At 43.6% G+C, this 70,541-nt stretch overlaps 5 protein-coding genes across 18 annotated transcripts in view; 4 read left to right on the forward strand and 1 right to left on the reverse strand.

Annotated features, from left to right (window-relative positions):
* Positions 1-8,109, forward strand: part of LOC121184171 (GTPase IMAP family member 8-like) — an 8,309-nt gene extending 200 nt beyond the window's left edge. Inside the window, exons 1-5 of one of the 4 annotated variants that reach the window (XM_041041649.1) lie at positions 433-448; positions 593-650; positions 3,165-3,214; positions 4,231-5,505; positions 5,590-8,109. In XM_041041649.1, the coding sequence (XP_040897583.1) occupies positions 637-650; positions 3,165-3,214; positions 4,231-5,505; positions 5,590-7,220 (2,970 nt within the window). In that variant the 5' untranslated portion in view covers positions 433-448; positions 593-636 and the 3' untranslated portion in view covers positions 7,221-8,109. Of the gene's footprint in view, positions 1-432; positions 449-592; positions 656-2,952; positions 3,215-4,230; positions 5,506-5,589 lie in introns of those variants that run through there. The other 3 variants (XM_041041647.1, XM_041041648.1, XM_041041646.1) reach the window with 3 other exon arrangements.
* Positions 8,110-30,280: 22,171 nt separating this feature from the next.
* LOC121184172 (GTPase IMAP family member 8-like) lies at positions 30,281-34,792 on the forward strand. Its single transcript, XM_041041650.1, has 2 exons — positions 30,281-31,814; positions 31,927-34,792. Exons 1-2 carry the CDS (start codon positions 30,413-30,415, stop codon positions 33,489-33,491), a joined length of 2,967 nt encoding a protein of 988 aa, XP_040897584.1. The 5' UTR covers positions 30,281-30,412; the 3' UTR covers positions 33,492-34,792.
* Positions 34,793-38,353: 3,561 nt separating this feature from the next.
* LOC121184185 (actin, cytoplasmic) lies at positions 38,354-43,418 on the forward strand. Its single transcript, XM_041041682.1, has 9 exons — positions 38,354-38,504; positions 40,080-40,204; positions 40,305-40,433; positions 40,788-40,898; positions 41,064-41,148; positions 41,372-41,533; positions 42,038-42,229; positions 42,340-42,521; positions 42,894-43,418. The coding sequence occupies exons 2-9, from the start codon at positions 40,082-40,084 to the stop codon at positions 43,035-43,037; spliced, it is 1,128 nt and encodes a 375-aa protein (XP_040897616.1). The 5' UTR covers positions 38,354-38,504; positions 40,080-40,081; the 3' UTR covers positions 43,038-43,418.
* A 368-nt stretch (positions 43,419-43,786) lies between these two features.
* Positions 43,787-53,686, reverse strand: LOC121184174 (GTPase IMAP family member 8-like). Of its 10 annotated transcripts, none has more exons than XM_041041660.1 (5): positions 53,621-53,635; positions 52,861-52,923; positions 52,216-52,257; positions 52,018-52,081; positions 43,787-47,307 (listed from the first exon to the last, which is right to left on the reverse strand). In XM_041041660.1, the coding sequence occupies exons 4-5, from the start codon at positions 52,034-52,036 to the stop codon at positions 44,855-44,857; spliced, it is 2,472 nt and encodes an 823-aa protein (XP_040897594.1). In that variant the 5' UTR covers positions 52,037-52,081; positions 52,216-52,257; positions 52,861-52,923; positions 53,621-53,635; the 3' UTR covers positions 43,787-44,854. The 10 variants fall into 10 exon arrangements, 8 of the variants coding, with proteins under 8 accessions (XP_040897594.1, XP_040897587.1, XP_040897586.1 ...); XM_041041653.1 differs by lacking the exons at positions 52,018-52,081; positions 52,216-52,257; positions 52,861-52,923; positions 53,621-53,635 and adding exons at positions 47,763-47,822; positions 48,114-48,203; positions 48,294-48,410; positions 49,209-49,415; XM_041041652.1 differs by lacking the exons at positions 52,018-52,081; positions 52,216-52,257; positions 52,861-52,923; positions 53,621-53,635 and adding exons at positions 47,763-47,822; positions 48,114-48,203; positions 48,294-48,410; positions 48,554-49,415.
* A 1,506-nt stretch (positions 53,687-55,192) lies between these two features.
* On the forward strand, positions 55,193-60,329 carry LOC121184718 (RING finger protein 225). 2 transcript variants are annotated; one of them, XM_041042547.1, is made up of 4 exons: positions 55,193-55,288; positions 56,422-56,580; positions 57,607-58,550; positions 58,707-60,329. In XM_041042547.1, exons 3-4 carry the CDS (start codon positions 58,009-58,011, stop codon positions 58,948-58,950), a joined length of 786 nt encoding a protein of 261 aa, XP_040898481.1. In that variant the 5' UTR covers positions 55,193-55,288; positions 56,422-56,580; positions 57,607-58,008; the 3' UTR covers positions 58,951-60,329. The 2 variants fall into 2 exon arrangements, with proteins under 2 accessions (XP_040898481.1, XP_040898482.1); XM_041042548.1 differs by lacking the exon at positions 55,193-55,288 and adding an exon at positions 55,784-55,877.
* Positions 60,330-70,541: the final 10,212 nt, after the last annotated feature.

The following is a 70,541-nucleotide window of genomic DNA, read 5'->3' on the forward strand; positions in this document are numbered from 1 at the left end:
AGGACACAGGTTCAGGACATTAGATGAACCTGGATCGTCCTCGGTTGTGTGTCGTTCAGATGAGAAACGGACCGAGTCCCGGTTTGTCCCTCTAACGTAAACACTGGCTTTATAACAGAGAATTAACAGACAGTATTACTGTGGTATGTTTAAAGAATTATCAGAGATTATTCTGGATGAGTTTCTGTTTTTAAACCAGTTTGACATGTTTAACTTTACTATCAGGAAGTCAGCGCAGCCGCCATCTTTGGTTTTTACTTTCGTTTTCCTCCTGACATGTGACGCAGCAACAATTTCAGAGACTGAACTTTACAAACCGCAGATTAATAAAACTAAGTGAAAGTGCGTCTGTGTTTAAAGTGGATAATTGAAGTGCTCATTAAAGGACAAACCTCTGATCATCCTTCGATCTGCAGATCAGGGTCATAGGAGACAGTTTATTATCACAGTGAGTTTCTGAACTGATCCTGAAACAGTTTAACATGTTAGTGCTGGAACATGTAGTTTAATATGTTCTTGTTGTACATTGAAGACATTTGGGTTTGAGATCAAACTCACAACAACTGAACATTTGAAGTGTTTTTCTTTGCAGAGTCTTCAGCCCAGCAGTTTGTCTCCAGCTGGCAGAGACAAATCATGGCGTCCTCATCATCAGGTGAGTCCTGTCAGACTTTATCAGTCTGGATAACACACTGTCTTCACACTCTGTCCACATGTAACACTCATCATAAATGAACTGTGTCCTCTGTCCTGTTTGTGTGACGCATCACTTGGACAGTTTAAGCAGATTCAGCAGAAAAGCAGAGACACACAGGAAGTTCTTTAGATTGGATTAGAAAGGAGTCGAGCTGACGAGTGTGAAGCCTCCATGTCTGAGAGTTTGGAGCTTCTTTGCAGCAGCGTCCACATTTGAAGCTTTATTTACTGTCTTTAGAAGACAGAGAGGCGAGTGAGCGGGAGACAGGGAGAGACAATGGCTCTGACACCATTCCAGCCCAGATTTAAAGTCCTGGCAGGACAAGTTTTAGCTCAGTTCTCTCACTGAACAACAGAAAGTGGGGGTATAAGATATAAGAAGGGAAGAAAGAGAAACTGTAAAACTGGTCAGTTGTTAAGATATGTTATATTCATTTATTGTAAAAATTTGTTGAGACAGTTTACAAAGAAAAAAGGAAACTCAAGCTGCTGGTATTTTATTTTTCTAAATTTAATCACTTTATTATTTATTTTGCACAATTTTTCAAATGTTTTATTCATTTTTTCTATTTTATTTTCAAATGCAGCCTTAACCCAATGAGAGAAACTAATTAATTCATAATGTTTGACATTATGATGTTCCGGACCTTCACTTGAAAGATTTTTTTTTTACTGGACCTCTTAAAATTTTAGTTGAATACCCCTGGTTTAGGATGTTTAGGATGAACCAGTTAGATTAAAACAGCCTTGGACTCAGAACACATGACAAGTCCCACCTGGATTAGAACATCAGGCTCCTGTCATATCCACACCCTTCTAAGCTTACCCTATATTCCAGCCATAAAGGTTACAGGGAAAGCTAAGTAGTTGCTCTCTCAGTGTGGTTCCTCCACGCCTTTTAGGTTGGGGCAGCTTCTTCATCACATCCTTTATAGGAACATGTGCCACATCCTTTTCCTTGATGGCAAATGTGGGTCTTTCCCACTCTTTTGTGTTTCCTGGGATTCTTCTGAGAAATTGTGCAATTATTTCGTCATCCTCAACTTTCTCAATCATGCCAATGTAATGGACGCTCCTGGTTTCTGTTGCAAAGTTTACTATGACAAAGTCACCCACGGATAAATCTGTGTTTCCTGGATCACTTCTCTCATCCGCAGAGCTCTCTTTGTCAGGACCATCATCAAGTGGGACAGGGGCATCACTTTCCTCAGAGCTGCTAACTATGATCTTCTTTTTGGATGCTTTCTTTTTCGGCTTTCCATTTTCTTTGATAGTTTGCTGTTTACCTGCCAGTTTCTTTTGTCTTTCTTCATGGGCCTTTTCAATTGCCTGCTTCTCTGGAGTATCAGTCAGTACAACTGTCTTCACACGCTTTCGTTTGGTTTGTTTTCTGGGAGGGCATTTGGGAAGTGGTAAGATTACAGGAGGAGACACTTCCAGGTTGACTGGAATCACATGGCACATTGGAGTAAGCTGGGGAGGCACATCCACGTGTAGGAGATGAAAAAGATGGATTAGCATCAGTGAGTACAGTAGCTTTAGCGGGTGGGATATCCACAGGTAGATAATCAACAGAGTGTGGACCATCTGAAGTGGATGAACCATGTGGATCGTCTGCAGTGGCAGGCTCAGGGTTTGGCTGGTCTGACACCATGGATGGTGCAAATGCTTCATCAGGGAAAATATCTCGGTTATATGAGAAAATCCCAGTGGACCTAAATCCCGAAATGAGTGAGACATGTATCACTTTACCCCAGAGCATTTGTCTCACTTTACCCCTCAGCCACCTTTTTAGAAAAAAGCATTTCAGGCTAATCTTCAACTAGCATCAATCACAGAGTTTTATATGATGGTAGTTCATGAACATGGATGACATAAGTTGTTCTACCTGAATCAATTTGTTTTGACACAATTGGAAGAAATTTTACTTTTACATGCAAAAAACATATTTTTATCAAAAAAGCATGCTTACCAAATCACCATGAGGTTCTTTTCTTCATAGCCAGGGGAAAATTGGGAGGGGCTTGAAAACATCATGGTCACATGACCACAAATTTGTTCCATTGCCTAGATACAGGGGCTGTCTCACATTACCTGATTTCTCACAATACCTCACCTTTAACTGTGTTCAATCAGAATCAGCTTTATTGACCAAACATGTGAACACACACAAGGAGTTTGACTGTTTTTCATTTCTCTCAGTGAAGTCACACAGTAACACAACAGACACACAGCAGAACAAGAACAACTACTGAGTCCAACCCTCTGAGGTTCTGAGGTGTGTCCTCACACAGATGCAGGTATAATGGACTTGGTTCAGACAGAGCAGATAATACTTGTATCAGTGTGTGAAGGCTGTGAACATGTTAATGCAGGTTGTGGACACCAACAATCAGGGACAGCTGAAGTATGAAGTCATTACAGACAATATGTGAATGAATGAATGTCTACATTTTCTGTATCACTACAGGGCCACATCTGCAGCGTAGCAGCAGCTTTCAATGGCTTCCACCTACCTGTAAGTCAAAGTGACCTGAGTCATAAATGTTCTCATCTATATCAACATGTAGAATTGCAGTGTTTTGTAGGTGGTAGGTACAAACTCACATTTTATTTCAGTCAAATATTTCAGCTCACTGCTGAATTTACAAGTTTCAGCTTGATAATGGATCAAAGATTCTCTTCAGTCCACCTTAAATGGTGCATTTCATTACATGTAAACTCAATGTGATTTACACTGAAAACAGAAAGTTAACATACAGAAATAAACAAGAACATCAGTAACACTGGAAACAGAAATATAAAAATATAATCATGGGTCAAATGTAGAAACTGAATCATTGAAACATTCAGCCAACGAACATCAAACACAATCAAATAGAAATCCCTGTTACACAACTGCACATGGAACAAACTGCATAAGACACACACACACACACACACACACACACACACCCTCCCCAGACCTGGATCTGATTGTGGGTGCAGCTGGAGGACCTCCACCTGATGACCTGATGTACTGAGGAGACAAACCATGAAGTGCTTTGTGCTGCATGTTGAATGAGCTGCAGTCGTCCTGCTGAGTGTTTGGATGATCCTGTAAATGGAGCGTCACAGTATCTGACCTGCTGGAGATGAATGAATGAAGCAGTTTCTCAGAGTCACTTTGAGACATGAATACATGAAGTTTGGATCATTTTAAACTCTGGTGATTTTGGTGATGTGATTTTCACTCTGAGATCAGAATCCAAAATAATGCAGAGGTTTGTGATGGACACACTGAGTCTCAGACAGATCTGTCCTGTGTGAAGACATTTCCTGTCTCTGACCTTTAGGATCAACCATGAGTTTCTCAGTCTGGTCTCTGTTCAGCTGTAAAAGGTTTCCACACATTCATGTCATCAATACACTTTATTAGTTTGTTATCAGAGCTGAGATCATCAGAGGAAAGTCAAAGTTGTGTGTCATCAGCATATGAATATAGGTCCAGTCCAGTGTTGGTTCATCTTTGTGACTCTGTGTTTTTCTTTCCAGTGTCTGAGCTGAGGGTTGTTCTGCTGGGGAACAGCTGGTCTGAGAGGAGCTCAGTGGGGAACTTCATACTGGGAGAGACTGTGTTTGACACTGAGGGACAACCAGACCTTCAGACAGCCAGAGGACAGTGGAAGGACAAAGAAATAGTTCTCATCAACAGCCCAGATCTGCTGCTTCCTGACGTCTCTGAAGACAGACTGAGACAATATGTAGAGGACTGTGTGAGAGTCTCTGATCCTGGACCTCATGTGTTCCTGCTGGTTCTACAGCCTGAAGACTTCACTGAGGACCACAGACTGAGGCTCTGCAGAGTCCTTCAGCTCTTCAGTGATCGATCATTTGATCGTTCACTGGTTCTGATATCAGCACCCAGAGAGGAGAGTCCAGGCTCCATGGAACAGTTCAGGCAGCATCCACCCTTAAAACACATGATCAGATTATGTAGATACAGATGGTTGTGGCAGAAGCATCTGGAACATCCAGAGCTGTTAACACGGTTGGGTCAGATTGTGCAGGAGAACAACACAGAGCATCTGAGCTGTGACGTATTTGATGATGAGGATTCAGGTTTAACCATGAAACCAAAGTCTGGACACATCGAACCTCTGAACCTGGTTCTGTGTGGGAGGAGAGGAGCAGGGAAGACTTCAGCAGCCAAGGCCATTTTAGGTCAGACAGAGCTTCGTTCAGTCTCCAACTCATCAGAGTGTGTTAGACATCAGGGAGAGGTGAGTGGACGTCGGGTTTCCCTGGTGGAGCTTCCTGCCTTGTTTGGAAAACCTCCGGAGACAGTGATGGAGGAATCACTCAGGTGTGTCTCCCTCTGTGACCCTGAGGGCATCCATGCCTTCATCCTGGTCCTACCTGTGGATCCCCTCACTGATGAAGACAAGGGAGAGTTAGAGACCATCCAGACCACATTCAGCTCTCCAGTCTATGACTTCACCATCATTCTGTTCACTGTGGAGTCAGATCCTACTGATCCAGCTGTTGTTGACTTTCTGAATAAAACTCAGTCGATCCAGGAGCTCCGTCAGAGCTGTGGAGGAAGATCTGTTGTTCTCAACATCAGGGACAAGCAGCAGGTCCCTGAGCTGTTGGACGCTGTGGAACAGATGAGACACAATGAGGACAAACAGTGCTGCTACACAACTCAAACATTTGCTCGTGTCCAAATAGAAAAGACCAAAGAACAAGAGACAAAGATCAGACAACAAGAGACAAAGATCAGAATTCAACAGGCTGAGCTTAAAGAGCTGAAAAACAAGGGCAGCTGTAAGTACATGTTCAGTGGTCTTTATTCCTGTAATGTTGATTTCTGTAACAACTGTAGTAAATTTATTTCCATTGATGTTTCAGGTGATGAAGAGACACAGAGTCCAGAGTGTCTCAGGATTGTTCTGATAGGGAAGACTGGCTGTGGAAAGAGTTCTTCAGGAAACTCTATTCTGGGAAGAAAGGAGTTTAAAGCCAAATCAAGTCAAATATCAGTCACTAAGTTGTGTCAGAAAGCAGTGGGGGAGGTGGACGGTCGTCCTGTGGCTGTGGTCGACACTCCTGGTCTGTTTGACTCAACCTTGTCCAATGAAGAGGTTCAGGAGGAGCTGGTGAAATGCATCAGTCTTCTGGCTCCAGGACCACATGTCTTCCTGTTGGTGTTACAGATCGGCAGATTCACTCCAGAGGAGAAGGAGACGTTAAATTTAATCAAGAAAGGTTTTGGGAAGAATTCTGAGAAGTTCACCATCATTCTCTTAACTAGAGGAGACACACTGGAACGTGACGAACTGTCCATTGAAGAATACATTGAAGAGGAAAGTGATGGTTCCTTTAAGAAGCTGATCTCTGACTGTGGAGGACGATACCATGTGTTTAATAACCGTGATAAACAAAACCGTACACAAGTCAGTGAACTGATAAAGAAGATCAACACCATGGTGAAGGAAAATGGAGGCAGCTGTTACACCAATGAGATGCTGCAAGAGGCTGAGGCAGCGATACAGAAAGAAGTGAAGAGGATCCTGAAGGAGAAGGAAGAAGAGATGGAGAGACAGAGGGAGGAACTGGAGAGAAACCATGAGGAAGAGATGCAGGAGATGAAAAGAAGAATGGAAGAACAGAGAGCAGAAACTGAAAAGGAGAGAAAACAGAGAGACAAAGAACTCAAGGAAAAGGAGGAAAACATAAAGAAGGAGCGTGAACAAAGACAGAAAGAACAGGAAGAGAGAGAAGAAGAAGATAGGAAGAGGAAACAACAAGAACATAATCAGCGTCAGGAGTGGAAAGAAAAATATGCAGCTTTGGAGAAAAAAATCCGATTAGAATCAGAGGAAAAAGAAACGATTGATAAACAGCTGGAGCAGAGTAAAGAAGAGATGAGAAAACAACAAGAGGCCTGGGAGAAGAAACAGAAAGAGTGGTGGGACAAACGATCTGAAGAAGATAAACAAAGACGACAGGAGGAACAAAGAAAACTGAAAAAACTCCAAAAAGAATATGAACAGGAAAGAAAAAAATCTGAAAACCAACGAAGAGAAGAAGATCGAATCAGACGAGAACAAGAGGAGAAGGAGAGAAAAGAATTAGAGGAAAAGTATAAGAACACACTGGAGGAAACGAAGAAGAAATACGAAGAGGAGGCAAGAAAACAAGCTGAAGAATTCAATGATTTCAGAGAGAAATACATGAAAGACTTTGAAAGTCTGATGGAAAAACATGACGAGGAACTGAAGACTCTGAGGGAACAGCATGAGAAAGACAAGCAACAGACAGAAGAGAAACACCGCAAAGAGTATAATCTGTTACAAGGTCTCTCCAGTCACAAAGAAAAACAACTGGAAGAAGAAATAAGTAAGAAAGAAAAACGACTGGAAGAAGAAATAAGTAAGAAAGAAAAACGACTGGTAGAAATGGAGGAGCTGAAGAAAAAGCAACAAGAAGAAATAAACAACCTGAAGGAGCAACACGAATCGGCATGCACCATCTGCTGATGATGCTTCCACTGCAGCAGCTCTCTGTATTATTCATGATGATGGTACAACATCAGTTACTCAGCATCAGTTAATCAGCATCAGCTTTCAGCAGATCTTTCTGCTGCTGCTGTTTAATGACGTGTGACAACAGAACAAACTGGACATTTATCCTCTGTAAACCACAGCACACACACTGTTTCCTGGCAGACATGTGGAGATGCAGTCAGCTCTCAGCTCAGGATCAAAGAGCAGTCAGTCTCTGTCAGCATGTCCTCACACACATCAGGTGTCTCACACTGTCCACTTCAGGTGTCCACAGAGCCCAGTTTAACCATCTCTGCACCTCCTCATCTTCCACGTGTGGAACATGAAGCTGGTCGACACCATCTAACAGCTCAGCACCAACCTTTGACCCTTCAGGGCTCATGGGTGACATCTAATGGTTCTGTTGGGAATTTAACCTACACACACAGCTTTGTACTTAAAGAGGTGTGAGCTGCTGAATGCTGCACTGGAGCTTACAATGGAAGAGGACGTCACAGGACTTTAACCAGTTATGTGACTGATTTAATGATTAATGTTCATCCAGTGTTTTGTAGACAGTGTGTGTGAGGACAGAGCTGAATACGATGTCTCTAACTGACCTGCAGGACAAATCCTGATGACGTGATTAGGTCAGGAAAGTGGACAACAAAGAACCAGAGACACAGGAAGGAGACAGAGTTTTTGACTGGATCACCACAGACAGCCTGAGAAAACATGATGCTAAATATGAGACAAATGGAAAATAGATGGAAACGGTTCACTGGGTTCAACAAGCCTGAGAACAGATAAATAAACAGAGATGTAGATACGTTCGAGCTGATATGCAGCAGTTAAATTTTCTTTTACATTTTTAACATCTGTTCAACTTTCACAGCTTTAGAATATGAATTTCCACTGAACCAACCATAACATGGAGCTTTAAACAGTTTATTATCAATCACTGCTGTTAGATTTAGTTACATTTATTATCATTATCTTCATTTAACTTCACTTAGTCTGAAACAAGTGCAGTTTTTCATCATGTTAACATGTTAACATAACTTTCTGATCATCAGCTCTTTCAGTGTGATGTGAGTTTACTTGTTGACTCGTGATTTTTTTAGTATTTTATCTGTTTAAACTGTCAGTCAGTCCTAACAATCATTACAGTCCTCATTTGCATAAAGTCTTGATGAATGACAAGTTTTACTAATTTATATCTTTTTTTTTAATTAAAAGGAACCAAAAATAAATAAATACAATCAGATTTTCTTTTATGTATTGTAGATACTATGATACATTAAAAAATGCCATATATGTAACAGTTTGCTGTTCCCAGCTCACAGAGGGGGAGATATGAGCTACACCTGGTCAGGTCACCTGTCTATAACAAGGCTGACACATTCAACCATCCACCCTTCAGTTAACCTGCATGTATTTGGAGTGTAGGAGCAAAGTGAAGCACATAGAGCAACATGCTAACAGAAAAACACAAATGCATAAACATCTCTCCAGGATGTCATGTGACTACAGATGAAAATTAGCTGGTAGCTATGCACTGTCCCTGGTAAACATACATACATACATACATACATACAGGAGGACAATAAGAGCAAACAATAAATCTAACAGGTACAAACACCACACAGGCTTAATACAAAGTGTGAGCACTCCACCATAATGTGCAGTTGATCTTTTCTGTTGTGCTGACTGTCCATTGTAAGGTTTTACAGTCAGGGACTGCAGTTCCCACATCAGACAGTGATGCAGGTGGTCAGGATGCTCTCGGTGGAGCCTCTGTGCTGAGGACAGGTGGAGGGAGCTTCACCTTCTTCAGTCCACACAGAAAAGAGATGTTGCTGTGCTTTGTTGACAAAATTAGCCAGAAATCTCCTGTTATTTGCTGCCATTCACACAGACAGAAATATCAATGAATGTGAGTATAAATCTGACTCTTTGCCAAATAATTTTCCCTGTGTGAAAACATTTCAGATAATTTCTCATTAATCTAATACAGCCCAGATTGAACAGAATATAAAGTCCATGTAAATATTCTCAGGAATACAAAGTGATACTGAGGCTCAGTGTGAACCAGACTGGTACGGCAGTATGGTATTACAGTATGGTACGGCAGCCGCATCATGGTTGACAGGGAGAGGCTTGCCCCCTCCCCTCCCTGATTGACATTTACACCTCCAGCTGCCTCAGCAGAGCAAAAGATGGTGGCGTTCTGCTCAGCAGCGGCTGTACTGGCTTGCGATAGTGATCCTGTTTTTTCTGCTTTTTCTACGTATTTTCAGTGTAACCTTCAGTGTGCGACTAACAGATTAATGTATGAATGTAAGTCATTACTAGAATTACAACTGTACAGTAAATATGGTATAGTAGATGCCGCGGCAATGGAGCATCTGCAAAACCACGGACTGCTATGTCGGGACGCCCCAGCGGCCTACGAAGCAGCGGGACCAACCACACACATCGGCCACTGCTGGAGGGGACACAAGCGGTGCTACAGGAAGCAGAAGCGTGGCTGCCGAGGGGGGCTAACAGCCCAGCTAAAGGCTAACCCGTGCAGGACCCTGCTACAGTCCATCCTGTTCGCCAACGTATGCTCCCTCGAAACAAAACTGGACTACTTACAACTGGACCTCACAACAAGAAGGGAGGTGAGAGACTGCAGCGCCATTATTCTGACGGAGACGTGGTTACAACCATTCATTCCAGATGCAGCCGTTAGCATGGAGGGGCTAACTGTTTTCCGGTTGGACAGAAACCGTGAGCTGACTGGCAAATCCCGCGGTGGTGGTGTGTGCATCTACACCAACAACAGATGGTGCAACAATGGTACTGCTATATCCACTCACTGCTCTCAGGATGTAGAGTTTCTGACTGTGAAATGCTGACCGTTTTACCTGCCCCGGGAATTTAGCAATGTCTACCTCACAGCTGAGGTGTGTGTTAAAACCAAAACTGCGGTTATTTTGTTTGGTCCCAAACACCTCAGAAACAGTTTATCTAATCATATAGTTACTCTGAATGGCATTAATTTAGCCTCCATTACGACTGTGAGGAACCTTGGAGTTATTCTTGATCAGGATTTGTCCTTTAACTCACATATAAAACAAGTCTCTAGGACCACCTTCTTTCACCTGCGCAATATCAGTAAGATTAGGAACATTCTGTCGCAGAGTGATGCTGAAAAATTAGTCCATGCTTTTGTTACTTCTAGGCTGGACTACTGTAATTCCCTATTATCAGGATGTCCAATTAACTCTCTAAAAAGCATCCAGCTGATCCAAAATGCTGCAGCGAGAGTACTGACTGGAATTAGCAAGAGAGATCACATTACTCCTGTACTAGCTTCTCTTCATTGGCTTCCTGTAAAATCCAGAATTGATTTTAAAATCCTTCTCCTTACATATAAGGCCCTCAATGGCCAGGCTCCTTCATATCTCAAAGAGCTGATAGTACCATATCATCCTAACAGATTGCTCCGTTCCCAGAATGCAGGTTTGCTTATGGTTCCCAAAATCTCTAAAAGTAGAATGGGAGGCCGAGCCTTTAGCTATCAGGCCCCTCTCCTATGGAACCAACTGCCAGTTTGGGTTCGGGAAGCAGACACCCTCTCTAATTTTAAAATGAAGCTTAAAACCTTCTTGTTTGACAAAGCTTATAATTAGTTGTAGTTACAGTCCTAGTTATTTATTAAACTTATAGTTAGTCACAATTATCTCTATAGACACTGTTACAGTTAAGGATATAGCCCTTAGTAGGACTGACTCAGGCAACTGAATCATCCCCTAGTTATGCTGCTATAGGCCTAGGCTGCTGGGGGACATCCCATGATTTACTGCGCACTTCTTCTTCTTTCTCTTTCTCTCCTCAGACCCACTCTCAAATTTATTAGCCTTTATTACATGTCATTAACTCTGTGTCCTCTCTGTCCCGTAGTCCTGTGCTTGTTTCTCTCTGGTCTCTCTTTCTCTGTACCTTTCTGCAGGTACCTCTGGCTCCAGAGCTGCATGTCCTATGGTCCTGGCTCCACCCACCTGCTGCTGTTTATTGTTCACAATGATCTATTTCTAACATGTTTAATGTTCCATTCTGCTACAGATAAATATTGGATTAATATTCTTTGCAGGCTGTAATGTAAATAATTACCAGTCATGACAGCTTTTTGCCTCTGTGCTCTGTTTCCTATCATAACTGTAATCTGCTGAGCACACATTATCAAATAACTGTTCACTAACTGTAATGTAAATGCTGATCCTCTAACATTGTCCATTGTCTGTATTATACTGCATGTCTTTCTCCCCCTCTCCTCCATTCCTAGCTGTCCTATCTTCCTCCTTTTCCTCCTTTCACCCAGCCCGGCCATCGGCAGGAGGGTCCCCCATCTGAGCCAGGTTCTGCTCAAGGTTTCTTCCTGTTAAAAGGGAGTTTTCCTTGCCACTGTCGCCTTAAGTGCTTGCTCTGGGGTCAGGCTCTGGGTCTCTGTAAAGCACTTTGAGACAATTTTGATTGTGGAAGGCGCTATATAAATAAAATTGAAATTAATTGAATTGAATTGTTATGTTGAGAGCAATGCTTTTAAATTTGGAGACTTGACGGCTCTCAGAACAGCCAGAGCCAACCTCAGCTGGGCCATCAGGGCAGCAAAGTGCGCACATGGACAGAAAATCCACGGCTCCACCAACACCAGGAACATGTGGAAGGGTATCCAGGCCATCACAAATTACAGAGCAGCCCAGGTGCCCTGTAAGGATGACACTGACTTCTTCAATGAACTGAACAAACACTTCAGCAGGTTAGAGGCACTAAACACGATACCAGCACAGAAAGCAGTGCCTCACCCAGATGAACAGGCACTGAAGCTTGAAGCAGTCCGCAGGTTCTTAAAGAACATCAACACCCAGAAGGCAGCAGGACCAGACAATATACCTGGTCGGCTGCTCAAGAAGTGTGCAGACCAGCTAACCCTGGTTCTGACAGACATCTTGAACTTGTCAAGCTTCAAGACAGCCACAATTGTGCCAGTACCAAAAAACCTGCAGTTTCCTGTTTAAATGACTACCGCCCTGTTGCACTCATCCCCATCATGAGGAAGTGCTTCGAGAGGCTCATCAGGCAGCACATGGTCACCAAACTCCCTCCCAATTTTGACCCGTCAGTTTGCTTACCGCCCTAACCGCTCAACAGAGGACGCCATCTCCTCTGTTCTCCACCTGAGCTATCAACATCTGGAGGAGAAAAACACCCAGGTGAGAATGCTGTTTGTGGACTTCAGCTCAGCATTCAACACAATCATCCCCCAGAACATGGTGAGCAAACTGACGACACTTGGATTCAACACCACCCTGTGCAACTGGCTGCTTGACTTCCTCACCAACCGCCCCCAGTCTGTCCGTGTGGGAAAGAACACTTCCTTGGTCATCAGGCTGAGCACTGGCTCCATTCAGGGCTGCGTCCTGAGCCCTTTGCTCTTCCCTCTGATGACCCATGACTGCGTCTCCAGATCCACTACCAACCACATCATCAAGTATGCGGATGATACAACGGTAGTGGGCCTCATCCAAAACAATGATGACAGAACGTACAGACAGGAGGTGGAGCAGCTGGTGGACTGGTGCAGAAGTAACAGTCTAATCCTCAACGTTGATAAAACGAAGGAGATGATTGTGGACTTCTGGAAGAACTAGCCATGCCACTCCCCACTGCAAATTGACAACACAGCTGTGGAGGTGGTGGGAAGCACCAAGTTCCTGGGGGTACCTAACAAATAAACTAACCTGGTCTGACAACACCATGTCTCTGGTGAAACGAGCACAGCAGCGTTTACACTTCCTCCGCAGGATGAGAAGATCACACCGCCCCCCTCCCATCCTCACCACCTTCTACAGAAGTACCATAGAGAGTGTACTCACAAACTGTATCTCTGTGTGGTGCGGCAGCTGCACAGCTGCAGACTGGACCACCAGAGACAGCTCACACCCACATCACAGACTGTTCTCCCCTCTGGTCTCTGGAAAGAGGTACTGTCGAGGAGGGTAAGGGCCTTCTTGGATGTGCTGGAATAGAGCCGGCCAAACATTATGATGTTGTGACTCCGGCAAAAGAATCACGGAGGCAGTATCTCAATGTCAGGAACTTTACTTATAGTAGGCAGAATAACAGGGTATGGGTAGTGATGGCTGATCGAGGCTTTGTTGAAGCTTTGAAACCTGATTTAAAAAAAAAAAAAAATTCATTACCCGAGGCTTCAATGACACCGTACTCGAGTAGGACATCTAGTGGTCAATAAAATGTAGTGCAATCAAGATGTGTCATTTATTGGTTCATGAATTGTTTGGGATTTGATTCGCCATGCACATTCTTGTTTGACTACACTACATGTTTGTATGGTTTCAAGCTGACACAATGAAATCATCATCATCATTATCATTTTCGTCCGCTTATCCGGGGCCGGGTCGCGGGGGCAGCAGCCTAAGCAGGGATGCCCAGACTTCCCTCTCCCCAGACACTTCTTCCAGCTGTTCCGGGCGAACCCCGAGGTGTTCCCAGGCCAGCCGAGAGACATAGTCCCTCCAGCGTGTCCTAGGTCTTCCCCGGGGCCTCCTCCCGGTGGGACATGCCCGGAACACCTCCCTAGGGAGGCATCCAGGGGGCATCCTTAATAGATGCCCGAGCCACCTCAACTGGCCCTTCTCGATGTGGAGGAGCAGCGGCTGTACTCCAAGCCCCTCCCGGATGACTGAGCTCCTCACCCTATCTCTAAGGGAGCGCCCAGCCACCCTGCGGAGGAAGCTCATTTCCACCGCTTGATCTTGTCCTTTCGGTCATGACCCAGAGTAGGAACTCTCACCTATGGAATACAAATATTAAATATATATATTAAATACATAGGCTATAGTATTTGACACGTCTGATTGTTGTAGGAAACAGCGATATACTTGGCCTGATATTTTGTGTTATGAATCGTAAGCTATCCTAAAACAAGTCTAAATAATCCATTGCTTAAAAGATGTTGAATACTGGGTGTTCAGTCCCCAGATGGTAAATGTGATCTCATTCCAAATGTCTAACTCATGAGCGAAATAACACGCAGCTCTGACGGGAATCGAACCCACGCTACATTGCTGCAAGACAACTAAACCAATGACAGGGTTTCGATAACGAATGAAGCAGTGAAGTGGTTCATACGTCATAAATCACATGATTTTTCCTAACCAAAACACACACATCTGACTCCAAGTTTGACTATCATGTAGCCAGATACATAGTACTTTTCTGTTTGACTGCACCAGATGATAACGTGGCTTCAAGTGGATAATTCATAATAATAATAATAATGATAATAATAATAATAATAATAATAATAGAAGACCATGTTTGTTATTTTGCTTGGCTGATTGTAACCCTACATAATCTTTACTTATATTTTGTGTTGTGAAACATTGAAATAGTTCTGGTACATTCATGAGATGTAATTTTCACATGGTACTGGTGCAAATACAGATTATATCATGGTATGTTTTGGGCATTGTTGGTAAAGAAGTTTATGTGTATGTGGGTAAAGAGGGTGTGTTTGAAACAGGGCAGTTTGCTCAAAGAACAGGGCAGTGGGTGTACTTGTGTAACTGTTTATGAGTTTTTATTAAGAAATAACAGTTTTTGGACTTAATCAATTTCTTCTTTTACAAACTATTTCCCCAGCCTTGGAAAAAATCCGTAGGACTATATATCTATAAACCTATCTATATAACTCTCTATCTCTATCTAATTTATATAGTATATATCTATTGCTCTATATACACTGATTCTCCAAAAATACGTTATCAACACTACTACTACTAACACCTAACAACCGCAACAAACCGACCTACTCTGCAAAGAAAAATTCAAATGACCGCCACTATACAGAGCTATTCTATCTCTGAACACACTCGATCCTGCCAGGTGATTCGATACAACTGCCTCATGAGCTACCGCGCATGTGTTGGAGCCTCGAGTGTTAGAGGACCATCACTAGGTATGGGTTCATAGGTGTGTATGTGTGTGGTCTCTGCCATAGAAATAAAGAATAACCATTACAAATATCATAACAAAAAATATACATGCAATAAATCTGTAGGCTAAATAAGCTGGCATGTATCTATATGAAGAAAATGATCTTACAAAACAATAAACAGACCAAATATACAATGGTTAGAATAAATACAGAAAGAAAGCATAAATGAAATAAAATTACAAACTTACATCATCAGTGACGCACACAACCTCCCCTGAAGGGTGAAACAGAACAGTTCACAGACTATCATGAAATCCACTGCAAAAGAGAGGCACAGTTGCTAATTACCGAGCCTGGGTTTCTTAAAGGGCCAGCATCCCCCTTAACAACTAAAATCACAGTGGAGAATAAACACAATGCAATAACATAACAGAGGGCTTTCCTACAGGTACCGCAGTATCAGAAGCAGAACAACTAGGTTCCACAACTCCTTCATTCCACAGGCTATCAGACTCCTGAATGCCCTGTAGCTTTCCAACAGGACACTGACCTATTGTTATGAGAGTCTATTAATCAGGCCTGGACCCAAAAGCAGACAGGTGAGGAGTGAAGGGATTTAACCAGTTTATTTTTAGTTCTTAAAACAAAAGTGAAACAAAGAGAAAAGGCAGAACGGTGGAGGGATTCCTGGGCGGCGAGGCAGAGACGGCAGGAGCAGCGATGAATGAGAGTGTAGGAATCAAACCAGAGGAAACTGCGGGAGGAGAGAGCACGCTGGTCAGAGGGGGTCCGGAGAGCAGAGTTCAATAAAGGTAAGTATATATATCCACAAAATGTTCTTGAGAAGAAAAGCACAGTCTAGTCACCACGGTTGACGACGGAACAGCTGGCGAGTAAGGACAGGAACCCTGAGCCTCTTATACTTGGAGAGGCGACTGATTGCGCCCCAATTACACACAGGTGAGTGCAATCAGCCTGAGCAGGAGGAAGAAGTGGGGAGGAGCCGCCCAGGAATCCACAACCTGAAAGACACGCCCACACCAAAGACACACACACCCACACATGCACACAGAGAGACAAGAAAGGAAAACAAAAGCAACAAAACAAAGGCAGCAGAGCTGCCTCGTGACACCTATACTTTTTACTTGTGCAATTATTACTATAATAATCACTAATATATATATTTATATAGTATTCTGTACATTCTGTATATACTGTATACAATGTATACCACAACCGTAGCTATTTTTACACTTTTATACAAAAAAAACAATAAAAACAATAATTACATTATTATTAATATTAATGGCTGTATGTATATATACATATACATTTAAAAAAAAAGTGTATATTTGGAAAGACAGATATATATCTGTGTATATATATAATTATATATGTGTATACAGAGGTGTAGCAAGTGTTTCAGAAGTGTGGGGGATGGATGCCAATGAAGCTTGCTTCATATATGTTTTCATATGTTTTGACCAAACAATAAAAACGATGAATACAATGACTGAAGGGTATACAATACTCTTTTAAAAGAGTGATACTAGAAAAGTACAAAAACACACTCAGTATAAAATAAAAAAAAAAAAATCACATCTACACACATCTACAAAAAGGACACTCATTCACAGTACCAGGAAAAAGGTGTTGGTGCCGGTGTGAGCTATGAACTTAGCTAGTTCCCGCCTCCTCCTCAGGACGAGCCGATCGATAAATCTAACAGCAAGAGAGGCGGGACTTAAGGCAGAACAACCAATCATCAGCCGGTCACACTCAAAGGTGGTGTCTGAAGCCGTTTGAAGCAAGAACAGGAGAGGGAGTGGAGAGGAGGCAGCGGCAGCGAGCGTGAACAGAGCGGCCAGAGAAACAGAGCGAAAGTTGTGAGGCGTTTTACCAAAACTGCGGAAAATCTGCAGAAAAAAAAAACTTGGACCCTCTCGCCGGGAAAGGTGTCACATCCCCCACGGGTGCGACGCCCCTGTGTGTATATTCTTACCATCCTCAACCTCCAGTCTCACTGTTAGAAAGCCCATTTACAAATAGTTGTATTCGTACTGTTAGTGGTTGGCGTGAATGTGATTTCCTAACTGTCCGTGAACGCACCTCGAATGCGGCTGTACGGCGAACTTACAGACTCTAGTTTTTCTTCCTTTGCCTGAGCGGCCGTAATAGCGGTGTCGCCTGTTAAAGTTAAATGTGTACCCTGAAGTGTTAGTGCGTACATGCCTAAAAGTAGTGATGGCTGATCGAGGCTTTGTTGAAGCTTCGACACCTGATTCAAAAAAATGGTTCATTACCCGAGGCTTCAATGACACAGTACTCGACTAGGACATCTAGTGGTCAATAAAGTGAAGTGCAATGAAGATGTGTCATTTATTGGTTCATTGTTTGGGATTTGATCCGCCATGCACGTTCTTGTTCGACTACACTACATGTTTGTATGGTTTCAAGCTGACACAATAAAATACAAATATTAAATATATATATTAAATACATAGGCTATAGTATTTGACACGTCTGATTGTTGTTGGAAGCAGCGATATACTTGGCCTGATATTTTGTGTTATGAATCGTGAGCTATCCTAAAACAAGTCTAAATAGTCCATAGCTTAAAAGATGTTGAATACTGGGTGTTCAGTCCCCAGATGGTAAATGTGATCTCATTCCAAATGTCTAACTCATGAGCGAAATAACACGCAGCTCTGACGGGAATCGAACCCACGCTACATTGCTGCAAGACAACTAAACCAATGACAGGGTTTTGATACCGAATGAAGCAGTGAAGTGGTTCATATGTCATAAATCACGTGATTTTTCCTAACCAAAACACACGTCTGACTCCAAGTCTGTCATGGAGCTAGATAAATAGCGCTTTTCTGTTTGACTGCACCAGATGATAAGGTGGATTATTTATATTCATATTCATAATAGTAATAATAATAATAATAATAATAATAATAGAAGACCATGATTGTCTTGACCATGATACATAATCTTCATTTATATATTGTGTTGTAAAACATTGAAATAGTTCAGGTACATTCATGAGATGTGCTCAACAAATACAAAATGTAATTTTCACATGGTACTGGTGCAAATACAGATTATATCATGGTATATTATGGGCATCGTTGGTAGAGAGGTTTATGTGTATGTGGGTAAAGAGGGTGTGCTTGAAACAGGGCAGTTTGCTCAAAGAACAGGGCAGTGGGTGTACTTGTGTAACTGTTTATGAGTTTTTATTAAGAAATAACAGTTTTTCTACAGTTTTTGGGCTCAAACGGTTTCTTCTTTTACAAACTATTTCCCCAGCCTCGGAAAAAACCCATAGGACTATATATCTATAAACCTATCTATATAACTCTATATATATCTAATTTGATAATTTGATAATTATTTTATAATTCATTTTATAAATCTATTGCTCTATCTACACTGATTCTCCAAAAATACGTTATCAACACTGTTACTACTAACACCTAACAACCGCAACAAACCAATCTACTCTGCAAAGAAAAATTCAAATGACCGCCACTATATAGATATACGATCCCTGAACACGGGTGGTGCAGTGGTGCAGTGGAGTGGTGCAGTGGTTAGCCTCGCAGCAAGAGGGTTCCAGGTTCGAACCCCGGTCTGGACCCTTCTGTGTGGAGTTTGCATGTTCTCCCTGTGCCTGCGTGGGTTCTCTCCGGGTACTCCGGCTTCCTCCCACAATACCAAAAACATGCATGGGATAGGTGAATTGGCTACTCTAAATTGCCCTTAGGTGTGAATGTGTGCGTGTGTGGTTGTCTGTCTTTCTGTCAGCCCTGCGATTGACTGGCGACCAGTCCAGGGTGTACCCCCATAAGCAGCTGGGATAGGCTCCAGTTCCCCCGTGACCCTGATAGAGGATTAAGCGGTAGAAAATGAAATGAAATCCCTGAACACACTCGATCCCGCCGTGATTCACATAACAAACCGAACCAATCAGGCGATTCGAAGCACTCAACTGCTTCGAACGTCACTACTCACGTGATCAAACCACACCTCGGCACAGTGGTTCGATACAAATGCTACGTTCCGTTTGTGTTTACAGTCCGTTCATATGCTTTTGTTTACATCAGTTAGAAATACTGAACTTCACTGCATATTATACTTACCGTTTATTATGTATTGTCGTTCCAGACCACACTCAACACTGAAACACACGTTTAACACACACACATTCAAACACTCGCTCCCTCCCTCACTTACTCGCTCTTTCGCACTTACACTCATTCATTCATTCACACATACCCACGCATTAAAGAAGTACGGAATAAATCAATCAACTCAGCTGGACGTCTGACGTGTTCTTTAATCGGGACACCTCTGTACTTTGACCACTCTAAGAAAAGAACATTCCTGGAGCCTATCTCCACTTCAGTACTGTTAGTATTTGTACGTTAATGTAATTTCCTAACTGTCCATGAACGCACCTCGATTGCGGATGTACGGCGAACTTAGAGACACTAGCTCTTTTTCCTTTGCCTGAGCGGCCGTTATAGTCAGCGGTGTCGCTTGTTAACTTCAGATGTGTACCCTGAATTGTTTAGTGCAGACATGTCCAAAGTCCGGCCCGGGGGCCAAATGCGGCCCGTGGTCAATTTTCATCCGGCCCGCAGCTTCCGTCATAAAATCAATAACGCCTGGCCCGCGTGTAGAATTACGTAATACATTGGGCAGCAGCGCTGTTACCTGCGTGTTCTAAGTGCTGCCATCTAGAGGCTCAAATAGGAACAGCAAATTAGTATGTGAGGCCCCCCAATTTTCTAAAATGGCGGCAATTAACAAAAGGAGGAAAGTTGACTGCGAGGGCCGACGGTTCAAGGATGGGTGGAAATTGGACTATTTCTTCACTGAAATACGTAACAACTGTGTCTGCCTCATTTGTAAAGAGACAGTGGCTGTTTTTAAAGAGTTCAATGTGAAGCGACATTACCAAACAAAACATGCTGACGCATATGACAAGATCACAGGTAATGAACGCAGCAAGAAACTGAAACATCTTGAAGCTAGCTTAATCTCACAGCAGCAATATTTTACAAAAGCTCGAGAGTCAAATGAGAATGCTACAAAGGCTAGTTACGAGGTAGCAGCGCTGATCGCAAAGCATTGCAAACCTTTCACCGAGGGTGAATTTATCAAAGACTGTGTGATGACAATGGTAAAAAATATCTGTCCTGAGAAGCAGCAAGAGTTTGCCAAAGTCTGCCTGGCACGTAACACTGTGGCGCGCAGGATTGAGGAAGTGTCATCGGACATCAAAAGACAATTGGGAGTCAGAGGAAAGGAGTTTGACTTTTTTTCACTAGCTTGCGACGAAAGCACAGACGCCTCTGACACTGCTCAGTTACTTATTTTTTTGAGAGGAGTAGACAACGAAATGAATATTACTGAAGAACTACTTGACCTACAGAGCCTGAAAAACCAAACAAGAGGAACAGATTTATTCTCTTCTGTTTGCGCTGCCGTGGATAATATGAAACTACCGTGGAATAAAATTTCTGGGATAATTACGGATGGCGCGCCATCGATGACTGGCAAACAAAGCGGATTAGAAACACTAATAAGTAACAAAGTAAGTGAAGAAGGAGGGAAAGCTGTAAAACTCCATTGCATCATTCATCAGCAAGTTCTGTGTGCTAAACATCTCCGATACGAACATGTTATGGGACCGGTGATAAAGTCAATTAAATATATCCGCTCCAGAGCGCTATGCCACCGTCAGTTCCAACAGTTTCTCAGCGAGATTCATGCGGAATATGGAGATGTTGTCTATCACAATGACGTGAGATGGCTCAGTCGGGGTTCTGCACTGTCACGCTTCTACTCACTTTGGCAAGAAATCGGTGAGTTTTTGGCTGAAAAAGGACAACCTATGGGAGAACTAAGTGACCCTATTTGGCTGGCTGATTTGGGGTTTCTAGTTGACATTACAAAGCATCTTAATGTCCTCAACACCAGTCTCCAAGGACCAGATGCAGTCATAAGCCAACTATATTCACATGTCAAAGCCTTTGGAATCAAGCTGCAACTGTTTGAAAGACACCTGTCGTCGACCCAGCCCAACACTGCACACTTTCCAGCGCTGCAAGAAATCATGGCCAGATTCCCACAGAGCGATGTCAGTGTGCAAACAAGGAGGTACGCGTCAGATATTTCATCTCTGGCTGAAGAGTTTAAACAACGCTTTCAGGACTTTGCAGCAATCGAGAAGGAGATCACTCTTTTTTCCTCACCTTTCTCCGTGGACACAGATGATGTTCCAGACCATTTGCAGCTGGAGGTCATTGAGCTGCAGTGTGACACAGAGATCCGCGGTCAGCACCAGCAGCTTACTCTCGCCAACTTTTACCGACAGCTGAATAAGGACAGGTTTCCAGAGATTCGAGCATTTGGTAAGAAAATGCTAAGCTTGTTTGGGTCGACGTATTTGTGTGAGAAGACATTCTCGGTTATGAACTTTATGAAGAGCCATGTGAGGACACGGCTATCGGACTCTCACTTACAAGACATCTTGCGCATCAATACTACTGCCATTGAGCCAGACCTGGCCTTTGTCCTGCACTCCAGATCTCAGTTTCACCCATCACACTAATGCGGACAAGTCATCATTTTTCATTGACCTAAGTCTGAATCAGAGGTGTGAGCAGAATGGCATGTGTGGGTGGGCAGTTAACTGTATATAATAGTAATACCTGAAAAATCGGACTGTAAGGTACGCACTAGCGGGGGTGGGGGGGTTATGTTTATTGTTTATTATTCTGGAGTGAAAGCCTGCAGGGTTGGACTGTAAGGTATGCACTAGCGGTGGGGGGGGGCTACACCGCTAGTGCGCACATCACCACCGCGCATCCTGTCCCCGGGTCGCCAAGCGAGAGAGAGAGGTGAGAGAGAGGTGTGCCAATCAACATTTATAGTTACTGTCATATTTTAAATGAGCCCTGCACTTGTTGATATGACAATTTCTCTGTTATTGTGTTTAAAAATTCTGTAAATATTAAACTGCCATGGTGAGATATTTTTTTTATGTTTCAAATGTAATTTGCACCCAAGAGTACAATTACTTCTCTTCAACTGTTACAAAAAAGTTAATTAAAGTGTTAAAAAAAAGTGAAGTTAAGTGAATATTTAATTTCAATTTTCAATGTCAATTGAATTTTGATATGCATGTTTCAAATGAACCAAAACATATGCTTAAGATAGCTGAAATTAAAATAAAAAAGCAAATGTGAAACACAGAACGGCTCGCTGAAATGTATTTAAATTAATTGCTGTTATATGTAAAGAACGTCCGCCAAGGTTGGCCCCCCTACATTTTTAACACACCAAATCTGGCCCCCTTTGCAAAAAGTTTGGACACCCCTGGTTTAGTGCATACATGCTTAAAGGGTGGGTGTAATGTTCGTTTGAGAGTTATTCCCTTGTTTAGTAGCCTGTTGCTAACCGCTAAGTTAGCCTATGAGCCGTACGAGGCTATATATTAGCTTGTTATAACGCTAATACGTTCCGTTTGCGTTTACAGTCCGTTCATATGCTTTTGTTTACATCAGTTAGAAATACTGAACTTTACTGCATATAATACTTACCGTTTATTATGTATTGTCGTTCCAGACCACACATACACACAATCAGTCCCTCGCTCCTACACTCATTCATTCACACATACCCACGCATTAAAGTAAGTACAGAATAAATCAGCCAACTCAACTGGACGTCTGGCGCGTTCTTTAATCGGGATACCTATATACTTTGAACCACTCTAAGAAAGAACATTCCTGGATTTTTCCTCTTCACTCACTGAAAATACTTACTTTGTAGATCCTTTTTAATGTTATTTTATCCTTATTTTTATGGTAATTTATTTTTCTGGTACCTTATTGTGGTTTTCCTTCTCTACCTCTACTGTGATCTTCTGAGCTGGTGCAACGTAATCTCGTTCCTAAGATGTACCTGAACGTAGAGGGAATGGCAAAGTTCTCTGAATCTGAATCCCACCCTGGCTTTGATCTGTTTGACCTGTTGCCCTCAGGAAGGTGCTACAGGCACATCAGAACAAAGACTAACAGACTCAGAGACAGTTTTTACCCCAAAAGCCATAACCACACTGAACTCTCACATGCACTGAACCCCACAGTCTATTCCCCTGACCCCCCTGACTTCCTTCTATCCACTCACTGTGCAATATCTGTATACTGTGTGTGGTGAGGGACACTAAGGGGAGGATTGAAATCACCGACCAAACTAAGGGCAAAACAACAATAGTGCAGGTGAACCTAAAAAGAAGGGGAAGAAACACTGTTAAGTTAACGGCGTTAACCGAGTTCACACTGCTTATTTAAAAGGTATTAAAAAAAAGAAGAGTCACAGGCCAACTCACCACAGGATGTTAAAAACTAGTATCGAACCCCTCACAAGCAATGCAGCACCTGGACAGCCACAGCAAGGACAGAGCAGGAGGCAAAGAGAGAGACAAAAGATCACAGGTGTCTTATATAACTTGTTCCTGATTAGTGGAGTTAGGAGTGACTGGCTCAAGGCTGCACTCAGCAGCTCCACCTAGAGTAGGGGAGGATTCCCCACCACATGTGCAATATCCATTAATGTGCAATAACCCATACTTCCTTGAATTGTGAACCTTACCCCTCCCCTCTTATATATTTTTTTCCTTTTTTATAATTCTCTTTTCATATTTTTGTATAGTTTTCTTTTTATATATTTTCGACATATCTTGCACTAAACTTATTTAATCTTATTTTATTCTATATTGTATATATTTACACGCGTTTGCACTGAAGGAGTTGCTTTTCATCTTGCTGTACATGTGAAAAAGATGTATAATGACAAAAAAAGGCATTCTATTCTATTTTGTGTGTTTTATGGATGTTATCATTTTATGCATATGCATGTCTATTTTTCCCTGTTGTACTTGCCTTGCTAATCAACACATCGTCTGTTTCCCTTTCTTTTATTGCTCTCCTCTGATGTTTGTTCAGCACTTCATTGTTATTATGATTCACACAGTTCCTGTAGGTCGGACTGTGTGACATGGCAGGAAACTCCTTTTTCTGTGAACAGGATTTTGTTTCGCTTTCATTTGCAGTGGATTTCTACCTTCGTGTAACCGGTGAGTAAACTCAGCTGATCAATCTGAAAACACCAATAAATGATATTAACGCTGTCAGTCAGTGACGTGGAGCGATCAACACATCGATCAATGAACCGCACGAAGCGCCAGTATTGACTTTATTGAATGAGAATCGATCATTGATCATCATCAGGTGAGTCTGTTCAGATTAGACTCACAGCTCGTCGTTATCAGAGTAACTTCACTAACTGAGCCGGAAACAGCTTCATGGTCACTCACACGTGCGGACGGTCCGCGCAGGTGAAGATAACAGCAGTGAATTAGTTCCGCTGTTTGAATCGAACATTTACAAAAAACAAAAAAAAAAAACTTTCCGGATAATTTTCTGTATTTTGCGGTTCATTGTAAGGTTCAGACAGTTTTCAGTCAGTGTTTAGTCTGAGCAAAGTCTGTTTCTGTGAGACTCTGACAAAGTTTTAATTATTAGAGTCGATCTGCCATCAAGTGTAAATCCGCCATTTCAGGTTTCAGTGAACAGAACCAGGAAGTGGAGTTAGATCATTTTCACAGTCACACAACAGACGAAGTTACATTTGCCATCATTAAGAATAAATACTTGAAGTCTTTGAAGTTTAGCTATAGAGTTCATGGATTATTTATTAGGTTATTTATTGATTTATATTTATGTGTGTGTAGGAGCCATGAATGTATTATGCATTTTTATTATGAGTAAGGTTAAGGCATGTTGTTTGTTTGTTTTTTGTTTATTAGGATATTGTTTATGTGATTATATTGATTGGAGGGATAGCGGGTCACCAGGTTGTGGGCGCGTATATTAATATATGTATTTTGATTTTCTCTCCCCTCTCTGTCACACTTTTTTTCTTCAAGCCGCACTTGATTGGTCAATATGTGTTTGCGGCCTGTGTTTGCGCTGAGTAGAGGGGGGAGGGGTGGTAGTTACACTGGCAGCAGCAGTGGCACAGGAACAGGAGAGCAGGAGGGGCAGAGATATAGAGAGCCAGGGGCTACAAGGAAAAACAACATTGATGCATTAGAAAGGTATGCTTATTAAGAAAATGAGTGACACCAGGAAAAGAAGCAAAATCTGGAACCATTTCAGTTATACTGATAATACAAAGGCAGAGTGTAGAGTCTGCCAGAAAAGAATTTCATATAGAGCCGGCTCCACAAACAACCTGTTGTTTCTCTTTAAATTTCTTTAAAAGAAAAGAAACTGAAAGTTTAGTATTGTTAAAAGTTGAATTGTAAATAATTGTTTTATGTATTTTTAATAATTTATTTTTTATGTGGAGTAAATAAATAAAGGCATATATATTTATATTTATATTTATACATTTGAATTACATTAGTAATTCATTTTGTGCACATTTTTACATTATTGTTGATAGTTAATTAATTTAATCAACAAAACAATTTGAAGAGCTGCTTGGGAGCCAAAAGAGCCGGTTCTTTTTAGTGAGCCGAGCCAAAGGAGCCAATTCTCTATAAAGAGCTGGAATTCACATCACTACTACATCATTAACAGCTGTAGGAAGAATGTGATGAATTCTCTCTAACATCTACTATTTTGTTGGTAAAGAAACTCATAAAGTCATCACCAGTGAGAGTTAGAGGAATGTATGGTTCAACAGAGCTGTGTATTTTCTGTCCTAACTTAATTGTTATTCATGTCATTCACTGATGTTGATATTAAAGTGTTGTTGCACTGAGGCTCCTCATCATCACTGTGGTTTGTCAGATCTCTGTCATTTGCTTCGTTTTGTGATTTAACTGAAAACTGTAAAACGTTTACTCTGTCACATAAAAACACAGAAAAGCTGCAGTTAATTTACATGCAGCTGAAAGGAGAGTACATCTAAAGTCCATGAAATATGGTAGAAAATAGAAATTAGTGAAATAGTAAAACACAAAATAATTACATCAGTAATAACTGCAAAAAAGAAAATGTTGAATGACTCAAAAGCACCTTTCACATACTTTCAAATGTGTCAATGTCACATTTACGCAGTCATTTCTGGGTCCCTGAATGCAACGCACTTTCTCTTTGGACCCCGGTGCAGCAGCAGTCTCTGTTTTCGGTGAGTAAACTTCACTAAAACCGGTAAAAAGACGCAGTTGAAGTGAAATAATATTCCGTTTGTGTCGTGGACGTGTCCACAGAGTTAACTGTGTGACTGCAGAAGGACACAGGTTCAGGACATTAGATGAACCTGGATCGTCCTCGGTTGTGTGTCGTTCAGATGAGAAACGGACCGAGTCCCGGTTTGTCCCTCTAACGTAAACACTGGCTTTATAACAGAGAATTAACAGACAGTATTACTGTGGTATGTTTAAAGAATTATCAGAGATTATTCTGGATGAGTTTCTGTTTTTAAACCAGTTTGCCAAGTTTTTTTCTAACTTTACTATCAGGAAGCTGGAGCTGTTTGGAAGGTTTGATGACAGAAAACATTTCAGATGAGGAAGAGCATGAACCCAGATCAGACGTCTCAGCTTTAAATCCAGAGAAAACACAGTGTCACCAGCTTTATACACCTGATTACATCTTTATTTATCTAAATACATTTCACACAGTTTAAAATGTTTGGAGCTGAGTCCAGAAAACGTTTACACACAGAAACATGAAGCCTGATCTGTCTGTCTGGATGTTCACAGTTTTTAATCAAATCTGTCTCCTGTTGGTTTGATGTTTCATATTCTGAGAGAAAGGAGGTTTATGGGTAATGTCATTAATATTCCAGCTGCTCTCACTCGTCAATCGAATCGTTTCAGTCTCAGAACTGACTCAGACTCTCTCTGGAAAATCAGTATCACATGATCTGAACGTAATGAGCTTCTGTACAAACCAGTTTCTGTTTCCTGTTACTTTTATTTTCCTCCTGACTCATGTTGCAGCAAGAATTTCAGCAGGTGAGTGAATATATCTATCTATATCTATATACTATATACTTTCTATTCTCTGTACTTGCCACAGCTTTAATTTCTCCTGTCTGTTTCAGTGTAAATGATCTTTGTGTAAAACTGACTCTATGAATCAGGCCAGGACCCAAAAGCAATAACCCCCAAGACAAGCAAAAGGAGTAAACTAAAAATCTTTTAATAAACCAAAAATCACTGGAAGTGTCCAGGGCCAAGTAACAAAACTCAAACAACCAAAAATCATCCATGCAGGAAACAGATACTCAAAAATAAAAATACAAACGGTCTTACATGAAAACAGAGGAAACCAAGGTAAGTCCATGAGGTGGGGCACAGGAACGGGAACGAACAAGGGGAAGACACAGACTCAGGTACACACACATGGAAACAGATGAACCGACCCGGACACAGGGAAATAATGAGACTTAAATACACAAGGCAATGGGCAACAGGTGAAACCAGTTAGGGTGGGGCAGACAATGACAACTGGAGGGAAACAAGACAAAGACAGGAAGTAGAACAAGACAAGATACACAAGGGCCATGATTTCAAAATAAAACAGGAACAGTGAACAAAACTTAACAAGAGTCCGAGAGTCCACAAGAGTTCAAAACATAACCAAAAGGGTTCAGAGAACAGTCCCCTTAGGGGCTAGTCATGACACTTTGTGAGAGAGAAAAGGTTTAAAAGTGAGTGAATTATTTAAACTGATGCTCACAGACGTTACAGCTCAGATTAAATATAAACAGTATGAACTAATTACATCAGTAATAGTACAAAAAAGAAACTGTTGACTCAAAAATACCTTTCACATATTTTAAATTGCATCATTCACAGGACACACCCTGACAGGTTAGGTGACTTCTCTGAAACAGAGTTTCCTACTTTCTCTTTGGACCCCGGTGCAGCAGCAGTCTCTGTTTTCGGTGAGTAAACTTCACTAAAACCGGTAAAAAGACGCAGTTGAAGTGAAATAATATTCCGTTTGTGTCGTGGACGTGTCCACAGAGTTAACTGTGTGACTGCAGAAGGACACAGGTTCAGGACATTAGATGAACCTGGATCGTCCTCGGTTGTGTGTCGTTCAGATGAGAAACGGACCGAGTCCCGGTTTGTCCCTCTAACGTAAACACTGGCTTTATAACAGAGAATTAACAGACAGTATTACTGTGGTATGTTTAAAGAATTATCAGAGATTATTCTGGATGAGTTTCTGTTTTTTAACCAGTTTGCCAAGTTTAACTTTACTATCAGGAAGTCAGCGGAGCCGCCATCTTTGGTTTTTACTTTCGTTTTCCTCCTGACATGTGACGCAGCAACAATTTCAGAGACTGAACTTTACAAACCGCAGATTAATAAAACTAAGAGAAAGTGTGTCTGTGTTTAAAGTGGATAATTGAAGTGCTCATTAAAGGACAAACCTCTGATCATCCTACGATCTGCAGATCAGGGTCATAGGAGACAGTTTATTATCACAGTGAGTTTCTGAACTGATCCTGAAACAGTTTAACACGTTAGTGCTGGAACATGTAGTTTAATATGTTCTTGTTGTACATTGAAGACATTTGGGTTTGAGATCAAACTCACAGCAACTGAACATTTGAAGTGTTTTTCTTTGCAGAGTCTTCAGCCCAGCAGTTTGTCTCCAGCTGGCAGAGACAAATCATGGCGTCCTCATCATCAGGTGAGTCCTGTCAGACTTTATCAGTCTGGATAACACACTGTCTTCACACTCTGTCCACATGTAACACTCATCATAAATGAACTGTGTCCTCTGTCCTGTTTGTGTGACGCATCACTTGGACAGTTTCAGCAGATTCAGCAGAAAAGCAGAGACACACAGGAAGTTCTTTAGATTGGATTAGAAAGGAGTCGAGCTGACGAGTGTGAAGCCTCCATGTCTGAGAGTTTGGAGCTTTATTTACTGTCACACTACAACAACTACACTACAACTGTGTTCAATCAGAATCAACTTTATTGACCAAACGTGTGAACACACACATGGAGTTTGTGAAGTCACACGGTAACACAACAGACACACAGCAGAACAAGAACAACTACTGAGTCCAACCCTCTGAGGTTCTGAGGTGTGTCCTCACACAGATGCAGGTATAATGGACTTGGTTCAGACAGAGCAGATAATACTTGTATCAGTGTGTGAAGGCTGTGAACATGTTAATGCAGGTTGTGGACACCAACAATCAGGGACAGCTGAAGTATGAAGTCATTACAGAATACATGTGAATGGATGAATCAATTAATGTCTACATTTTCTGTATTGCTACAGTCATAAATATTCTCATCTATATCAACATGTAGAATTGCAGTGTTTTGTAGGTGGTAGGTACAAACTCACATTTTATTTCAGTCAAATATTTCAGCTCACTGCTGAATTTACAAGTTTCAGCTTGATAATGGATCAAAGATTCTCTTCAGTCCACCTTAAATGGTGCATTTCATTACATGTAAACTCAATGTGATTTACAGTGAAAACAGAAAGTTACATTCAGGAATAAACAAGAAAATCAGTAACACTGGAAACAGAAATATAAAAATATAATCATGGGTCAAATGTAGAAACTGAATCATTGAAACATTCAGCCAACGAACATCAAACACAATCACACAGAAATCCCTGTTACACAACTGCACATGGAACACACACACACACACACACACACACCCTCCCCAGACCTGGATCTTGTGGGTGCAGCTGGAGGACCTCCACCTGATGACCTGATGTACTGAGGAGACAAACCATGAAGTGCTTTGTGCTGCATGTTGAATGAGCTGCAGTCGTCCTGCTGAGTGTTTGGATGATCCTGTAAATGGAGCGTCACAGTATCTGACCTGCTGGAGATGAATGAATGAAGCAGTTTCTCAGAGTCACTTTGAGACATGAATGGATGAAGTTTGGATCATTTTTAAACTCTGGTGATTTTGGTGATGTGATTTTCACTCAGAATCCAAAATAATGCAGAGGTTTGTGATGGACTCACTGAGTCTCAGACAGATCTGTCCTGTGTGAAGACATTTCCTGTCTCTGACCTTTAGGATCAACCATGAGTTTCTCAGTCTGGTCTCTGTTCAGCTGTAAAAGGTTTCCACACATTCATGTCATCAATACACTTTATTAGTTTGTTATCAGAGCTGAGATCATCAGAGGAAAGTCAAAGTTGTGTGTCATCAGCATATGAATATAGGTCCAGTCCAGTGTTGGTTCATCTTTGTGACTCTGTGTTTTTCTTTCCAGTGTCTGAGCTGAGGGTTGTTCTGCTGGGGAACAGCTGGTCTGAGAGGAGCTCAGTGGGGAACTTCATACTGGGAGAGACTGTGTTTGACACTGAGGGACAACCAGGCCACTGTCAGAGAGTTGGAGGACAGCTGGAGGAGAAAATACTAGTTGTCATCAACAGCCCAGATCTGCTGCTTCCTGATGTCTCTGAACACAGACTGAGACAATATGTAGAGGACTGTGTGAGAGTCTCTGATCCTGGACCTCATGTGTTCCTGCTGGTTCTACAGCCTGAAGACTTCACTGAGGACCACAGACTGAGGCTCTGCAGAGTCCTTCAGCTCTTCGGTGATCGATCATTTGATCATTCACTGGTTCTGATATCAGCACCCAGAGAGGAGAGTCCAGGCTCCATGGAACAGTTCAGGCAGCATCCACCCTTAAAACACATGATCAGATTATGTAGATACAGATGGTTGTGGTGGAAGGATCTGGAACATCCAGAGCTGTTAACACGGTTGGGTCAGATTGTGCAGGAGAACAACACAGAGCATCTGAGCTGTGACGTATTTGATGATGAGGATTCAGGTTTAACCATGAAACCAAAGTCTGGACACATCGAACCTCTGAACCTGGTTCTGTGTGGGAGGAGAGGAGCAGGGAAGACTTCAGCAGCCAAGGCCATTTTAGGTCAGACAGAGCTTCGTTCAGTCTCCAGCTCATCAGAGTGTGTTAGACATCAGGGAGAGGTGAGTGGACGTCGGGTTTCCCTGGTGGAGCTTCCTGCCTTGTTTGGAAAACCTCCGGAGACAGTGATGGAGGAATCACTCAGGTGTGTCTCCCTCTGTGACCCTGAGGGCGTCCATGCCTTCATCCTGGTCCTACCTGTGGGTCCCCTCACTGATGAAGACAAGAAGGAGTTAGAGACCATCCAGACCACATTCAGCTCTCCAGTCTATGACTTCACCATCATTCTGTTCACTGTGGAGTCAGATCCTACTGATCCAGCTGTTGTTGACTTTCTAAATGAAACTCAGTCGATCCAGGAGCTCCGTCAGAGCTGTGGAGGAAGATCTGTTGTTCTCAACATCAGGGACAAGCAGCAGGCCCCTGAGCTGTTGGACGCTGTGGAACAGATGAGACACAAAGAGGACAAACAGTGCTGCTACACAACTCAAACATTTGCTCGTGTCCAAATAGAAAAGATCATAGAACAAGACAAAAAGATCAGAATTCAACAGGCTGAACTGGAGGAACTGAAAAACAACAAACTGAACATCAGTAAGTATTTTAAACTTTAGTGTTTCTTCTGTGTCCTCAGTCATGTCCACTCTCAAGTCTGTTCTTTATCATTTGTCAGCGTAAAGTAACTCAAGCTTTTATCACATTTCAGGTGATGAAGAGACACAGAGTCCAGAGTGTCTCAGGATTGTTCTGATAGGGAAGACTGGCTGTGGAAAGAGTTCTTCAGGAAACTCTATTCTGGGAAGAAAGGAGTTTAAAGCCAAATCAAGTCAAATATCAGTCACCAAGTTGTGTCAGAAAGCAGTGGGGGAGGTGGACGGTCGTCCTGTGGTTGTGGTCGACACTCCTGGTCTGTTTGACTCAACCTTGTCCCATGAAGAGGTTCAGGATGAGATGGTGAAATGCATCAGTCTTCTGGCTCCAGGACCACATGTCTTCCTGTTGGTGTTACAGATCGGCAGATTCACTCCAGAGGAGAAGGAGACGTTAAATTTAATCAAGAAAGGTTTTGGGAAGAATTCTGAGAAGTTCACCATCATTCTCTTAACTAGAGGAGACACACTGGAACGTGACGAACTGTCCATTGAAGAATACATTGAAGAGGAAAGTGATGGTTCCTTTAAGAAGCTGATCTCTGACTGTGGAGGACGATACCATGTGTTTAATAACTATGATGAACAAAACCGTGCACAAGTCAGTGAACTGATAAAGAAGATCAACACCATGGTGAAGGAAAATGGAGGCAGCTGTTACACCAATGAGATGCTGCAAGAGGCTGAGGCAGCGATACAGAAAGAAGTGAAGAGGATCCTGAAGGAGAAGGAAGAAGAGATGGAGAGACAGAGGGAGGAACTGGAGAGAAAACATGAGGAAGAGATGCAGGAGATGAAAAGAAGAATGGAAGAACAGAGAGCAGAAACTGAAAAGGAGAGAAAACAGAGAGACAAAGAACTCAAGGAAAAGGAGGAAAACATAAAGAAGGAGCGTGAACAAAGAAAGAAAGAACAGGAAGAGAGAGAAGAAGAAGCCAGGAAGAGGAAAAAGCAGGAAGAACTTCAACAAAAGGAGTGGGAAGAAAAACTGGAAGCTTTGGAGAAAAAAATCAAATTAGAATCAGAGGAAAAAGAAACGATTGACAGTGAGTTGTTGCAGAGTAGAGAAGAGATGAAAAAGGAACGAGAGGCCTGGGAGAAGAAACAGAAAGAGTGGTGGGACAAACGATCTGAAGAAGATGAAGAGAGACAACAGGAGGAAAAAAGAAAACTGAGAAAACTCCAAGAAGAATATGAGCAGGAAAGAGAAAAATATGAAAGGAAAAGAAGAGAAGAAGATCGAATCAGACGAGAACAAGAGGAGGAGGAGAGAAAAGAATTAGAGGAAAAGTATAAGAACACACTGGAGGAAACGAAGAAGAAATACGAAGAGGAGGCAAGAAAACAAGCTGAAGAATTCAATGATTTCAGAGAGAAACACAGTAAAGAGTTTGAAAGTCTGATGGAAAAACATGACGAGGAACTGAAGGCTCTGAGGGAACAGCATGAGAAAGACAAGCAACTGACAGAAGAGAAACACCGCAAAGAGTATAATCTGTTACAAGGTCTCTCCAGTCACAAAGAAAAACAACTGGAAGAAATTGAGAATCTGAAGAAAAAGCAACAAGAAGAAATAAACACACTGAAGAAGAAATCTGAAAAGAAATGTTCCATCTGCTGATGATGCTTCCACTGCAGCAGCTCTCTGTATTATTCATGATGATGGTACAACATCAGTTACTCAGCATCAGTTAATCAGCATCAGCTTTCAGCAGATCTTTCTGCTGCTGCTGTTTAATGACGTGTGACAACAGAACAAACTGGACATTTATCCTCTGTAAACCACAGCACACACACTGTTTCCTGGCAGACATGTGGAGATGCAGTCAGCTCTCAGCTCAGGATCAAAGAGCAGTCAGTCTCTGTCAGCATGTCCTCACACACATCAGGTGTCTCACACTGTCCCACTTCAGGTGTCCACAGAGCCCAGTTTAACCATCTCTGCACCTCCTCATCTTCCACGTGTGGAACATGAAGCTGGTCGACACCATCTAACAGCTCAGCACCAACCTTTGACCCTTCTGGGCTCATGGGTGACATCTAATGGTTCTGTTGGGAATTTAACCTACACACACAGCTTTGTACTAAAAGAGGTGTGAGCTGCTGAATGCTGCACTGGAGCTTACAATGGAAGAGGACGTCACAGGACTTTAACCAGTTATGTGACTGGTTTAATGATTAATGTTCATCCAGTGTTTTGTAGACAGTGTGTGTGAGGACAGAGCTGACTACGATGTCTCTAACTGACCTGCAGGACAAATCCTGATGACATGATTAGGTCAGGAAAGTGGACAACAAAGAACCAGAGACACAGGAAGGAGACAGAGTGTTTGACTGGATCAGCACAGACAGCCTGAGAAAACATGATGCTAAATATGAGTTTAAGTTTTGAAGTTTTATTACTTTATTATCTCTCAGAGTGGGGAAATTTATTCTCTGCATTTTAACATGAATGAAACACACACACAAGCATGTACACGCACCAAAGACACTGGGGCAGAGGGCTGCATAGTAAGATGCTCAGTTAAAAATATCAATATTTACTATTTTGATATTTTTAACATCTGTTCAACTTTCACAGCTTTAAAATATGAATTTCCACTGAACCAACCATAACATGGAGCTTTAAACAGTTTATTATCAATCACTGCTGTTAGATTTAGTTACATTTATTATTATCTTCATTTAACCATTAGTCTGAATCATGTTCATCAAATCAATGTTGATTTTCAGCAAAACAAACTGAAATATGATTTTTTTTTAATCTATAACTTTCTGATCATCAGCTCTTTCAGTGTGATGTGAATTTATTTGTTGACTCTGTTGATTTTATCTGTTTAAACTGTCACTCAGTCCTAACAATCACTACAGGAATCATTTCCATAAATTCATGTAAACCACAAATCTTTGAAAATTAAAGGGTTAATAAAAAACTTGATGAATGACACATTTTTTAAATCATTTGTTCAGAATTGATCAGAAAAGAGAATCAGTTCCACAAACACTGTGAAATGTTCGGGATGAGACTGGATTTTGTGACTGGACATATGATGAAGGACAAACTGCTTTGGTGGAGTCAGAGACAGTGACAGCAGAGGGGTGAGAGGATGAATGCATGAACACAGTGATGAGTGTGGATGAAGGTTGAAATGAACTGATCGATGGTTTCAGTTCTTCCTGAGGTAAAAATTCCACAGTTCTGTGATCGTCAGTGAAAAAGCTTCAGTCTCAGAGAAGCTGTGATTGTTTCCTGTTTTCTAACATTTAATGTGCTGAAAGATGAAGGAGAGAAAACCCTGCTGATGAATCCGTCCTGTGACTCTGTGTCAGAGACTCACTGCATTTCTCCTGTGGAAACCTGGAACCTGCATGTGATCCTTATCAGCCAGCAGGTCTTCATGTTCTCTCACACTGATTCTGCATCAGCACAAACTACAACTGTAACGCAGACAAAGATAAAGGCGGACGTGATGTGGACCGTGATGGATTTTCTCTGTGCTGCAGGTTTCAGGTCTCTGCATGTTGATTTTCATGTAAAGCAGGCAGAGGATTCCCGGGCTCTGTGACTCCGCCCACTCACCAGGTTTCTCCAGGTTCACACCTTTTTTGGTCTTTGTGTTTCTGCATGTTGATCCGTTTCAGACCGACTGTCACCCCTCTGGCTCCATGAACAGGCCCGAACCAGCCGCAGAATGTGGACAATGTCGGCTCTGCCTCACTGCAGGGCGATGATCACAGGTCAGGGACCTGAACCGGCGTGCCGAGGCAGACCGGTGCTGTCGCTCCACTGCAGGCAGATCCTGCACGACTCCGTTCTGCAGCAGGGACACGTTTATTTTAATTTAATGTTAAATTCTGACATTAAGAAATTCTGAAAGGATGATAAACAAAATGACACTTTTTCCAAGAGAGACTTTGCATTTTAAGATTTTAGGTTCTTTAAATATTGTACACTTCCTGTGTTCTAACACGTGACCTGTGGTGGAGTCAAAGTATAAAGACATTCATCAGTTTGTTGTTTGTTCTGAATCTGAATCTGCCAAATGTCCAGTTCCTTCATCCTTCAGATAAAAGCTGTGAAATCAAAGAGGAAACTGTTGCGATGTGTGAGACTGAAGCAGAGCTCGTCTCCTCTGCAGCAGCTCTGTCATTTGGTGGAATTTCAGGTGTAGTTACGTCCATATAAGGAAAGCAGGTGTGTTGGATTTTCAGACAGAGCCTCCACATCTCCTCCTGCCTCTCAGCATTTCTGAATCTGGATCACACCTGGTTCCTGCATCGTTCAGGTAAATGTTGTGATATAAAATTATAAAAAGCTACAGACTGTGACTCTGAGCCCCCCACCCCCACCCCCACCCCCCTGCACCAGCTCTGTCACTCTGTCATTTGGTGGAATTTCAGCTGCAGTTAAGTCCATACAAGGACAGACAGGAGAAGGGGGGTGGGGTGGGGGGTGAGGGGCGTGGCCACACCTGTTGAGGACCACCTCCTGAAATCCTGCCTTACGACTGGTCGAATGCCAAGTTAGAGGTTAAATCAGAGGTTTTTTTTACTGCTCTGAGAGAAAAATGTGAGTGAAGGTAGAAACGTGTCTGTGCAGGTTCAGGGTGTGGACACAATAACAGGAACACCTCCACAGCACGAAGTCACACAGACGTACAACAGCTGTGAAGCAGTGATGTTCACTTTTCATTACTATTCACTGTTTTCAGCCATAAGGTGTTTGGAGCAAAGACAGAGCAGAACAACGTCACTGAAGAGAAGTGAAACGAGCAGGGGCCACATTAACCTGTTATGGCCCCTGCTCCAACCGCCACCCACCATCCACCACCAACCACCATCCACCACCAACTACCAACCACTGTCCAACATCCACCAACCACCACCAACCACTGTCCAACATCCACCAATTCATCATGTAGCTCAGGAACCTCATGGTCACACACGGACTCAGTAAGATCATGAAACTGATCTGACACATGACGCCGTGTTTGGGTTTTAGTTCCTGATCTGACTGGATCAGTTCAAACAGATGTGTTTGCAACACCACACAGATTCTTCATACTTTGACTCCACTGCTGTTAATGACACACTGACCTGCAGACACAGTCACACAGTTGGATAAAGACCCTGATGTGATGCATGAAGTTCCACATGTTCAGTTCCACACAGGAAACAGGAAACATGTGACTGCTGAGCTCACACTGAGAGACGATCGGCTGCAGCTGTGTGAACACGAGCAGAGGTTCAGCTGGACAGTGTGAGGTCTGCACAGACTCAGCCACCCGTCGTCTCATCGCTGCAGTCTGGGTCAGTTAGGGTGTCCCTCCTCCCTTTGTGTCCTCTGTGTTCTTTAGCCTTGTGTGTGTGTTGTTTGTCTCCTGTTTGTGTCTGTTTGTCTGACCTCTTCACAGTAAACACGTCGGCTGAAAAGCTGGGAAAAGATGCTCACCTTTGTTTAAAGACTGAACACAACAGTATCAGGTCACTCCAGGTGTGAACCTCTGATTTAATGAATTTAAAAAACTTTTCATTTGTCTGTATTTTTTGTTCCAGTTTCAGTGTTTCCAGAAATACCAGACGTGCCAGGCTGATGTTTGATGTACGGAGGAGATTAACGTTGTTGGTCTCGATTTGCAGGATTTACCTGCAGCTTGAAACCAGCACAGATCCACAAACACTCAGACTGCACTTCCTGTTTTTAAGCTTTTCATCAGAAAACATCACCTCAGGCAGAACGACAAACACTAACTGTTCTGACACAACTAACTTTCAGCTGTTTACTCTGCAGTGAACAGTCAGAGTTTCAGACGCATACATGTCTGTGTTTTACACATGGATTGACCTGAAAGCTTTGCATTATGGGAGTTTTAGAAAAACTAACAACAAAAAAAACCTTTCAGTGAGTATCTGAGGTGTTTACATGAAGCATAATCTTTGCATTTAGTTTAGTATCAAATAAGTTAAACATTTAATAACATTCATTATTTGTCTTTAATCAGGTTTCACTGTACAAAGTAATATATAATACTGGAGATTCATTATTTCATTATCATACTAAACAACAGAAGCAGCAGAAGCTACAGATGAGAACAGACTGAACACTGTGACCTTTGTGACGGAGGCTTCACTACAGTTTGACTCAGAGGAATAATAAACTGACAGAGTCCATTTAGCAGCTGCACTGATGAAGCAGCTCACAGATGTTTTCAGACAAACATCTGTAAACAGCCTGAGCAGCGAACAGACTCAGAGCAGCTGAACACGGCGCAGCATTTAGCTGTTTGTTTGTTTGTACTCCTGTTTCCGGTGTGTGTGGCCAATCACAGCTCTCCATGGTTTCTGTAAAACCCCTGCAGGGTGTTTTTACCTCGCGCACCCCTCCTCTTTGACAGATGCCTTTTCCAGCCAATCAAGACGCGAGCTGGGGCGACCTGAAGGATCATACTCACCTGGACCAATCAGAGCGTCAGCTGGGAGAACGTTACCTTTTATGGACAACGCTAGCAGTCCCGCGAACGCAAATAAAACCGGTGCGGTTTGGCTCGTGATGCTGCATTTACCGAGCACAGCTGGGGCAGAGGAGCACCCGCGCGACTTTACCGACAGACACACCTGAGACTCACCTGCACAGGTAAGCACCAGCTACGGTTTCCGACCGTTCTTAAATTGTTTAATCTGAAATCTCGTAAAACTAAACCGCTGCCGTCGAGTTTTGTCAGAGGACACAGATTAATCGATCAGCACTGATCAGCAGTGAATCGGTTCCAGGTGTGACAGACACCTGATCCTCATCCTGGACGATTTGAAAAAAAAAGAGAAAGGATCAAACTCCATGGACTAAACTCACGGTGTCCAGAAAAACCGATCATTCAGACAAAAGTTTGAATCCGTTTTTTTCTTCGGGGCCAGGAAGCGAAGAATCACAGACAGGTGTAGGTCTCAGAGTTAACTGGAATCTGATCTGAGATCAGCGAAGTCTGCAGGAATGAGGACGCTGTCTGAAACTCAGCAGCAGAGATCCATCCTGATACACTGAGTCTACGCCTGACCTCTGACCTCTGACCTCACAGCTAAGGAATAAGAGCATAAATAAGCAGAATGAAATGAACGAACAACCTTTTAAATGTTTAAGTCACTTTGTGTCTAAATTCTTATTAAACGGAGGAAAAATCAAATTATTCTTCATGAATGAGGAATGAAGCTTTGACAGTAAGATTCCAGAATGAGTTTTTCCCTCTGACTCTTCTTATTATTTTGAATGTATATGTGTTTGCAGTTGAGCTGCTGTGTGAGTGAATGAGCAGAGGACAGTTGAGTATGAATGTCCTGAGGGAAGGGCTGGGTCTCTGCGTGAGACGCTTCCTGTTTCAGCTCCTTACAAAGTAAAACCTCTTGAATTTTCCTGAAGCCTGAGACTTTCTTTCCCTCACTGATGAACCTGCTGCTGCAGTTAATCATCTCACACGAGGTGATTAAAACCAGTGCTGTCAGATTATTTAAAAAAAAAAAAAAAAAAGTGTGTGTTGCATCATGGACTGAGGCAGTGTATGGTCTGAGCGGTTTTTTTTCTGCCTCAACTGGTTTGGAAAACGTCCTGAAGCAACAGGACTGAAAGGTCACATGAGTAAAGTTTATGAGGTTGGATGAGTCGAACAGCGACGCCCAACACGCTGCTGTCACTCAGCACGGGCTGCTGGGCGGGAAACCGGCCAAAGGACTCGCAGGAAGAAATAAAACTGGTTCAATATTAACTCGGGGAGAAGGCACACGATAACAGGAATGTGCAGTGCATCAACATTATTATTTTATTACACACTTTTTATTGCCAACATACTGAGTTTCTGCACCGTCAGACTCATGATGAAGGCTGTTGCATCACTTTAAAGATACAGGCCTGATTTCAAGTGTTCAAATTCCAAAACTCCTGTGGATGTTTCACTGATAAGCTGAGAGGAGATGATATTTCCTGACCTGTCACAGACTCATTCTCTGAAATCTTTATTCAAAATGCAGTGTTCAGGTGCTTCACTACGACAGGTTAGAGACCCGAGATAAACACAAACACCGGAACAGGTTAATGGTAAATAATAGAAACATTAATGACAACAGGAAGTACAACAGGAAGAGAAGAGAAGAAGAGGAGGAACTAAAATGTGTTTGTGTTTTATTGGAGGAAACGTTTCATTATGAATCTGTTTCCTTTCAGAAATGGACGAAGACATCGCTGCCCTCGTTGTTGACAACGGCTCCGGCATGTGTAAGGCCGGTTTCGCCGGAGACGATGCCCCCCGCGCCGTCTTCCCGTCCATCGTCGGTCGCCCCAGACACCAGGTAACAACCTGAGTGTCACTGTCTGTCTCTGCACTGTGAGACTCTGAAATAAATGCAGCGCAGTGTGTAACTGTAAAGGTGTGTTTGTGTTTGTGTGCAGGGTGTGATGGTGGGAATGGGTCAGAAGGACAGCTACGTGGGAGACGAGGCTCAGAGCAAGAGAGGCATCCTGACCCTGAAGTACCCCATCGAGCACGGCATCGTCACCAACTGGGACGACATGGAGAAGGTGAGGACGTTTGCGTTAAGCTGATGTGAGGACATTAGACTACACTGCTGTACAGACTGTGGCAGACGGTTTTAGTTTGGGGTCAGTAACACATGAAGACGTTCTCCTGGACGATGAGATGTATCCCAGTGAATGAGAAGCAGCAACATGAAATCAGTACGATAAATCATTCAGTTCATTCATTTTCCCACCTACGATTAAAGCAAAGCAAAACTGGAAAATGTTCAAATGTGTTTAAAAGCTGAGATGTGTAAAGGGAATGCAGGACACAGATGGACAGCAGTCAAACTGTCCTGGGTGGGTGTTAGCTTTATAGTTAGCAGCCTGTTTCTAACCAGCGCTCCTGTCCCGCAGATCTGGCATCACACCTTCTACAACGAGCTCCGTGTTGCACCTGAGGAGCATCCAGTCCTGCTCACTGAGGCTCCGCTCAACCCCAAAGCCAACAGGGAGAAGATGACGCAGGTGTGTTCAGACTGATGGGTCCAATTCATAAACTGTCCTCTGAGTCCAGAGACAGGCCCTGTCCTGCACGTGCAGCGCTCTTAAGACTGTAAAGCTCCTGAGTTACAGGGTTTCTTGCAGCTGTCATGGCTTCCACAGTGACACATCACTTTGTCTTTGGTCCAGATCATGTTCGAGACCTTCAACTGTCCTGCCATGTACGTGGCCATCCAGGCCGTCCTGTCCCTGTACGCCTCCGGTCGTACCACAGGTGAGAGCATCAACACAGCCGCTAACACGTCTCTCTGAGCTGGGACATCTCAAAACACTGAACACTGTCACTGTTTGATGAATTTAGTTTCCTCATCATGATTCTCTCGTTGCATCTAGTGGCCATCAGAGGAACTGCACCCGAGCCATTTCATTGATGGCTTTAAAGTCGAATCGTGCTGTCGGGGTTTTTCTTTTGTAACTGGGTGTTTGTTGTCGTGCAGGTATCGTGATGGACTCTGGTGATGGTGTCAGCCACACTGTGCCCATCTACGAGGGCTACGCTCTGCCTCACGCCATCCTCCGTCTGGACCTGGCTGGCAGAGACCTGACAGACTACCTGATGAAGATCCTCACTGAGAGAGGCTACAGCTTCACCACCACCGGTACGACACACACAGACACACACACACACACACACACACACAGACACACACAGACACACACACACACACACACAGACACAGACACACAGACACACAGACACACACAGACACACACACACACACACACACACACACACACACACACACAGACACACACACACAGACACACACACACACACAGACACACACAGACACACACAGACACACACAGACACAGACACAGACACAGACACAGACACACACACAGACACACAGACACACACAGACACACACAGACACACACACAGACACAGACACACACAGACACACACAGACACACACAGACACACACAGACACACACAGACACACACAGACACACACACACACAGACACACAGACACACACAGACCTTTACCTTCACGGCAAATGGTTGAAGCTAATTCTTCTTCTTCAGTCTTTTAAATGAACCTTTTCTATGTTCAGAGGATTTGATTTCTGTTCTCTAACAAATATTTCATCTCCAGCCGAGCGTGAGATCGTTCGTGACATCAAGGAGAAGCTCTGCTACGTGGCCCTGGACTTTGAGCAGGAGATGCAGACGGCAGCTTCCTCTTCCTCCCTGGAGAAGAGCTACGAGCTCCCTGACGGTCAGGTCATCACCATCGGCAACGAGAGGTTCCGCTGCCCTGAGACGCTCTTCCAGCCTTCGTTCATCGGTTTGTAACGTGCACCACACGTGTAACGTGTTCCTGGTCTTGTCGTATGTTGTAGTCCACATTAAAACTGAACTCAACACTAAAATAATTCCCGTGTTGTCTGTCTTCAGGAATGGAGTCCGCCGGCGTCCACGAGACGACCTACAACAGCATCATGAAGTGCGACGTGGACATCCGTAAGGACCTGTACGCCAACACCGTGCTGTCCGGAGGAACCACCATGTACCCCGGCATCGCTGACCGCATGCAGAAGGAGATCACCGCCCTGGCCCCACCCACCATGAAAATCAAGGTATGTCATGATAAAGGGAAGCATCAGAGAAGCATCACGTCTCATGTTAGGACACACCCTTTACCTGGTTTATATTACCTGTAACGGTGATATACACATTAGTATGTAGTACAGAGACCTGAGAATCCACATGCAGTCTGGGTTTGGGACGGTTGGAAATCATCTCACCTCCTAATGTTTGGGTTTCCTGACTAACATGACCACATGTATGAAGTGAGCACATCCTGTCAGACACTGAGCCTGGAGAGAGTTTTCAGGTTTTATCAGCTGTAGAATAAAATCAAACCTTTCCGGTAGTTTTGAATGAATCAGACCAATATTTTCACTCATTATCGCTCCTCCTCATCTCACCCTTTCTCTCCTCACCTCCAGATCATCGCTCCCCCAGAGAGGAAGTACTCGGTCTGGATCGGCGGCTCCATCCTGGCCTCCCTCTCCACTTTCCAGCAGATGTGGATCAGCAAGCAGGAGTATGATGAGTCTGGTCCCGCCATCGTCCACCGCAAGTGCTTCTAAAGGCCTCAACAGTGACTCCACCCCCTCCCCGCCATCTTGTGAACAGACTAAAAGATGTGAGATGCCACATACAAGTATAATCCAGCAGCTGTTTACATGTAACTGTGTGAGCGCTGCAGATCCTCAGCTACTGAACCTCTGGACTTTAAAACATTTCTCGACACGTTAGTCTGATTCTGCTCACAGCTTTATTTCCCTCCGGTGATCAAACTGCTGATGGTCAGAAAACAGTATTATCACCGAACACTGACGATCTAATGCAACAAGCTGCACATCAATACTCAGCTTTTTCTTTTTTTTTTCCTCATCCATTCTGTTTGTCAGAGTCGAGCTGTATCTGTGCTCAGTGTTTACACTCACCAATAAAATGCCAACATTTGATATTTACAGCTTCTCTGATGTGATCATTTGCTGCTTGTTAAACATTTTCCTCCTCAGTTTCATAAATATGTTTTTATTTTATTCCACTGTGTGAACACTGAGCCGCTGCTTCCATTGCTAATTCTGACATAAGCCTGATGACCAGAAGAACACACAAGCTGGAAATGATGTATTTCAAATCACTTATATTTGTATTGTTTGTATTTTCATGCACAAAACGTATAAAGTGTTTTTTCTTGTGCTGCACAAAATCAACAAAGACAGATGTGTCATTTCCAGGTGCAGCCGTTAGCTCTGTCGCCTCCGGGGTGAAGACACCTGCCCCACGCTGTGATGCTTGGATGAAAGAAGAGTCACAGGTTGGAAAAGAGGTTAAAAATCATTTTATTAAAACATCTCTGTTGTACGTGCTGTGCAAATAAACACGTAGCCATTCAACAGCCTCTGTGATCATCAGATAAATATCAGATCAACATTCAGTTAACAGCAGATTAACTGCAACAGCATCAGCTCAAGATTCAAGACTCAATATTTTCAATCAATACTGTGATAAATGAATCAATATGACGACACATTAAGTCTTCTGTCAGTTTCTGCTTCTTCATACAGAGCACTGTCGGCCACATCCTCATTTAGACATGTATACTCTTCATATATTACTTAAAGTTCTGTTATAGCAGATTTACCACTAACACACTGACCCACGGTCTAAAGTTACATAAGGATCTGAAACGATTCTCTGGAATTAGACGTGAATAACTCGACAAAAACAACTATCTCTGCACAAAAGAAGCAGCAAAGCAAACGTCTCCCAACACGTTTGCTTCCATGCAGCTTCAGAAACAGGCTCCAGCTTCAAACAGTCCACAAATACTGTGGAAGTTAAAGTGTTTAAAAGGAACAAGGTGAAGGCAGATGAATAACAGGTGAACTGGCTCGTCATGCAAACTGCTCCTGTTCATGCTCTCAGGTAAAATGATCACATTAATCACTTCAGGAGAACAACAGGAAACTCTTATCTCAGCTCCATCAACCCTGATGTGTCACTGTGTGAGCTGCAGGCTGAGAAAACCGACCCGACACACAGAGCGCTGAACTCAGGACGAATGGAAAAGAACTTTACATGAAACACATCATTTTTCAATCGTGATCAAATGTTTGTGATAAAGTGAACATGAGTTCTACAACTCTGATCAATGACAGAAATATAATCAGTGTCAAGTAATAACATACATTTTAATATGCTGCTTTAACAGAGTGGCTAGTGTTAGCTAGCAGCCTTAGTGAGCAGCAAAGGCTTCACACAGTCAGAGTGAAGAGACTCCATGTTCATCCTCAGTCTTTGTCCTCACGGTCTTTGTCCTCACAGTCTTTGTCCTCACTGTCTTTGTGTGTAAACACCTTAACACCTGTTTATTAGTGAGTTCATCAGCTGTTTAGCTGTGGCTGTGCAGTATGTGAGGAAATACGTAACACAATAAAAGTGCTAGCATCAACATTAGCCCAAACAAGCCGTATGTCCATTTTCTCCTCTTGCGATGGTACTCCTCCTGCAGCTTCCTGAAGCTGCTTTTCTCCTCCTCCAGGTTCTGCCTGAGGTCCTGATGCATTCGTTCCCACATGTCCTTTTTCTCTTTGTCCCAAGCCTCTCGGTCTCTCTTCATCTCCCTCCTGCTCTGCTCCAGCTTCCTCTCAGCAGCTTCCTTTTGCTCTCTTTCAGACTGAACACTTTTGTCCAAAGCTTCCAGTTTTCTTCTCCAGTCCTGTCGCAGAGTTTCTTCGTGTTTCTTCCGTCTCTTTTCGTCTTCCTCCCGTTCTTTCTTTCTCTCCTCACGCTGCTTGTTGATGCATTCGTCTTTGTCCTTCAGCTGTTTAGCTCTTAGTTTTCTCTCCTCTTCAATTTCTCCTCTCTGTTCGCTGATTTTCCTTTCCAGTCTTTTTAAATCTCCCTCGTGTTTTCTCCTCAGGTTCTCCTCCTTTCTCTTCATCTCTTCCTCCTTCTCTTTCACAATCCTCTCCACCTGTATTTGAGTGGATTCCTCAGACATCTCAGGGTCGTAGCAGCTGCCTCCACTTTCCTTCAGCATGGTCTCGATCTTGGTCCGCAGGTCACGGACTTGTGTGCGGTTTGTGTCGTCTTTGTTATTAAAGACCTGATATCTTCCTCCGCAGACATTGATCAGTTGTTTGACAGACTCATCACAGTTTTTGACATAACTCTCGAATGGCTGATCCTCCAGTTCATCTCCTCTGGTGAATAAAACGATGATGAAATCTCTTGACTTTTCACCAAAAACCCTCTTTATCAGTTCGACAGAGTCTGTTTCCGCTTGTGTAACGTTCCCGATCTGCAGCACCAGTAAGAACGCGTGAGGTCCCGGAGACAACATGTTTCTGCATCTGCGAAGCTCCTGCTTAATCTCATCATCAGAGAGAGTTGTATCAAACAAACCGGGGGTGTTGACCACAACAGCAGGTCGTCCATCGATGTCTCCGGCCGCGCTCTCACAGAACTTGGTCGGTGGTTTTGGAGGGATTCTGGGTATGAAATGCTTTTTGCCTAAAATGGTGTTTGCTGTCGCACTCTTCCCGCTGCCAGTCCGTCCAATCAGCACCATCCTGAGAGGCTCTCTGCTCTGATCTCCCTCTCTCTCACCTCCCATCTGAGTCTGTCTCACATCCTGCAGTTCAGCTTTCAGTTTTACAACCTTCTCCATCTGAGCCTTGGTGAACGCGTCCTTGTTGAAGCATCTGGATCCTTTAACTCTCATCTGGTCCACAGCGTCCAACAGCTCAGGGACCTGCTGCTTGTCCCTGATGTTGAGAACAACAGATCTTCCTCCACAGCTCTGACGGAGCTCCTGGATCAACTGACTTTCATTCAGAAAGTTAACAACAGCTGGATCAGTATGATCTGACTCCACAGTGAACAGAATGATGGTGAAATCATAGACTGGAGAGCTGAATGTGGTCTGGATGGTCTCTAACTCTCCCTTGTCTTCATCAGTGAGGGGATCCACAGGTAGGACCAGGATGAAGGCATGGACGCCCTCAGGGTCACAGAGGGAGACACACCTGAGTGATTCCTCCATCACTGTCTCCGGAGGTTTTCCAAACAAGGCAGGAAGCTCCACCAGGGAAACCCGACGTCCACACACCTCTCCCTGATGTCTAACACACTCTGATGAGTTGGACACTGAACGAAGCTCTGTCTGACCTAAAATGGCCTTGGCTGCTGAAGTCTTCCCTGCTCCTCTCCTCCCACACAGAACCAGGTTCAGAGGAGGTTCGATGTGTCCAGACTTTGGTTTCATGGTTAAACCTGAATCCTCATCATCAAACACGTCACAGCTCAGATGCTCTGTGTTGTTCTCCTGCACAATCTGACCCAACCGTGTTAACAGCTCTGGATGTTCCAGATGCTTCAGCCACAAACATCTGTATCTACATGCTGTGATCATGTGTTTTAGTGGTGGATGCTGCCTGTACTGTTCCATGGAGCCTGGACTCTCCTCTCTGGGTGTTGATATCAGAACCAGTGAATGATCAAATGATCGATCACTGAAGAGCTGAAGGACTCTGCAGAGCCTCAGTCTGTGGTCCTCAGTGAAGTCTTCAGGCTGTAGAACCAGCAGGAACACATGAGGTCCAGGATCAGAGACTCTCACACAGTCCTCTACATATTGTCTTAGTCTGTCTTCAGAGACATCAGGAAGCAGCAGATCTGGGCTGTTGATGAGAACTATTTCTTTGTCCTTCCACTGTCCTCTGGCTGTCTGAAGGTCTGGTTGTCCCTCAGTGTCAAACTCAGTCTGTCCCAGTATGAAGTTCCCCACTGAGCTCCTCTCAGACCAGCTGTTCCCCAGCAGAACAACCCTCAGCTCAGACACTGGAAATAAAAACACTGAATCACAAAGATGAACCAACGCAATTCACTGCACATTCACATCAAATGTTCTGTGATCATGTGACACAGGTTCTAAAACGAGTCCTGATTGGTCAGCAGCTAATCTGGCTTTACTGAGCAGAGGTGCATCACAGAAACCGTCCAACATCATGTCCATGTCCAAACACTCAGCTGTTAGTTGATGCATCAGGTCTGTAATAAAAACTCAGTGAAGGTTTAAATGTTGAGGTTCTGTTCAGCCTGTTTCAGACGTGTTGATTCAACTGTACAGCTGCTTTAATGGCTCGTTTCTGGGCTTCAGATTCAAACGTCTCTGATCCAGGTGTAAACATGCTGCGCTGTGGCAGGTTAGTAGCACAGTTACTGTGGTACCTGCTGCTCTGAGAACAGTTTCACCTCCAGAAACAGCTGAACACTGTCAGAGCAGCTGAACTCACTGTTAGGAGGAAGCCAGTTATAACTGCTGCTGTGGCTCAGAGGTCTCTGTGCTCCTGCTTCTGTAAGAAAACAGAAAAAGACAGAGACAGTCAGGACATGACACGCAGGACACAATCCAGCTGGAAACTGGACCAGGGACTCGCTGCTCTAACCGCTCAGCTGTCGGGTTCAGCCAGCTGCAGTCGGTGACCTAACATCTGTAATGCTGTGGCTCCACCTCCTGGCTCAGACCGGGTCTTACAGGGAAACTGAAAACAGCTGCAGTGATCCGGAGTAACATAAACCTCAGCAGCTCTGAACACGTTAGAAGAGCTGTTGCATATTTCTGCTGTAAATCTGTTCATACTCACCAGATGTTGCAGCAGCTGCCATACTGTCACCGTGCTGGAAACACCAGGAGCAGCAGCACAGCTGGAGGCCAACAGCTGGATTTTAAAAAGCTAAAAACACACACACACACACAAAAAGTTTGAAAGATCATTCTCCAGGACATTTTTAACATGTGATTCCACCAGCTGCTGCTGCATCACCTCAGACACAGGTGTGATGCAGACGCTGGATCGTTTCCTGTTTTCTGTCCTCGTCTGTCCCTCAGTGACGCGTCCGACAGTTTCAGGTGAACATTTCACCGCAAAAACAAACAGAAGCTGAAGAAAGAAAGAAAGAAAGAAAGAAGCAAATTCATGTAACAGACCTCTCACTCTGAAGCACAGGTGTTCCTGTGTAAATATTCTGGTTATCGGTGTGGAGCTTTAATGTGACGTCTGCTGCAGGTATTTATCACACAGACCTTTCCTCTCAGGTACGGTTGATCATTTTCAAGCAAAAAGACAAAACGCCACAGGCTTTTAGGTCCCAGCTTTTAAATGGCAGGATTTTCTCATTCTCTACCTCCACCTGTTCAGGTGTGTTATCAGTTATTACACAGACTTGCAGTAGCAGCAGGAAGCCTGTAGGAGCAGAGTAGTAGAAGGAGTAAAGTCCTCCTGTGTTCCCTCTGCGGTCAAACACAAACTGTTTTTACTGAAACAGATGAATAAAATCAGAAACTCACAAACTCTTCAGTTCTTCTGTTATTCTCACAAACCGTCTCCATTTTTTTCAAAGGTAAACTCACAGGTGAACTCTGGCGCTTCACTTCCGGCTCCTCAGGTTTCCCTCACTCACCTGAAACAGCTGCCGTGTGTGTCCGTCCAGCTGCGGAGCCTGTTTGTTTTATTTATTTTTATTTCATCGTATAATGTGATGTTAGTTCGTGCTGTGTCCGGGCTGTGGTTACTGTCTGAGCGGCCTCAGCTGACTGTTTCCCGGGCTGTGGTCTCAGCGGCCTCGGGCTGAACGCGGACACTCACGGGCTCACCTCACTCACCTGAGAACATCACCTGTCTCACCTGCCCTGGCTGTATTCACCTGTTTATTCATCGTGTTTGGTGAAGTTCACTCACCAGCTGATTCCCGCTGCGTCTTCTCTACCGGACGGTGAAAGTGAAAGTAAAAATTCACCTCTGAAAAGTTGCTCATCGGTATTTTCCTCGTGATCAGATGAATTTTAAAGATTCATTCGTGTAAATAACACAAAACAACAAAATGAACCTCGAATATAATCAGAGAGAAAAACTCAAACTAAACCAAATCTCAAACTGATTAAAAAAACTTTTTCTGAACTTTATTGAAACAGGAAGTTTAACAAACATCACTGCTCTACCTGCTGGACACACAGGAGAGGTGCAGACAGTTTTATATTAAACCAGCCAGCCACTGAAGAGTGACTGTCATCTCTCTCTCTCTCTCTCTCTCTCTCTCTCTCTCTCTCTCACACACACACACACACACACACACAACGTGTTACCATAGAGGCCAGGCCCATGTGAGGAAAAAACTAAAAAAGAGACTTAAATACACATGGGAGGCAGAGGTACCTGAACAGGTGGAACACATCAGGGCGGGGCAGACAATCACAAAGATGGGAAACACAAAGAAACAAGAATCCAACAGAATCATTCTTCAGTCACTGAGTTTTCCCTGACACCGCATGTGGTTTTCCGTCCTGAGCAGGTGGTGGTGTGTAAATGTGACAGACACGTGTAAGGTGTTTTTCAGTTATTACTGATGTAATTAGTCCATGCTGTTTATATTCAATATGAGCTGTAACATCTGTGAGCATCAGTTTAAATGCACACTGTGAGCATAGTGTTCCACTGAGGTAACAGGTACTGTGAGCTCTTTAAGTGTCTGACCACTGAGACTTTGTAGGTGAGGAGCAGGATTTTACAGAGAACCAAAGCAGAGAAGCTAAAACAGGAGGAATGTGGTCTCTGTTCCTGGATCCTGTCAGAGGTCACACTGCAGCATTTTGGATCAAGTGCTCAGAGACTTGTTGAGGCAGGAATTACAGATTCAGTGTCCGATGGACGAGGATTCATCAGAGAGGAGAGGACACACAGTTCAATCCAAATCTTTATTGATCACTGAGCTGAGCATACAGCTGTATGAAGGCCTGTGTGTGAGGGAGCCTAAAACTAAGGGGAAAACACAGAACCAGCCAGTCACATGTACAATCGACATTTAACATTTCAACATGTAAAATATGTGAATTTACATTAACAAGTAGAATTAGACAGAAAAGCCTTATTTTTATGTTTAATCAGTGGAACACAGTTTAACATGTTCAAATGTAGCCACGGTGCATCTAACATGGTCAGTGCTGTATGTGAAGAAGAGCGTGGCTTGTTAAGTGATATTATACAAATATTCAGACATATGCAGAATAACAACAGTATAAAATAATGTAAATAAAGACACATCATTTGGATCATAGTCAGTATGTAGTGATAAAAGTACTAACAGTAATGGTAGTAGTAGTAATAATGATAAATACAGAGTCAGTGGAGAGAAAAATACAAAATTCACTGAGCATTGGTGGGGTTCAGTGGGTCAGGGTTAGCAGAGTGACAGACGATCAGCTGCAAGAGGTCGATGTGATTAGTTACAATCAGTCAACACTTCTCTGTCTTTGTTTGTCTTTGTCCAACTAACTTAAGTCCACTGTTTGTCCCGGTCAATGCAGAGCCACATGATCTCCATTGTTCTCCTGCACAATCTGACCCAACCGTGTTAACAGCTCTGGATGTTCCAGATGCTTCCGCCACAAACATCTGTATCTACATGATGTGATCATGTGTTTTAATGGTGGATGCTGCCTGAACTGTTCCATGGAGCCTGGACTCTCCTCTCTGGGTGTTGATATCAGAACCAGTGAACGATCAAATGATCGATCACTGAAGAGCTGAAGGACTCTGCAGAGCCTCAGTCTGTGGTCCTCAGTGAAGTCTTCAGGCTGTAGAACCAGCAGGAACACATGAGGTCCAGGATCAGAGACTCTCACACAGTCCTCTACATATTGTCTCAGTCTGAGCTCTTCTCAGACCAGCTGTTCCCCAGCAGAACAACCCTCAGCTCAGAGACTGGAAAGAAAAACACTGAGTCACAAAGATGAACCAACACTGGACTGGACCTATATTCATATGCTGATGACACACAACTGTACACTTCACTTTCCTCTGATGATCTCAGCTCTGATAACAAACTAATAAAGTGTATTGATGACATGAATGTGTGGAAACCTTTTACAGCTGAACAGAGACCAGACTGAGAAACTCATGGTTGATCCTAAAGGTCAGAGACAGGAAATGTCTTCACACAGGACAGATCTGTCTGAGACTCAGTGAGTCCGTCACAAACCTCTGCATTATTTTGGATTCTGATCTCAGAGTGAAAATCACATCACCAAAATCACCAGAGTTTAAAATGATCCAAACTTCATGCATTCATGTCTCAAAGTGACTCTCAGAAACTGCTTCATTCATTCATCTCCAGCAGGTCAGATACTGTGACGCTCCATTTACAGGATCATCCAAACACTCAGCAGGACGACTGCAGCTCATTCAACATGCAGCACAAAGCACTTCATGGTTTGTCTCCTCAGTACATCAGGTCATCAGGTGGAGGTCCTCCAGCTGCACCCACAATCAGATCCAGGTCTGGGGAGGGTGTGTGTGTGTGTGTGTGTGTGTGTGTGTGTGTGTGTGTGTGTGTGTGTGTGTGTGTGTCTTGTGCAGTTTGCTCCATGTGCAGCTGTGTAAATGGGATTTCTCATGATTATATTTTTATATTTCTGTTGACAGTGTTAGTGATTTTCTTGTTTATTCCTGTATGTTAATATTCAGTTTTCAGTGTAAATCACATTGAGTTTACCTGTAATGAAATGTGCCATTTAAGGTGGACTGAAGAGAATCTTTGATCCATTATCAAGCTGAAACTTGTAAATTCAGCAGTGAGATGAAATATTTGACTGAAATAAAATGTGAGTTTGTACCTACCACCTACAAAACACTGCAATTCTACATGTTGATATAGATGAAAACATTTATGACTCAGGTCACTTTAACTTACAGTTAGGTGGAAGGAATTCAATGCTGCTGCTATGATGCAGACCTGTCAAGATTGAGAAAATGTAGACATTCATCCATTCACATGTATTCTGTAATGACTTCATACTTCAGCTGTCCCATGATTGTTGGTGTCCACAACCTGCATTAACATGTTCACAGCCTTCACACACTGATACAAGTATTATCTGCTCTGTCTGAACCAAGTCCATTATACCTGCATCTGTGTGAGGACACACCTCAGAACCTGAGAGGGTTGGACTCAGTAGTTGTTCTTGTTCTGCTGTGTGTCTGTTGTGTTACTGTGTGACTTCACTGAGAGAAATTAAAAACAGTCAAATTGCTTGTGTGTGTTCACATGTTTGGTCAATAAAGTTGATTCTGATTGAACACAGTTGTAGTGTGACAGTAAATAAAGCTCCAAACTCTCAGACATGGAGGCTTCACACTCCTCAGCTCGACTCCTTTCTAATCCAATCTAAAGAACTTCCTGTGTGTCTCTGCTTTTCTGCTGAATCTGCTGAAACTGTCCAAGTGATGCGTCACACAAACAGGACAGAGGACACAGTTCATTTATGACGAGTGTTACATGTGGACAGTGTGTGAAGACAGTGTGTTATCCAGACTGATAAAGTCTGACAGGACTCACCTGGTGATGAGGACGCCATGATGTGTCTCTGCCAGCTGGAGACAAACTGCTGAGCTGAAGACTCTGCAAAGAAAAACACTTCAAATGTTCAGTTGTTGTGAGTTTGATCTCAAACCCAAATGTCTTCAATGTACAACAAGAACATATTAAACTACATGTTCCAGCACTAACGTGTTAAACTGTTTCAGGATCAGTTCAGAAACTCACTGTGATAATAAACTGTCTCCTATGACCCTGATCTGCAGATCGAAGGATGATCAGAGGTTTGTCCTTTAATGAGCACTTCAATTATCCACTTTAAACACAGACACACTTTCACTTAGTTTTATTAATCTGCGGTTTGTTAAGTTCAGTCTCTGAATTTGTTGCTTCGACAGGAATCAGGAGGAAAACGAAAGTAAAAAATCAAAGATGGCGGCTGCGCTGACTTCCTGGATAGTAAAGTTAAACTTGGCAAACTGGTTAAAAAACAGAAACTCATCCTGAATAATCTCTGATAATTCTTTAAACATACCACAGTAATACTGTCTGTTAATTCTCTGTTATAAACCCAGTGTTTACGTTAGAGGGACAAACCGGGACTCGGTCCGTTTCTCATCTGAACGACACACAACCGAGGACGATCCAGGTTCATCTAATGTCCTGAACCTGTGTCCTTCTGCAGTCACACGGTTGACTCTGTGGACACGTCCACGACACAAACCGAATATTATTTCACTTCAACTGCGTCTTTTTACCGGTTTTAGTGAAGTTTACTCACCGAAAACAGAGACTGCTGCTCCACTAACGGTTTCAGGGAAGTCACGTGACCCGTCAGAATGCGTTGCATTCAAGGACCCAGAACTGAGTGCGTAAATGTGACTGACACCTTTGAAAGTATGTGAAATTTGGTTTTGAATTATTCAACATTTTCTTTTTCATCAGGCCACGTAGTTTATATTTAATCTGAACTGTAACGTCTGTGAGCATCAGTTTAAATAATTCACTCACTTTTAAACCTTTTCTCTCTCACACAGATCATTTACACTGAAACAGGAGAGATTAAAGCTGTGGAAGTACAGAGAATAGAAAGTTCAAAGTTCACTCTAATGTTTTCTACCTTTCTACCATCGTTCATGGACTTCAGATGTGTTTTTGTTTCAGCTCAGTTTAAATTAACAGCAGCTTCTCAGGCCACAGCAGAGCAGCCACGCTGCTCCTCAGAGTTTTCTGTTTGTTTTCATGTAACAGAGCAAATGTTTTACAGTTTTCAGTTAAATGATAAAATGAACCAGTAACCTGTACCCGATTCATACCTGAACCCTAAAACCAGGTCTGAACCCTGAACCAGTGTGAGGACCAGACAACATGTCCTCTCTACGATGGTCCCAGACCATAATTTGTCCACACAACCATAGAAAGACATGTACACAGACACACAAAGGAAAAATAATACCAGCCATGTTGTCACAGCTGGTAATAAACCAAACTCATTCACCTCTAACATGTGTCTGAGTCCTTCACATGATTCATCATGTTAAACATGTATGACTGATATTTATTACAGAGGTTCTTTATTTAAAATCCACACTGATATTTTTTAATTGCACATTACAAAAAAAAAAGACGATTTAAACAAAGACATTTTTCTAAATTTTTAAATTCATAATATGAACAAAATTTACTTACAGGACCTAATCTTAGTGTGAAACTGTTCTAGACATCACACAAAAAATAATTATTCAGTTCTGCTCTTCTTAACTATTTTAAATCACCTGGAGTTTCTGAACTTTTTATATTGGGATAAATTGGGATTCATTGAATTTGAAGAAACATTAAACTTAAACATGTAACATGTCAAACTACACACAGTAAACTTGTGTTCTCATGTCAGCTAAGTTACTGTTTAACATTCTCTACAGTTACACAGCAGGTGGTGTGAGGTCAGGTTCACACACAGCTCAGCACTTCACATCCAACTTAACATAGAATTAATTTACATTACAGAGCCTTTAAAATTATTTGATGACAAGAACAAAAATACAAAAACTTCTGCAACACAACATCCAGAAACTTAACAAGTCAAAAAAAAGTACTGCAGCAAAAGTTGTTTTTTTTTTTTAAACAAAGAAATACAGAAAAAGTAGGAACACGGAGTCATCATGGGAGTGATGACTCCAAAACCGTCAGCTAATCAGCGTCACCTTCCTCAGGTGTGCTCGCTCTCGAACAGGCAGGAAAGCGTGAGGCCCGCAGGTGATTTGACTGACCCGCTTCCTCGTTTTTATCGCTCGAACATCGAGTCAGTGCCGCAAAGCAAAGGCAAAGAGAGAAGCTTAAAGAGCTTAAAGCTCAACCGCCAAACTCCGGAGGGTCTGTGAGTGACACCGATCTAACGATGGCGCAGTGTGGGGCGACACTGGGCATCAATTAGCGGTGATTTTAAATGGTAAGAGCGGTGTTTTTAGACTGCGCACCAAACTTCATTCAGAAACTTTGGATTTTTAGGTTTCCCGTTTATGTACAAACAGACACACCTATCCAACTGCTTATTTTATGTGTTTTATTAATTATGATGATCTTAAGTCAAATTCGGCATAGGTGATTGCTGACAATACAAAACCTAACGTCGAAGAAAAGGCATTTTATTTTAGAGGAGTACAAGACACCGCTGCTGGTTCCCGCCTTGCATCTGCCCATCATGGTGTGTGAGGCGGGCACAGTTACAATAACAGGAAGTTGGCAGCGTTTAAAAAACAGTGCTGCGTGTGTGCGGAAGTGAAACGCTACTGACTTTTTTCTTTTAATTTTTTAAACTAATAATTATAATAATAATGTCGCATTTTGGCATAATAAAAAAAGAGCTATTTCTGCGGATCTGTATCAACAGTTTACTCTGAACTGTTTGTTCAGAATTTCAAGTCAAACTAAATGATGGTGCTTGCAGGTCTATTCTGCTCTTATAACAGGACAAAGGACGACCTGAAGACCACATCAGTGTGTCCCCAGTTTCAGTGGAACCTTAAACACTGACAAATGTTGAACCTGGTGACATCTTCAGATGCTTTGTTTTGTCCAACCAACTGTTCACAATATAAAAATTTAACTAAAGTGTGAGACGAGAAAAAGCAGCAAACTCTCAGCTTTGAAACGCTCAAACATTTTGCATGTAGATTGTTGATTTTTCAATAATAGTTACGCAATAGTTTTCCACCACTTGACTAATCAATAATCAACTTATTGTGTTGACAGTCTGAGTTTGTTTCTGCTCGACTCCTCACATGACACACAGGTTGTGTTTGGAGTGATCTGCTGAACATGGTGTCTGCGTCTGTGTCTGCAACAGAATTACACATCACATCAGGAAATGTCAGAGTGTGTGTGTGTGTGTGTTAGAAACACAAAACAAACACATGGCGTTTGCTGCAGAGATGATCTTTGGGTTTATGTTGGAGGAGCTGAGGTGATTCCCGCTCTGTGTGCGTCTGAGCGTCAGAACAGGAGGCCATCTTGTTTTGCATGTTATTTCCCTTTTGTAAATAACACGACAATGCAAATTTCTGTTCTATTGACACCCGCTAGACTGGAGTGTGAATCCAGTTGTGTGGTACAGGGTTACTCATTCAGACACTGACCTGGTCCTGGTTTCAACTAAACTTATGCAAAGCAGAGGAAATGTGATCCTGAGCAGTTTAGTACAGCGAGAACCAGAACTGACTGCAGCTCTCCGTCACTGTGGAGGTAGGTACCGTCTCTCTGTTCATACACTGAGCTTTATGTTTTCTTTTAAGCTTTGGAAAGTGAAGTTTATCTTCAACTAGGATTTAAAAAAAGCGACAAACTACATGAGGAGGTGAAGCTGAGAACCTGTGGTGGGTCTGGCTGGTTTATGGGGACTCTAATGGTTATAATGGCAGTAAAGTTGTGACTGACCGACCTGATGGTAATCAGTTTTCCACCTAACCTGACCATAACCTTTTTTTTTTTTAAATGTGAGAAAGTAAAAGAGTTGGATTCTCCAGCAGCTTTGAAAATGTCTGGACAAACATGATCACATGTGAAGTGAAGCCTATTCGGGCAGTTGTGTTGAGTCTGTGCGGTGATACCGTGTTGTCAGTGGTTTCAACCTGATCAGACGAGGCGTGTTATTCTCATGAACACTAACCGTAGTCGTATCTGAACCGTGATAAAACTGAACGGAATCCAGACGGAGCCAGTACGTGGCTGATACACGGACACCAGTGTCACAGCAACATGTGAATACTGAACATCAGCCCACCACCAAATTCAGTGACAGTGGAGGAACAAGTTCAGAATTTCCTGCTTTGAAATGTTACTTTAGTGAATAACTGTCTAATCATTAACATGCGAAGTGCAGGAAAACCTCCCTGTGACTGTTGTACATCATATCATTATATTAGCAGCATTTTACAGTTGGTCACAGTGAGCTGTTCTATACGAGGCTGCATCTTTTGATTATTGTCAGTGTTCTGATTATTTTCTTTCTTTATTTAATCGATTGATTGTTTGGTTTGTGAATTATAAAAAGCAGACAACAGCCACGTCTGAGAAGCTGGGACCATAAAATGTTTGGCCCATTTACACAGGACATGATTTAAAGGATTGTCATAATATCTGACCAATCGTTTTGGCTCCAAGTTTCAAGATTCAGATCTATTTGTCCACATACTTTTGTCCATATATCATTTTCGTACAGTCTGTAACCCTCTGGTTTGCAGTGTATTCATCATGTTTTCCCCTCTGTAGAGTGAGCTGTGATAAAGGGCGTCTGAGGCTGTATGAGGAGCATCTTCATCATTTCTTCGTCATCCCTCCACGAGTCTGTTAACCCGTCACTGATGTCCACTGACTGCTGAAAGCTCAACGTCCTCCATCTCTGGAACTTCACTTCCTCTTCCTCCTCCTCCTAAATCACTCCTCCATCCTGCTGTTTGTCCATCATGAATCCCTATGGAGACACAAACCTGACCCCTCACTCACGTGTCGCTACTCTGGGTGTCCAGAGTTCACCTCCATATTCAGCCCCCGGCTCCTATGATAATGCCCATAATGCATCTTTCTCCAGTTTGCCATGTCCTGCAGTCATCCAGACAGGTCACAGCTCTCTTCCAGCTTTGAGCCATAACTCTCCTCCCTCATCAGACCAAGATGGAGGTCAAAACCTGGTCCGATCACCAAACTCAGACCTCTCCACCTCACCGCTTCCAGCCTCAGATCCAGGCTTCAGCCTTGGATCCAGGTCTCTGTCTAGCCTGGCTCCGTCTCCAGTTTCCATTCCCACACCAAACCCGTACCCTGCCCCCGCCACCCCCCCCCTCCTGCCAGATCTCCGTCATCATCCCGTCCCCAGACCTCCGCCTGTCTCCTCTCCCCGCTCAGTGCTCCGAGGACGCCTGTCCGGACCTGGAGTGCTCCATCTGCTTCAGCGAGTTCAACAACGTCTTCCGCTGTCCCAAGATGCTTCACTGCAAGCACACGTTCTGCCTGGAGTGTCTGGCGCGCATCAACGTCAAGTCATCTGAGCCCAGCGCCATCCAGTGCCCGCTGTGCCGCAGCCTCACGCCTCTGCCCACCCTCGGCCTGCCCAAACTCACCACGGACTCAGACGTGCTGTCCTACCTGCCGGCCGCCATGCAGAGGGTCTACAGCATCCGCTTCCTCCGCAATAAAGGGAAGCTGGAGGTCAAAAGGTCAGGCTGTCAGGAGTCAGGATTCTGTTGTGATGATGATGTGATGCTGTTTTCCATGTGTGAATCAAAGAAAACACTCCCAGTGGGAGGAGCTTGTTGTCTGTGGTTTGTGACGCACTCAGCTTCATCTGACCAATAACTTTCTGTGTCACTTAGGTCGTCTGAAAGTCATCGGCGATGGGGTCAGAGGTCGCTGACGTCCCTGAGGTCAGTGAACCGCTCTCTGGACGTGGGGCTTCCCAGCCCGCCTGTCAGGGGCCGTGGCGAGGCGGGGGGCGTGGGCGGCGCTCTGTTCAGACTGACGGGCCGGCCGGCGTGCCGAGCCTTCCTCCTGACGTCTGTGGTGATGATGATGGTGCTGCTGACCGGCATCATCATCTACCTCCTCAACTTCAAATGAGACTCGAACTGACTGTGAGTGACATCACATTACATCACATCCTGTCTTCCTCCTGTGAAATCTGCTTTTATTTTTGTGACTGAAAAAAAAAAAACACACAAAACCCACCAAACTGTAAAATTCCACCGTCTCCAATAAGCAACATGTGTTTCACTGCTGTGGCTAACGGATGAAAACACGTCCAGATGTGCAATAAAAGCCTCGGCTCAGGCTCTTGTGCAACAAGCAGCGTTTAACTCGTGGATGACACTTAAAGCCGGGACATGGAGGAGACGATCTGTCCTTACATCAACCCTCTGAGGACCAGCTGACACCTGAGCTCAGAAAGTGCCTGAGAAACGCAGAAGCTCTGGACTTTGTAACCTGTGCCAGAAGTTTGAAAGAATCACCCAGAGGTCTGGAAATATCAGCAGAGGAGGAAACGTAGCAGAGGAGACTGAGAAACACTGGACTTTTACCTGCTTCACTCAGTGTGTGGAGGTTCAGGAAACACCAGCTGGCTGATCTGAAGGTCGTTGGATGGCAGCGAGTGATGATGGTGTGTAACAGTAGAAAACAACAGGCCGATCGCAGCTTTATTATGTTAACAAGAGGCCAGAGTCTGTGGTGGTTTCCATCCAGCTGCAGATAAAAGCTGAAACATTAATCTTCTCTCACTTTGTCACTTTGGGATGTGAACGTCCGCTGAAACACAACATTAGTGTCACTTCCGCCCTGACATAAGACCTGAAACCAGCCTGTCATTTCCGTCTCCTCACCTCACTTTAAACACAAGATTCCATAAACCTGTCAGCAGGTGGCGCTGCCTTCTTCTTCATGTTCTCCTGTTTTAACTCGCTCTGGCAGCTTCCAGCACTTTACAAAGACTGAATGGCTCATGTTTGGTTCTGTCTTTAAAAGTTACTGTTCCCTCTTGGTGGAGCTGCAGCTCTGACCTCGCTCTTAACCAAATGCTGGAAACAAGAGCCATGCAAATGACCCGAGCCACAGTTAGTCTGACGCAGGGCTCAGAGAGCCGAGTCCAGGACTCTTTATACGGACTCAGACTCTAACACATGACCGTGGGTTTAACGTATAAACAAATCAAACTCTGAAAACCTGGACGAGTAAAACCAAACGCACTGAGGTGAACTGACCTTTTTAAAGAAGCCAAAGACTGACGGGCAGTTCAGAGCCTGAAATAAACTCTGTATGAATTTTGGGGCGGTTTGTGGTTTGGGCGTTCAGTCTGCCAGCTCGTCTCTTACACTCTGCAGGAGGCCGCCAGCTGTGGGACAGTCCCTTAGTTCTGCACTGGTGTCAAACACAGAGGGACATGAGTCTAATTCAGCTGAATCCTGTTCACTTAGACCCGATCAGGACATCAGAATCATGAACTTCACTTTAAAAAGATCCAGAATTTTCTCTGGTGCTCGGCTGAAAATGGCCGAACTGTCAACGAGCAACAAGCAAAACTTTCCCAACAAACACTTTGACTTGCAAATCAGATGTAACCTGAGATCAGAGACTGGCTGCACTGCTCCGTCCCAAAGCTTCACACATCAAAACGCATATTTTAAATTCATGTTACTCTTCAGTTACAAATATTAATGTGATGATTGTGTTTGTGCTCTCAGGTTTTTATGTTGTGTACTGTGTGTTTTAAGGCTCAGACCTGTTTTACTGTGCAATGTAAAATAAATGATTTTATATATTTTTATGTAACAGTTTTAGCAAAGCTTGCACTATCACCGTGTTTCATGTTGAACTTGAATAAATTCCTTTTTGAATTAAACAGTTTGATTTGTTTTATTAGGCAGAGAAAGTTCTCACTGCTGGAAATTTAAAGGAGTAATTTAGGTTTAAATTCTTCTTTGAGCCTATGTGATGTTTACACTGTGTAAACTGATGATGTTTGAAGCTCATGCTGAGTCCAGCAGGGTTTTTTAGTCAGTGGAACCATCTCAGTCTTCTCTTTAATAACCTATAACATGTTTTAAATACAGCTAACTATCATAACTTGTCTGTCTGCCAACAGAAATGAAATCCTTCATGTGTCTAGTGGAGTAAAGTCTAATATGGAAAAACGGATAATATCAGGTAAATAAGAAGAAAACATTCGTGCAGAAAATGATCTGAAAAGATTTTAAGCGACATCCAGATGCTGCAAAGCTGTGGTAGGACCGACCTCTACACACAGAGAAGAATGCAAAACCTGAAGAGCAGATTTAAGAAATCTCAGTAAAAACCTTTAGGCAACCAGCAGGTGGAGCTGTAGCACCAAGAACAGAAGTGTGTAAAGAAACAAGAGGCCAGTCTGAGTCTGAGTCTGAGTCTGAGTGTGTGTGTGTGTGTGTGTGTGTGTGTGTGTGTGTGTGTGTGTGTGAGGAGTCAGTTGCCACGTGGAGTTCACTGACTAATTTTGCTGAATGTATTTGACAGGGACATTTATAGAATATAAAACAACAACTCATCAAAAGTGCAACCAGGCACTGAATTTGTCTGCTTCCATTTTCTCAGTCGTGTTTCTTTCCTCATTAGTCAGTGATGCAGTTGCTGAACTGGAAAATCAGAAATCTGAGAGATGATTCCAGTTTCCTCCATTTTCCAACGAAAATCAGAGAAACAATGAGACGTTCCTTTAAATCTCCTGAGTAACTTTAAACTCAGCGAGCATTTGCATTTTTTAAAGTTCACTGTGTTGCACCATGATTTCCACCTAACGAACATTCTGACAAATGTTTTATCAGAAACAGCATCCTGGTGAGTTTAAAGAAAACAGGAAGTCTAATCTGACTGACCGCTGCTTCCTGTCAGTGCACTGAGTCTGCTGTGAAATCTCCTGTGCATCCTTTATGACACAGTGTGGGTGTGTGTGAGTACGTGTATGTTGATAGGTGACTTTGTGTATGACAGTGGACACACCTTGACAACACACTGGGCGATTAAACCATGGAGACCAGCCACGTGTCCCACCCACTTCACATCCTGCACAGATCTGCCTTCAAGTCTCAGAGTGTAACTCCACCCAGGCTGCTGCTACACACCCGGCCCGACCCTGAGCAGCACATCACACTGCAACGCTACATCACAGCTGGGCGTCGTCACAAATACAACAAACCACACCTGAACAGACCAAGCTTTAATCAGCTGCTCACATGGCTGATGGTTTCTGCACCGACACTGCAGGTGGTCAGCAACAGTGATGCACAACACGTTTTGTTGCTTACAGCTCAGGTGTAGTCGGGCCAGACTGCACCGTGTCAGAGTAACACCCCCACCTGACACACCTGGCACATAGATGAGCATCAGTTGCGATGGTTGTTGGTTTTATCCTGTGCAGTGTGTCTGCAGCTGCATCTGAACTGAAGATCCCAAACTGGTCCTCAGAAAGACGGAGAGAACACACACACTCTCTGTGACACACTTTATTCACGGGTGAAGCTTTGTTCTGTCTCAGCCTCCTCTCTGAAATCCGGTTGTGTAATGAGACAGAAGGAGGGGATGAGACCCAACCAACCAAAGCAGCTAACACAAACTGTGTGACACTGTGTGTGTGTGTGTGTGTATGTGTGTGTGTGTGTGTATGTGTGTGTGTGTGTGTGTGTATGTGTGTGTGTGTGTGTGTATGTGTGTGTGTATGTGTGTGTGTGTGTGTGTGTTGCTGGTTCACCAGACTGCAAAACATTTTTGTGTTTTACTAATCACATGCACTCACTTTACTAGTGATAAACAATTCAAATAAAACTCTGTTTTATCTGATGACCCCCTTAACCAAAGTGTCTTCAGGTGAGAGACAGTGTGTGGGACAGTCAGATTTCCATCTGATGCTCTTTACCTGTAGATTCATGATTTTCCAGGCTTCTTACAGTTCGATGGGTCAGTGTAAATAAACAGCTCTACTTCTCCCTCTTTTCTTCTGCAACAACAATTTGTGCGTTTACACTTTTTCCACATTAGTTACCAGTTAAAGTTTCTGCTGAATATAAACTGAATATGAGGCCCAGCATTTTCCTGTTGGTGGACATGGAGGACAGTGGACGGGTTTCCTGAGTTCATTGACCTCATTCAGAACAATTTCATTCCTCTGTTGTGAACACACACACACACACACACACACACACACACACACACACACACACACACACACACACGCACGCACACGCACACGCACACTCACACACACACACGTTTGGTTTGTGTGATAGAAGGCTTGTTGTTGGAGCAGGAGAGAACATCCTCACTGTCCCCTGATGCTTTGCCAGTTTCCCAGGATTCCATTGTGTGCGTGAGCACGTCGCTGCTGAGAGTCTGAACAGTGTAACTGGATGGTCGGTCCACACAGGGGAAAGCTCCGTGCTTCTGTTTCTCACTGATAACACACTGTATGTTGTTGTTCATTGTTGTACCTGTCGTCATACCTGGCCAATAAAGCTGAATCTATAATTATTGATTTGTTTGGCCACCAGAGGGCAGACCAACTCCACAGGAGGCTAACTGACACAGAGCCATATTCACTTTCTAAAGTTGTCCTGGCTAACATGTTAGCAAACAGCTGTTTACTGCACAGACCAACATGTCCCCCACTCACTGGACAGGTGTTTATGTCCACATGATGAATATAAGCCCAGAATCTGACTCCATGAACATCAGCAGACAGAGCCGTGTGCTGCAGAGCTGCAGATTTCATACCAGTTACAGTCTTTTGAATTATCGTCAATTTAAAGTATCCATAGGTGGAGAAATACAGCAGGTGTTCAACACCAGCAGTCGTCCATCCACTGTCTTCTGCCTGATGTTTAAACTCAGCTACAGGCAGTGGTCTGTCTCGTGTCAGTGCTCTGGAGCCACTGAAGGTGAGACGACGTCGTTTGATCAGCAGGTGGAAGTGAAGGCCGAGCGACTTCCTGCAGGGAAAACACTGATGATCCCGTACGGTCCATGGAAAACACACGGGAAGTTTGACTGGAAGTCGTTTTGTTCACTGCAGAAAAAAGTTGTAAAATCCACAAATGTATCAGAGCCTCATGACTGTGTGTGTGTGTGTGTGTGTCAGCAGGACATTCCAGGCAGACTTCAACTTCCTGTTTCATGAAAACCAACAGACACACACCCCCCCACACACACACACACACACCCCACACACACTGTGATCACAACAATCCTAATAGTTATAAAGATCAGTCTGAACAGAAACAGGATCAAAGCAGCTCAAACCTTTATTTTGAAATGGAGCGGTGGGATGAAGACCATTCATGTTTCTTGCTGTGGACTGGATCAGGTTCATCAGTCTGCAGAGCTGGAGGCTCCTGCCCCTGATTCAGCCTCCTGAGGAGCTGGGCTCACTGAGCTGGACATCTCCTGACTGCAGGGACAGACACAGCAACAGCATTTATACAAAGAACCAATCAGACGTTAAAAACATTTGTCAAACAGGAAGAATATTATATGTCAAAGCAGCTGCAAGGAAGCAGGACGTGACAAAACAATGAGCTGGAAGAGGATGTAAAGTTCCTTAGAGCTGAGTCTACACTGATAAGTACGTGGATCATGTGATCCATTGTTAATATAAAAATATTGACTGTAAAAGGAAAGAAAAGCGAAGTGACTAAGGACCTTTACTAAAACTGAATCCTAAATATAAAATTCTGAGATTTAAATGAGGATTTTTAAAAAAACTCTGATCCTTTAATAAGATGCATGAAGGTCATTTTCATTGCATCAGACCCATTAACGTCCACTGAGACGAAGCTTTTGGGATTTATACTGTAAACATGACTAATGTATGAGGACAACAAAGAATCTCCATAAGAACTCCAAGTCACTAAAAACCTGCTGAGAGGCAGCTGGGTGCCGGTGGACCCAGCTCTCGTCCCGGAGGTCCCTCCCGTCCCGGAGGTCCCTCCCGTCCCGGAAGTCCCTGGTGTGTGTTTCCACGTGGGTCGAGGTACGAAGCCGAAGTCGCCCAGCCTGTAGCGGGCCCACAGGAACAGTGGATCTGTGGACAGGTTCAGGGTCTCTGCTCTGTGAAGGGGAGACAGGAGGACAGGAGTAGACGCTCTGAGCTCAGGGACAGAGGGAAGTAACCGAGTCTTAAATCCAGTTCTGATTGCTGCGGCTCTACCTGGCTGCTTCGGCGCCCAAGGTCTGAGCTTTCTGTCCTCGACTGCTCTTCTCTGTGGGGTTGTTGGGGGCGGAGCCTGATCCCTGGGGGGCGGTGCTCTCCAGGATCTCCAGCAGCCTCTGCATCTTCCACTGAGCCTCGGACGTCTCCTCTGAGTCCTGCAGAGGACAGAGAACACGGGTGAGACACACCTTAAACCGTCCTCGCTGTCTGGAATCCAGCTCCCACAGATGTAAGGATTCATTTCAAGCTGCAGCAGGAACTAAAGCCTCTGTCCTGATGCTCCTCAGCTGGACGGTGCTTTTACCGTCAGGATGTGTTCGAGAGTGATGACTGCTTCCTGGATGACGCCCTCCAGCTGCCACCTCCTGCTCCTCTGCTCCTGTATCTCGACCCCCAGCTGATCCACCTCGGCTGTTTTCTGACGGCAGTCCTCAGACGCTGAGGCCATGAGCTGCCTGCAAACACACCAGAGACACACACAGCTGTGAAACCTCACGTCCAGGTGTCCCAGTCTTTAGTGTTTCATCTCCTCAGTAACGTAGCTCGGAAAGTCTGTGTAAGTATAAAGAGATGAAGCTTCACCTGAGAGCCTCCTCCTTGGCCAGCGTGTGCTCGTGGGCGACTGTCCTGTCCTTCAGCTTCACCCTCAGCTGCTGGCTCTTCTTCATCAGCTGTTCTGCCTCCTGAAGAAAAGACAGCGTTGAGCGGTTTTGGGGAATTTTGCTTCTCAGCACACTGACATGTTCTCTGTAACCAAATCTCAGACTCATCTGAGGACTGTCATCTTTCTGTCCCGCTCAGGCAGAAGAAAACGATAAATAAACAAACAAGCACCTTTTTAGGCAGCAGGTTTTTGTTTTTAAAAGACGATGGGCTCATTGTGCCTCTGTTCCAGGTGTTCTCAGATGCAGGTGTGGTATTAATCAGCTGGGGATGAAGAAGAACCTTGTGCTAACCTTACTGACCCTACACGTCCAATGAGATGAAAGATCCTGTTCCCATCTGGTGCTTGTGTTTTATTCAGTTTTCTATTTTTATTGAATTGTCAGAGTTCTATTTTAGCAAAGCTCAGTGGTCGACCCCCGTCTCAGATTAAAGACACTGCTCTGATAGTGATAGATTGATTGATGATTGATTACCATCTCCAGACTCGAGTTGTCCTCAGTAACCTTGCTGAGATCCTTCCTCAGTTTGTCCATATCGAAGCAGAGATGACTCTGTCTGTCTCGCAGGGCGTCTTTCTCTTTCCATAGAGCCATGTTGTGATCCAGCAGGACCCGGATGTCCTGCAGCGTCTGGCTGTGCTGAGCCCTCTCCTCCACAAGAGCTTTGGAGACTTTCATTTTGATGCAGTCTCTTGCTGACTTGTTTCTCTGTGCAGTCACTCTGTATATGGAGAACAGTGGAGGGTGAGAACGAGCTCGTGTCCTGCAGGTGTTCTGTAAACTGTCAGTGTAACTGTAAACTTTACTTTCCCCTCTCCAGCGCTGCTTCTCTCCTCAGTCTGTGGATGGCAGCTTCATGTTCCTCCTTCTCACTGACCAGCTGCTTCTCCAGAGCCTCCCTGTCAGACATCTGCTTCACCAGCTGCACCAGCTGCATCAGCTGCTCCCTCTGCTCCTCCAGCATCAGCACTGAGGGGAGGAGAGTCCAGTGAGTCAGGACAGGACGGGACGCTTCACACAAAGCGTTATAAACCTCCTCCCTCTGAACCTTCCTAACAGACAGACACTTTACGCTCTGATATGAAGCAGGCTGAACCCTTCACTTCAACAACCTAGTCCCTTAAACTAAGACTGAGATTTAACCAAACCAATGAGAAGGAGATAATCTGCTTCAGTCCAAAGAGACTGACCTCTCATCTTGACACCTCGTGTCTCTGGGTTGTCTTTCATCAAATGTCTAAGACTGTCTAAACACCAAAATTAGAACTGCTCTCAGTCTAAGAGAGCGGAGGATGAAACGTCCTCCACATCATGATTGTCTCACTCTGCGTCGTCCTCTGTGATGTGAGCTCGTCAGTCCTCTCCTGCAGCTCCTGCAGCTCCTGCCTGTGCTGCAGCTTCAGAGCTTCTCTGTGCTGCTCCGTCACCTGCTGCTGATTCTCCAGCCGCTCGACCAGCTCCTCCGCCTCCTTCTGTTTCACAGCCGCCGAGTGTTTCAGATACTCGGCGATGTCTTTCTTATCCGTCTCCAGTAAGCTGTGCAGAGAGGCCAGGCGCTTGTTCTGCTTCTCCAGCTCGTCACATTTAAACTGGCATCTGTGTGATGAAGAGGAGCACGTGGGCTGAAGGGTTACATTCAGGAATGTTCTGTGATTTGTGTTGTTTAGAGTAGATGATAACGGTGAGAGCTGCAACTACAGCCTCAGCAGTTAGTCAGTGAATTCATTCTTCATTCAACAGAAACTGGAAACTCTTTTCATGATCTGTTCATCATCTCAGTCACTTTAAAAGCAGTGAACATCGGCTGGTTCCAGCTTCTCAGGTGTGAACAGCAGAACTTTACCTGCTGTTTTAAATTAGTTCTGACTCATTTTACGTTTATCACACTGCGTCTCCCCCCTGTGTTCACATCACTGTGTATTATTACATTTACTTTCACACTTTCATTTTGTGATCACAAACACGCTTCACTCTCACTAACAGACACGTGATTATGTCACAGTGCTGCTAACTGGTGCCAGTGCTAACATAGCTAACATCTCTCCGGCCAGTTAGCTGAACAGCTAAAATAAAAATAAATACAAAACTAAATGAAAGATAAATAAAATAAACTAACACGTTTATCTACAGTTATAAACCATTCTGTCTTTATTTCCTCAAACCTCTTTCAGCACTGTCCTACCTCTCCAACTTCTCGCCCAGGGACCAAATCTGTGTCAAATACAGCGACTTCTCTTTGTCCACAGCATCGATTTTATCTTCCATTCTTATTTATTTCTGTTTGATCTTTTTACTTTATCTTCCTGAGCTTTGTTTGTCTCTGCTCTTTATCTTTTTTAATCCATGTAAAACATTTTCTTCTTTTAAACAAAGTTCACAGAAAAATCGAAACCAACATTAGACCATGGAGCTGCCTGTTGCTAGGGAACGTTGCCTTCAGGGGCAGCTTGTAAAGTTCTTCTCCTTTTAAAAATAAACTAACCGTCATCACTTTTTCTCACTTTGTACATGTTTGTTTTTTTCTTTTTAATCTTGTGCACTCTTGTGTTAGTGGTCTAAGGTAGGAGGAATCCATTTTGTCCTACATTCACACACTTAGCTCAGCGGTCGAGGAGAATACGGACTGAAGTTGGAATCTTGGACCACAACGATCATCACTGTCTTCTTCTTCTGATCTCTTTCTTTGTCTTAGGGAAGGGAGGTCAAATCAGGACAGGGACGTCCTCGAGTGATGAGCCCAGCTGATGATGAAGGTCGAAGGTCGTCAGTTAGGGTCAGGCAGAGAAAACTTTTCACCTGAAAGAGAAAAACAACAAAAATTATTAACTTAAAAAAAAAACTAAACACTCATGTGTTCACCAGAAGATTCACCTTCTGCAGGAGACTGAGGTTATGGAAAGGTTACACACACACACACACACACACACACACTCACACACACACACACACACACACACACACACACACACACACACACACACACACACACACCACCCAATCATGCAATCCACAGCTTTATTAATACCTGCACATGCAGACTGAACTCTTCCCTCTGTCTGTGGCTGCCAAACCACTGTTTCTGTAGTTACTGTGTTTAGCCTCAAGCAGACACACACACACACAAACACACACACAGAAACACACACAGACACACACACAGACACACACACACACACCTGCCTGGGCCCCAGAGTTCGTCCTCACTGAGTGAGCTGAGGACATTCAGGCTTCACGTCCTCCAGCATCACAGACTATGAATTGTCCCTGTCTCTGATTTGTTTTTGTTTTTGTTTGTTAGATCTTATTTTATAACACAGCAACATCCGTTTCCTGTGTTAACACTGTAAACAACCTGCACACACACGTACACCAACACACCTGCATCATATAACTGCAGCTCAGAGCTCAGACAGGACTCAGCTGCAGGAGTCAGGCCTTTGACACCACGTCTGTGGTCCTGAACCTGAGTGAACCTGAGTTCACTGAGCCCAGCATGCACCTGTGTGATGATACATTCAGGTACAGCAAGTCATTTTCATAGCTGAGGTTTCTTCTCAGCACACTGTTAGAACCCGGGCGGTGTCCTGCACGCTACCGCCGCCTCCACAGATATTCAGCCTGAGGCAGGTGCACTGTACCTCAGCTGTCTCTGGGTTACTGTCTGTTTTTCTTGGCTCTGTTTGTGTCCTCTGCATCAACCCAGCAGAGTTTAGCCTGCGAGGATGATGCCTTTAAAATGCAAATAATGTGCTCTTTGCACGAAAAGTGAGAGGAATATGTTTCCTCAGTAGGAAAAGATTAGACGGAGGGAGACACGAGAGGAAAGACAAAGCAGTTTGTGGTGGAAAGTGAAGGTGTGGAGGTCGAGGTTTTCCTTTTTCTCATCCATATCATGGTATGTATACCTTTTAAATGGGGAACAAAAAAAAAACATACAAACACAAAATACCAACATGAGTGAAGGTGTGGCAGGTAAAGTCACAAAGACATGTAAACACAAACATGTCAGTAAATCCCATGAAAACCAGCAGTGTGTTTCAGAGATGTTCAGCTTCTTCAGTGAAACACGATGATCGATCTGAGCTCATACGTAAGAAGTGTGAATGTTTTGGTAACTTCTTATTATTTATCATAAAACTGATTTTACTGAACCACAATAAACTGTTTGTACAAAACTCCATTTAACGGTTTATGTCCAAAGTAAAACGTCACGTCCGGGTCACGACCAGGTCACGCCCCGCCCACACGCAGCATCAAAAGAACGAGACGTTTTCTCGTTATCACCTGTACCGGACCGGTGCCGGTTACTCGGATTTGTGTGAAGTCTTTGAATGCTACATACAACGCGCAGCACAGGTAAGTAACTGTTTACAGTTCGGTTCTAGCTGAATGCGCACGCACGGTGTCATCCGGTAACGTTAAGTTCGCCGGCGTCACGAGGCCTCACGGAAGGTCTGACATTACCGTTAAATTCAAACAGCTGTCGTTAACGTTACCGTAGGAGAGGTACATGTGAGAGATGATGGTAAAAACTGTCTCCACTCAGACTCATCGTCCTCATGTTCGTTTAACGAGTCCAACGTTTTAATTAACCGGTCATTGTTCCTGTGGACACACCTGGATTTCAGAAGGCAGAGTCATGTCAAAGCACTGACACTGACACTGACAGTGACACTGACAGTCATAGTTTTACTGTTCATATGTAAGATTATGCCTTTTTGTTTGGTTCTGTTGTCTTTGCTTCATCAGCAGTCGGACACAGACTTCTTCAGTTCCTGGATCTGCCTCCAGCTGCAGAGCGCTCGATGAGCTGAAGTCAG

This window comes from Toxotes jaculatrix, chromosome 7, assembly GCF_017976425.1.
Source record: "Toxotes jaculatrix isolate fToxJac2 chromosome 7, fToxJac2.pri, whole genome shotgun sequence".
NCBI classification, from domain to species: domain Eukaryota; kingdom Metazoa; phylum Chordata; class Actinopteri; family Toxotidae; genus Toxotes; species Toxotes jaculatrix.

What these genes read in the sequence shown, in the direction of transcription:
- LOC121184172 (XM_041041650.1), top strand. Translation starts at nt 30,413, where the DNA reads ATGTCATCAATACACTTTATTAGTTTGTTATCAGAGCTGAGATCATCA. An exon ending in AAACAACAAACTGAACATCA is followed by an intron (nt 31,815 to 31,926) that starts GTAAGTATTTTA and finishes ATCACATTTCAG; the next exon opens with GTGATGAAGAGACACAGAGT.
- LOC121184185 (XM_041041682.1), top strand. Translation starts at nt 40,082, where the DNA reads ATGGACGAAGACATCGCTGCCCTCGTTGTTGACAACGGCTCCGGCATG. An exon ending in ACTGGGACGACATGGAGAAG is followed by an intron (nt 40,434 to 40,787) that starts GTGAGGACGTTT and finishes CCTGTCCCGCAG; the next exon opens with ATCTGGCATCACACCTTCTA. An exon ending in CTACAGCTTCACCACCACCG is followed by an intron (nt 41,534 to 42,037) that starts GTACGACACACA and finishes TTTCATCTCCAG; the next exon opens with CCGAGCGTGAGATCGTTCGT.
- LOC121184174 (XM_041041654.1), bottom strand. Translation starts at nt 48,135, where the DNA reads ATGGCAGCTGCTGCAACATCTG. An exon ending in GGCAGCTGCTGCAACATCTG is followed by an intron (nt 47,823 to 48,113) that starts GTGAGTATGAAC and finishes GTTTTCTTACAG; the next exon opens with AAGCAGGAGCACAGAGACCT. An exon ending in TAACTGGCTTCCTCCTAACA is followed by an intron (nt 47,308 to 47,762) that starts GTGAGTTCAGCT and finishes TTTTATTTCCAG; the next exon opens with TGTCTGAGCTGAGGGTTGTT.
- LOC121184718 (XM_041042547.1), top strand. Translation starts at nt 58,009, where the DNA reads ATGGAGGTCAAAACCTGGTCCGATCACCAAACTCAGACCTCTCCACCT. An exon ending in GGGAAGCTGGAGGTCAAAAG is followed by an intron (nt 58,551 to 58,706) that starts GTCAGGCTGTCA and finishes TGTGTCACTTAG; the next exon opens with GTCGTCTGAAAGTCATCGGC.